Here is a 72,089-nt window from a genome sequence, read left to right as displayed (position 1 = left end):
AGAGTATTCCATCACACTCCTGACTTGTGCCTTGTCGATGTGGAAAGGCTTTGGGGAGTCACTAGCCACAGAATACCCAGCCTCTGACCTGCTCTTGGAGCCACAGTATTTATATGGCTGATCCAGTTAAGTTTCTGGTCAGTGAGGACCACCAGGATGTTGATGGTGGGGGATTCGGCGATGGTAATGCCGTTGAATGTCAAGGGGAGGTGGTTAGACTCTCTCTTGTTGGAGATGGTCATTGCCTGGCACTTGTCTGGCACGAATGTTACTTGCCACTTATCAGTCCAAGGCTGGATGTTGTCCAGGTCTTGCTGCATGCGGGCTCGGACTGCTTCATTATCTGAGGGGTTGCGAATGGAACTGAACACTGTGCAATCATCAGTGAACATCCCCATTTCTGACCTTATGATGGAGGGAAGGTCATTGATGAAGCTACTGAAGATGATATGGAGCAAAGGCGAGGAAATGGAGTTGTGGGACAGATTAGTCCTGATCCAATTGTATGACGGAGCAGGATTGAGGGGCTAAATGGCGAAATCCAAATCCTGAACCCAGTCACTGACACCAATCACCTTCACTTTGATAAAAAAAAACACCACAATCACTGACACCAATCTCATTCTGCCTTATAAAAACCAACCCCATACTCACTGACACCAATCACCTCCTGTCTGATATAAACCAACCCCACAGTCACTGACACCAATCTCCTCCTGTCTGATATAAACCAATCCCAGTCACTGACACCAATCTCCTCCTGTCTGATATAAACCAATCCCACAGTCACTGACACCAATCTCCTCCTGTCTGATATAAACCAATCCCACAATCACTGACACCAATCTCCTCCTGTCTGATATAAACCAATCCCACAGTCACTGACACCAATCTCCTCCTGTCTGATATAAACCAATCCCACAGTCACTGACACCAATCTCCTCCTGTCTGATATAAACCAATCCCACACTCACTGACACCAATCTCTTCCTGTCTGAGCTAAACCAACCCCACAGTCACTGACACCAATCTCCTCCACTCTGATATAAACCAACCCCATACTCACTGACACCAATCTCACTGAATGGTGGAACAGGATCGAGGGGCTGAATGGCCTACTCCTGTTCCTAATGATCCGCTGTCACACTGAAGTTGCTAACATTCCTCTTCACAGTTCTTAATGCTCCCGATCTTGGTGTTGTCAGGAAATGTTGATCTTATGCCCTTGTACCCAAGCCCAGGTCATTGCTCAATGTTGACAAGAGCAATGGTCCCAACACTGCCCCTGGGGGACACCACTGTTTACATCCCCACAGTCTGAAAAACATCCATTAACCAATACTCTGCCCTTTATCAATCTTCCCATCCACACTGACCCACTCCCTGCAATACCGTGAGCTTTAATCTGATCAACAAGCCTCCGGTCCGGCATCTTATCAAACACTTTTTAACAATCCATCTTCACAACATCCATTGCATTTTATCCCTACACTGTGTTATTTCCTCCAATATTCCCTGCTGTCTGTCCTGAATTAATCCATTTTATCCCTACACTGTGTTATTTCCTCCAATAATCCCTGCTGTCTGTCCTGAATTAATCCATTTTATCCCTACACTATGTTATTTCCTCCAATAATCCCTGCTGTCTGTCCTGAATTAATCCATTTTATCCCTACATTGTGTCATTTCCTCAAATTATCCCTGCTGTCTGTCCTGAATTAATCCATTTTATCCCCACACTGTGTTATTTCGTCCAATAATCCCTGCTGTCTTTCCTGAATTCATCCATTTTATCCCTACACTGTGTTATTTCCTCCAATATTCCCTGCTGTCTGTCCTAAATTAATCCATTTTATCCCGACACTGTGTTATTTCCTCCAATATTCCCTGCTGTCTGTCCTGAATTAATCCATTTTATCCCTACACTGTGTTATTTCGTCCAATAATCCCTGCTGTCTTTCCTGAATTCATCCATTTTATCCCTACACTGTGTTATTTCCTCCAATAATCCCCCCTGTCTGTCCTGAATTAATCCATTTTATCCCTACACTGTGTTATTCCCTCCAATAATCCCTGCTGTCTGTCCTGAATTAATCCATTTTATCCCTACACTGTGTTATTTCCTCCAATAATCCCTGCTGTCTGTCCTGAATTAATCCATTTTATCCCTACACTGTGTTATTCCCTCCAATATTCCCTGCTGTCTGTCCTGAATTAATCCATTTTATCCCTACACTGTGTTATTTCCTCCAATATTCCCTGCTGTCTGTCCTGAATTAATCCATTTTATCCCTACACTGTGTTATTTCCTCCAATAATCCCTGCTGTCTGTCCTGAATTAATCCATTTTATCCCTACACTGTGTTATTCCCTCCAATAATCCCCCCTGTCTGTCCTGAATTAATCCATTCTATACCCACACTGTGTTATTTCCTCCAATAATCCCTGCTGTCTGTCCTGAATTAATCCATTTTATCCCTACACTGTGTTATTTCCTCCAATAATCCCTGCTGTCTGTCCTGAATTAATCCATTTTATCCCTACACTGTGTTATTCCCTCCAATATTCCCTGCTGTCTGTCCTGAATTAATCCATTTTATCCCTACACTGTGTTATTCCCTCCAATATTCCCTGCTGTCTGTCCTGAATTAATCCATTTTATCCCTACACTGTGTTATTCCCTCCAATATTCCCTGCTGTCTGTCCTGAATTAATCCATTTTATCCCTACACTGTGTTATTCCCTCCAATAATCCCTGCTGTCTGTCCTGAATTAATCCATTTTATCCCTACACTGTGTTATTCCCTCCAATATTCCCTGCTGTCTGTCCTGAATTAATCCATTTTATCCCTACACTGTGTTATTCCCTCCAATATTCCCTGCTGTCTGTCCTGAATTAATCCATTTTATCCCTACACTGTGTTATTCCCTCCAATATTCCCTGCTGTCTGTCCTGAATTAATCCATTTTATCCCTACACTGAGTTATTCCCTCCAATATTCCCTGCTGTCTGTCCTGAATTAATCCATTTTATCCCTACACTGTTATTCCCTCCAATATTCCCTGCTGTCTGTCCTGAATTAATCCATTTTATCCCTACACTGAGTTATTCCCTCCAATATTCCCTGCTGTCTGTCCTGAATTAATCCATTCTATACCCACACTGTGTTATTTCCTCCAATAATCCCTGCTGTCTGTCCTGAATTAATCCATTTTATCCCCACACTGTGTTATTTCCTCCAATAATCCCTACTGTCTGTCCTGAATTAATCCATTTTATCCCTACACTGTGTTATTTCCTCCAATAATCCCTGCTGTCTGTCCTGAATTAATCCATTTTATCCCTACACTGTGTTATTCCCTCCAATATTCCCTGCTGTCTGTCCTGAATTAATCCATTTCATCCCTACACTGTGTTATTCCCTCTAATATTCCCTGCTGTCTGTCCTGAATTAATCCATTTTATCCCTACACTGTGTTATTTCCTCCAATAATCCCTGCTGTCTGTCCTGAATTAATCCATTTTATCCCTACAATGTGTTATTTCCTCCAATATTCCCTGCTGTCTGTCCTGAATTAATCCATTTTATCCCTACACTGTGTTATTCCCTCCAATAATCCCTGCTGTCTGTCCTGAATTAATCCATTTTATCCCTACACTGTTATTCCCTCCAATATTCCCTGCTGTCTGTCCTGAATTAATCCATTTTATCCCTACACTGAGTTATTCCCTCCAATATTCCCTGCTGTCTGTCCTGAATTAATCCATTCTATACCCACACTGTGTTATTTCCTCCAATAATCCCTGCTGTCTGTCCTGAATTAATCCATTTTATCCCCACACTGTGTTATTTCCTCCAATAATCCCTACTGTCTGTCCTGAATTAATCCATTTTATCCCTACACTGTGTTATTTCCTCCAATAATCCCTGCTGTCTGTCCTGAATTAATCCATTTTATCCCTACACTGTGTTATTCCCTCCAATATTCCCTGCTGTCTGTCCTGAATTAATCCATTTCATCCCTACACTGTGTTATTCCCTCTAATATTCCCTGCTGTCTGTCCTGAATTAATCCATTTTATCCCTACACTGTGTTATTTCCTCCAATAATCCCTGCTGTCTGTCCTGAATTAATCCATTTTATCCCTACAATGTGTTATTTCCTCCAATATTCCCTGCTGTCTGTCCTGAATTAATCCATTTTATCCCTACACTGTGTTATTCCCTCCAATAATCCCTGCTGTCTGTCCTGAATTAATCCATTTTATCCCTACACTGTGTTATTTCCTCCAATAAACCCTGCTGTCTGTCCTGAATTAATCCATTTTATCCCTACACTGTGTTATTTCCTCCAATAATCCCGGCTGTCTGTCCTGAATTAATCCATTTGATCCCTACACTGTGTTATTTCCTCCAATAATCCCTGCTGTCTGTCCTGAATTAATCCATTTTATCCCTACACTGTGTTATTTCCTCCAATAATCCCTGCTGTCTGTCCTGAATTATTCCATTTTATCCCTACACTGTGTTATTTCCTCCAATAATCCCTGCTGTCTGTCCTGAATTAATCCATTTTATCCCTACACTGTGTTATTTCCTCCAATAATCCCTGCTGTCTGTCCTGAATTAATCCATTTTATCCCTACACTGTGTTATTCCCTGTAATATTCCCTGCTGTCTGTCCTGAATTAATCCATTTTATCCCTACACTGTGTTATTTCCTCCAATAATCCCTGCTGTCTGTCCTGAATTAATCCATTTTATCCCTACACTGTGTTATGTCCTCCAATATTCCCTGCTGTCTGTCCTGAATTAATCCATTTGATCCCCACACTGTGTTATTTCCTCCAATATTCCCTGCTGTGTGTCCTGAATTAATCCATTTTATCCCTACACTGTGTTATTTCCTCCAATAATCCCTGCTGTCTGTCCTGAATTAATCCATTTTATCCCTACACTGTGTTATTTCCTCCAATAATCCCTGCTGTCTGTCCTGAATTAATCCATTTTATCCCTGCACCGTGTTATTTCCTCCAATAATCCCTGCTGTCTGTCCTGAATTAATCCATTTTATCCCTACACTGTGTTATTTCCTCCAATAATCCCTGCTGTCTGTCCTGAATTAATCCATTTTATCCCCACAATGTGTGATTTCCTCCAATAATCCCTGCTGTCTGTCCTGAATTAATCCATTTTATCCCCACACTGTGTTATTTCCTCCAATAATCCCTGCTGTCTGTCCTGAATTAATCCATTTTATCCCCACACTGTGTTATTTCCTCCAATAATCCCTGCTGTCTGTCCTGAATTAATCCATTTTATCCCTACACTGTGTTATTTCCTCCAATAATCCCTGCTGTCTGTCCTGAATTAATCCGTTTTATCCCTACACTGTGTTATTTCCTCCAATTACCCCTGCTGTCTGTCCTGAATTAATCCATTTTATCATGACACTGTGTTATTTCCTCCAATAATCCCTGCTGTCTGTCCTGAATTAATCCATTTTATCCCCACACTGTGTTATTTCCTCCAATAATCCCTGCTGTCTGTACTGAATTAATCCATTTTATCCCTACACTGTGTTATTTCCTCCAATATTCCCTGCTGTCTGTCCTGAATTAATCCATTTTAACCCTACACTGTGTTATTTCCTCCAATAATCTCTGCTGTCTGTCCTGAATTAATCCATTTTATCCCTACACTGTGTTATTTCCTCCAATAATCCCTGCTGTCTGTCCTGAATTAATCCATTTTATCCCTACACTGTATTATTTCCTCCAATAATCCATGCTGTCTGTCCTGAATTAATCCATTTTATCCCTACACTGTGTTATTTCCTCCAATAATCCCTGCTGTCTGTCCTGAATTAATCCATTTTATCCCTACACTGTGTTATTTCCTCCAATATTCCCTGCTGTCTGTCCTGAATTAATCCATTTTATCCCTACACTGTGTTATTTCCTCCAATAATCCCTGCTGTCTGTCCTGAATTAATCCATTTTATCCCTACACTGTGTTATTTCCTCCAATAATCCCTGCTGTCTGTCCTGAATTAATCCATTTTATCCCTACACTGTGTTATTCCCTCCAATAATCCCTGCTGTCTGTCCTGAATTAATCCATTTTATCCCTGCACTGTGTTATTTCCTCCAATAATCCCTGCTGTCTGTCCTGAATTAATCCATTTTATCCCTACACTGTGTTATTCCCTCCAATATTCCCTGCTGTCTGTCCTGAATTAATCCATTTTATCCCTACACTGTGTTATTCCCTCCAATAATCCCTGCTGTCTGTCCTGAATTAATCCATTTTATCCCTACACTGTGTTATTTCCTCCATTAATCCCTGCTGTCTGTCCTGAATTAATCCATTTGATCCCCACACTGTGTTATTTCCTCCAATAATCCCTGCTGTCTGTCCTGAATTAATCCATTTTATCCCTACACTGTGTTATTCCCTCCAATATTCCCTGCTGTCTGTCCTGAATTAATCCATTTTATCCCTGCACTGTGTTATTTCCTCCAATAATCCCTGCTGTCTGTCCTGAATTAATCCATTTTATCCCTCCACTGTGTTATTTCCTCCAATAATCCCTGCTGTCTGTCCTGAATTAATCCATTTTATCCCTACACTGTGTTATTTCCTCCAATATTCCCTGCTGTCTGTCCTGAATTAATCCATTTTATCCCTACACTGTGTTATTTCCTCCAATATTCCCTGCTGTCTGTCCTGAATTAATCCATTTTATCCCTACACTGTGTTATTTCCTCCAATATTCCCTGCTGTCTGTCCTGAATTCATCCATTTTATCCCTACACTGTGTTATTTGGTCCAATAATCCCTGCTGTCTGTCCTGAATTAATCCATTTTATCCCTACACTGTGTTATTTCCTCCAATATTCCCTGCTGTCTGTCCTGAATTAATCCATTTTATCCCTACACTGTGTTATTTCCTCCAATAATCCCTGCTGTCTGTCCTGAATTGATCCATTTTATCCCTACACTGTGTTATTTCCTCCAATATTCCCTGCTGTCTGTCCTGAATTAATCCATTTTATCCCTACACTGTGTTATTTCCTCCAATAATCCCTGCTGTCTGTCCTGAATTAATCCATTTTATCCCCACAATGTGTTATTTCCTCCAATAATCCCTGCTGTCTGTCCTGAATTAATCCATTTTATCACTACACTGTGTTATTTCCTCCAATATTCCCTGCTGTCTGTCCTGAATTAATCCATTTTATCCCTACACTGTGTTATTTCCTCCAATAATCCCTGCTGTCTGTCCTGAATTAATCCATTTTATCCCCACAATGTGTTATTTCCTCCAATAATCCCTGCTGTCTGTCCTGAATTAATCCATTTTATCCCTACACTGTGTTATTTCCTCCAATAATCCCCCCTGTCTGTCCTGAATTAATCCATTTTATCCCTACACTGTGTTATTTCCTCCAATAATCCCCCCTGTCTGTCCTGAATTAATCCATTTTATCCCAACACTGTGTTATTCCCTCCAATAATCCCCCCTGTCTGTCCTGAATTAATCCATTCTATACCCACACTGTGTTATTTCCTCCAATAATCCCTGCTGTCTGTCCTGAATTAATCCATTTTATCCCTACACTGTGTTATTTCCTCCAATAATCCCTGCTGTCTGTCCTGAATTAATCCATTTTATCCCTACACTGTGTTATTCCCTCCAATATTCCCTGCTGTCTGTCCTGAATTAATCCATTTTATCCCTACACTGTTATTCCCTCCAATATTCCCTGCTGTCTGTCCTGAATTAATCCATTTTATCCCTACACTGTGTTATTCCCTCCAATATTCCCTGCTGTCTGTCCTGAATTAATCCATTTTATCCCTACACTGTGTTATTCCCTCCAATATTCCCTGCTGTCTGTCCTGAATTAATCCATTTTATCCCTGCACTGTGTTATTCCCTCCAATATTCCCTGCTGTCTGTCCTGAATTAATCCATTTTATCCCGACACTGTGTTATTCCCTCCAATAATCCCTGCTGTCTGTCCTGAATTCATCCATTTTATCCCTACACTGTGTTATTTCCTCCAATATTCCCTGCTGTCTGTCCTGAATTAATCCATTTTATCCCTACACTGTGTTATTCCCTCCAATATTCCCTGCTGTCTGTCCTGAATTAATCCATTTTATCCCTACACTGTGTTATTCCCTCCAATAATCCCTGCTGTCTGTCCTGAATTCATCCATTTTATCCCTACACTGTGTTATTCCCTCCAATAATCCCTGCTGTCTGTCCTGAATTAATCCATTTTATCCCTACACTGTGTTATTTCCTCCAATATTCCCTGCTGTCTGTCCTGAATTAATCCATTTTATCCCCACACTGTGTTATTCCCTCCAATATTCCCTGCTGTCTGTCCTGAATTAATCCATTTTATCCCTACACTGTGTTATTTCCTCCAATATTCCCTGCTGTCTGTCCTGAATTAATCCATTTTATCCCTACACTGTGTTATTTCCTCCAATAATCCCTGCTGTCTGTCCTGAATTAATCCATTTTATCCCTACACTGTGTTATTCCCTCCAATATTCCCTGCTGTCTGTCCTGAATTAATCCATTTTATCCCTACACTGTGTTATTTCCTCCAATAATCCCTGCTGTCTGTCCTGAATTAATCCATTTTATCCCTACACTGTGTTATTTCCTCCAATATTCCCTGCTGTCTGTCCTGAATTAATCCATTTTATCCCTACACTGTGTTATTTCCTCCAATATTCCCTGCTGTCTGTCCTGAATTAATCCATTTAACCCTACACTGTGTTATTTCCTCCAATATTCCCTGCTGTCTGTCCTGAATTAATCCATTTTATCCCTACACTGTGTTATTTCCTCCAATAATCCCTGCTGTCTGTCCTGAATTAATCCATTTTATCCCCACACTGTGTTATTCCCTCCAATATTCCCTGCTGTCTGTCCTGAATTAATCCATTTTATCCCTACACTGTGTTATTTCCTCCAATATTCCCTGCTGTCTGTCCTGAATTAATCCATTTTATCCCTACACTGTGTTATTTCCTCCAATATTCCCTGCTGTCTGTCCTGAATTAATCCATTTTATCCCTACACTGTGTTATTCCCTCCAATAATCCCTGCTGTCTGTCCTGAATTAATCCATTTTATCCCTACACTGTGTTATTTCCTCCAATATTCCCTGCTGTCTGTCCTGAATTAATCCATTTTATCCCTACACTGTGTTATTCCCTCCAATAATCCCTGCTGTCTGTCCTGAATTAATCCATTTTATCCCTACACTGTGTTATTCCCTCCAATAATCCCTGCTGTCTGTCCTGAATTAATCCATTTTATCCCTACACTGTGTTATTTCCTCCAATATTCCCTGCTGTCTGTCCTGAATTAATCCATTTTATCCCTACACTGTGTTATTCCCTCCAATATTCCCTGCTGTCTGTCCTGAATTAATCCATTTTATCCCTACACTGTGTTATTTCCTCCAATAATCCCTGCTGTCTGTCCTGAATTAATCCATTTTATCCCTACACTGTGTTATTTCCTCCAATAATCCCTGCTGTCTGTCCTGAATTAATCCATTTTATCCCTACACTGTGTTATTTCCTCCAATAATCCCTGCTGTCTGTCCTGAATTAATCCATTTTATCCCCACAATGTGTGATTTCCTCCAATAATCCCTGCTGTCTGTCCTGAATTAATCCATTTTATCCCCACACTGTGTTATTTCCTCCAATAATCCCTGCTGTCTGTCCTGAATTAATCCATTTTATCCCCACACTGTGTTATTTCCTCCAATAATCCCTGCTGTCTGTCCTGAATTAATCCATTTTATCCCTACACTGTGTTATTTCCTCCAATAATCCCTGCTGTCTGTCCTGAATTAATCCGTTTTATCCCTACACTGTGTTATTTCCTCCAATTACCCCTGCTGTCTGTCCTGAATTAATCCATTTTATCATGACACTGTGTTATTTCCTCCAATAATCCCTGCTGTCTGTCCTGAATTAATCCATTTTATCCCCACACTGTGTTATTTCCTCCAATAATCCCTGCTGTCTGTACTGAATTAATCCATTTTATCCCTACACTGTGTTATTTCCTCCAATATTCCCTGCTGTCTGTCCTGAATTAATCCATTTTAACCCTACACTGTGTTATTTCCTCCAATAATCTCTGCTGTCTGTCCTGAATTAATCCATTTTATCCCTACACTGTGTTATTTCCTCCAATAATCCCTGCTGTCTGTCCTGAATTAATCCATTTTATCCCTACACTGTGTTATTTCCTCCAATAATCCATGCTGTCTGTCCTGAATTAATCCATTTTATCCCTACACTGTGTTATTTCCTCCAATAATCCCTGCTGTCTGTCCTGAATTAATCCATTTTATCCCTACACTGTGTTATTTCCTCCAATATTCCCTGCTGTCTGTCCTGAATTAATCCATTTTATCCCTACACTGTGTTATTTCCTCCAATAATCCCTGCTGTCTGTCCTGAATTAATCCATTTTATCCCTACACTGTGTTATTTCCTCCAATAATCCCTGCTGTCTGTCCTGAATTAATCCATTTTATCCCTACACTGTGTTATTCCCTCCAATAATCCCTGCTGTCTGTCCTGAATTAATCCATTTTATCCCTACACTGTGTTATTCCCTCCAATATTCCCTGCTGTCTGTCCTGAATTAATCCATTTTATCCCTACACTGTGTTATTCCCTCCAATAATCCCTGCTGTCTGTCCTGAATTAATCCATTTTATCCCTACACTGTGTTATTTCCTCCATTAATCCCTGCTGTCTGTCCTGAATTAATCCATTTGATCCCCACACTGTGTTATTTCCTCCAATAATCCCTGCTGTCTGTCCTGAATTAATCCATTTTATCCCTACACTGTGTTATTCCCTCCAATATTCCCTGCTGTCTGTCCTGAATTAATCCATTTTATCCCTGCACTGTGTTATTTCCTCCAATAATCCCTGCTGTCTGTCCTGAATTAATCCATTTTATCCCTCCACTGTGTTATTTCCTCCAATAATCCCTGCTGTCTGTCCTGAATTAATCCATTTTATCCCTACACTGTGTTATTTCCTCCAATATTCCCTGCTGTCTGTCCTGAATTAATCCATTTTATCCCTACACTGTGTTATTTCCTCCAATATTCCCTGCTGTCTGTCCTGAATTAATCCATTTTATCCCTACACTGTGTTATTTCCTCCAATATTCCCTGCTGTCTGTCCTGAATTCATCCATTTTATCCCTACACTGTGTTATTTGGTCCAATAATCCCTGCTGTCTGTACTGAATTAATCCATTTTATCCCTACACTGTGTTATTTCCTCCAATATTCCCTGCTGTCTGTCCTGAATTAATCCATTTTATCCCTACACTGTGTTATTTCCTCCAATATTCCCTGCTGTCTGTCCTGAATTGATCCATTTTATCCCTACACTGTGTTATTTCCTCCAATATTCCCTGCTGTCTGTCCTGAATTAATCCATTTTATCACTACACTGTGTTATTTCCTCCAATAATCCCTGCTGTCTGTCCTGAATTAATCCATTTTATCCCCACAATGTGTTATTTCCTCCAATAATCCCTGCTGTCTGTCCTGAATTAATCCATTTTATCACTACACTGTGTTATTTCCTCCAATATTCCCTGCTGTCTGTCCTGAATTAATCCATTTTATCCCTACACTGTGTTATTTCCTCCAATAATCCCTGCTGTCTGTCCTGAATTAATCCATTTTATCCCCACAATGTGTTATTTCCTCCAATAATCCCTGCTGTCTGTCCTGAATTAATCCATTTTATCCCTACACTGTGTTATTTCCTCCAATAATCCCCCCTGTCTGTCCTGAATTAATCCATTTTATCCCTACACTGTGTTATTTCCTCCAATAATCCCCCCTGTCTGTCCTGAATTAATCCATTTTATCCCAACACTGTGTTATTCCCTCCAATAATCCCCCCTGTCTGTCCTGAATTAATCCATTCTATACCCACACTGTGTTATTTCCTCCAATAAACCCTGCTGTCTGTCCTGAATTAATCCATTTTATCCCTACACTGTGTTATTTCCTCCAATAATCCCTGCTGTCTGTCCTGAATTAATCCATTTTATCCCTACACTGTGTTATTCCCTCCAATATTCCCTGCTGTCTGTCCTGAATTAATCCATTTTATCCCTACACTGTTATTCCCTCCAATATTCCCTGCTGTCTGTCCTGAATTAATCCATTTTATCCCTACACTGTGTTATTTCCTCCAATATTCCCTGCTGTCTGTCCTGAATTAATCCATTTTATCCCTACACTGTGTTATTCCCTCCAATAATCCCTGCTGTCTGTCCTGAATTAATCCATTTTATCCCTACACTGTTATTCCCTCCAATATTCCCTGCTGTCTGTCCTGAATTAATCCATTTTATCCCTACACTGTGTTATTCCCTCCAATATTCCCTGCTGTCTGTCCTGAATTAATCCATTTTATCCCTGCACTGTGTTATTCCCTCCAATATTCCCTGCTGTCTGTCCTGAATTAATCCATTTTATCCCTACACTGTGTTATTCCCTCCAATAATCCCTGCTGTCTGTCCTGAATTCATCCATTTTATCCCTACACTGTGTTATTTCCTCCAATATTCCCTGCTGTCTGTCCTGAATTAATCCATTTTATCCCTACACTGTGTTATTCCCTCCAATAATCCCTGCTGTCTGTCCTGAATTAATCCATTTTATCCCTACACTGTGTTATTCCCTCCAATAATCCCTGCTGTCTGTCCTGAATTAATCCATTTTATCCCTACACTGTGTTATTTCCTCCAATATTCCCTGCTGTCTGTCCTGAATTAATCCATTTTATCCCCACACTGTGTTATTCCCTCCAATATTCCCTGCTGTCTGTCCTGAATTAATCCATTTTATCCCTACACTGTGTTATTTCCTCCAATATTCCCTGCTGTCTGTCCTGAATTAATCCATTTTATCCCTACACTGTGTTATTTCCTCCAATAATCCCTGCTGTCTGTCCTGAATTAATCCATTTTATCCCTACACTGTGTTATTTCCTCCAATATTCCCTGCTGTCTGTCCTGAATTAATCCATTTTATCCCTACACTGTGTTATTTCCTCCAATATTCCCTGCTGTCTGTCCTGAATTAATCCATTTTATCCCTACACTGTGTTATTTCCTCCAATAATCCCTGCTGTCTGTCCTGAATTAATCCATTTTATCCCTACACTGTGTTATTTCCTCCAATATTCCCTGCTGTCTGTCCTGAATTAATCCATTTTATCCCTACACTGTGTTATTTCCTCCAATAATCCCTGCTGTCTGTCCTGAATTAATCCATTTTATCCCCACACTGTGTTATTCCCTCCAATATTCCCTGCTGTCTGTCCTGAATTAATCCATTTTATCCCTACACTGTGTTATTTCCTCCAATATTCCCTGCTGTCTGTCCTGAATTAATCCATTTTATCCCTACACTGTGTTATTTCCTCCAATATTCCCTGCTGTCTGTCCTGAATTAATCCATTTTATCCCTACACTGTGTTATTCCCTCCAATAATCCCTGCTGTCTGTCCTGAATTAATCCATTTTATCCCTACACTGTGTTATTTCCTCCAATATTCCCTGCTGTCTGTCCTGAATTAATCCATTTTATCCCTACACTGTGTTATTCCCTCCAATAATCCCTGCTGTCTGTCCTGAATTAATCCATTTTATCCCTACACTGTGTTATTCCCTCCAATAATCCCTGCTGTCTGTCCTGAATTAATCCATTTTATCCCTACACTGTGTTATTCCCTCCAATATTCCCTGCTGTCTGTCCTGAATTAATCCATTTTATCCCTACACTGTGTTATTCCCTCCAATATTCCCTGCTGTCTGTCCTGAATTAATCCATTTTATCCCTACACTGTGTTATTCCCTCCAATATTCCCTGCTGTCTGTCCTGAATTAATCCATTTTATCCCTACACTGTGTTATTCCCTCCAATAATCCCTGCTGTCTGTCCTGAATTAATCCATTTTATCCCTACACTGTGTTATTCCCTCCAATAATCCCTGCTGTCTGTCCTGAATTAATCCATTTTATCCCTACACTGTGTTATTCCCTCCAATATTCCCTGCTGTCTGTCCTGAATTAATCCATTTTATCCCTACACTGTGTTATTCCCTCCAATAATCCCTGCTGTCTGTCCTGAATTAATCCATTTTATCCCTACACTGTGTTATTCCCTCCAATAATCCCTGCTGTCTGTCCTGAATTAATCCATTTTATCCCTACACTGTGTTATTCCCTCCAATATTCCCTGCTGTCTGTCCTGAATTAATCCATTTTATCCCTACACTGTGTTATTCCCTCCAATATTCCCTCCTCTTTGTCCTTTATTAAAGTCCAGTTTTTCCCTCGAGTTTGACATCAATCAGGTTTAAAATTGATGCAGAGTTTCAGCCAATGAGGGAGATCCGGGCTCAGCCCCGCCCACTCGGTGCCGCAAGTCCCGCCCCTCACCCACTCCCATTGGTTGGAGGACCAACCGCCCGCTCGGTCCTCCAGCCCCTCTCCGCTCTTCCTATTGGTCCGGAGCTCCCGTCAATCACCCGGGCATTGTGAGCTGAGCATGCGCGGCGGGCGGGGAGTGAGGCCGAGATCGTGTCGGCAACAGGTGAGAGATGGGCGGGGGGAGCGGGTTAATAAACCCCGGGGGAGGGGGCGGGGGCTTCACAAACCCCGAGTGCGGCCCCGGGCCCGAATATCAAACAGTGAACATTCTCCTCTCTCTCTCTACACTCCGGGGGCTCCGGTTTAGATCAGACCCGAAACTCAACACACGGCCCGCGGCCTCCGAGCATGCGCAGTGTCAGCGTCAAACCTCGTGACTCATCGAATCAGGGAGCGTCTGTAAATGAAGGAGAAATGGTGATCGGTCAGGGAGCGTCTGTAAATGAAGGAGAAATCGTGATCGGTCAGGGAGCGTCTGTAAATGAAGGAGAAATGGTGATCGGTCAGGGAGCGTCTGTAAATGAAGGAGAAATGGTGATCGGTCAGGGAGCGTCTGTAAATGAAGGAGAAATGGTGATCGGTCAGGGAGCGTCTGTAAATGAAGGAGAAATGGTGATCTCGAGATCTTCAGTCATCCAGGGAGCTCTAGCTTTGGATGCTGTTCCTTTCCTCCCCGTGGGAATCTGTCTACTCTGTTCCCAAACCAACTCCTCCTTGAAGGCCTCCCACTGTTCAATTACTGTTCTGCCTGCCAATTCTTGATGCCAATCCACCTGGACAAGATCCATTTTTAACTCACTGGAATTTGCCCTCCTCCAGTTAAGAATTTTCACATTTTACTGTCTCTTGTCCTTTTCCAAAACTGTTCTAAACCTAATGAGATTATGATCACTGCTGCCCCACTGAAACATGCTCCACCTGCCCCACTTCATTCTCCACACCGAGCCCACTGCTGTACTCACACTCACTCTCTCACACTCACTCTCTCACATTCACTCTCTCACACTCACTCTCTCACACTCACTCTCTCACCCTTTCACTCATGGTTTAGGGCCACTGAAAGATGATGCGATGGGTTTGGATTTCAGCACAGGGAGGAGGGAGAGTGTGTGGGACGGGGATTTACAGCTTTGAGGAATGAGAGAGGAAATAATGTTCCATAGAAAGTAGAGCTATCTGATCTGAATTTCTATCCTGTACTTACAGTGATAACTTTTATAAACTCCTTTTACGGGGGAGGATTTACAGAGGGAAACTCAAACCAAAGATCACGTCAAGATCTGACAGAGTCACTTGATTCATCAGGACCTGAATATCATCGGCCTTTGAATGTGGAAGGAGAAATGTTTGTCTGTTCTATCTGTGGGAGAAGATTTCAAACATCAGTGTGAGTGGAGAAGCACCGAGACACACACACCCGAGTGAGAGTGTTCCAGTGCACTGACTGTGGAAAGAGCTTTAACCAGTTACACAGCCAGAAAAAACATCGCACCATTCACAGCGGGGAGAAACCGTACACGTGTTCTGTGTGTGAATGAGGCTTCAACTGATCGTCCAACCTGGAGAGACACAAGGACACCCGGACCATGGAGAAACCGTGGAAATGTGGGGACTGTGGGAAGGGATTCAATTACCCTTCAGAGCTGGAAACTCATCGACGCAGTCACACTGGGGAGAGGCCGTTCACCTGCTCCGTGTGTGGGAAGGGATTCACTCAGTCATCCACCCTGCTGACACACCAGCGATTTCACACTGGGGAGAGGCCGTTCACCTGCTCCGTGTGTGGGAAGGGATTCACTCAGTCATCCACCCTGCTGACACACCAGCGACTTCACACTGATGAGAGACCTTTTAAATGTTCTGACTGTGAGAAGAGGTTTAAAAGCAAAATTGAACTGCTGAGACACCATCGTGCTCACACTGGGGAGAGGCCATTCACCTGCTCCGTGTGTGGGAAGGGATTCGCTCTGTCATCACACTTTCTGTCACACCAGCGAGTTCACACTGGGGAGAGGCCGTTCACCTGCTCCGTGTGTGGGAAGGGATTCGCTCAGTCATCGACCCTGCTGACACACCAGCGAGTTCACACTGGGGAGAGGCCGTTCACCTGCTCAGTGTGTGGGAAGGGATTCACTTGGTCATCCACCCTGCTGACACACCAGCGAGTTCACACTGGGGAGAGGCCGTTCACCTGCTCAGTGTGTGGGAAGAGATTCACTCAGTCATCGACCCTGCTGACACACCAGCGAGTTCACACTGAGAGACCTTGAAATGTTCTGACTGTGGGAAGAGATTTAAAATCAGAAACGAACTACTTAGACATTGACGCACTCACACTGGGGAGAGACTGTTCACCTGCTCCGTGTGTGGGAAGAGATTCACTCAATTATCCCACCTTCTGAAACATTAACTTGTTGACACTATTGAATGACCTTTTAATGCAGTGACTGTGAGAAGAGCTTTAAAAGCAGAAATGAACTGCTGACACATCAACGCATGCCCATTGGTTGAGAGACTGTTCACCTGCTCCGTGTGTGGGAAGGGATTCATTCAGTCATCACACGTGCTGAGACACCAGCGAGTTCACGAAATGAGCAGGTCCAACGAGCCGGTCTGTAACACAGGCCAATGACTCAGTGCAGCTCGTTACCCAGTCACTGGGCTCCGTTATAGCCTCTCCTGTCAGTAACACACAAAGAGAAATTGTAAATCTGAAACAGAAAGAGATAATGTATAACACTTCATATCAACCACCAGTTTTTCCCTCTTTCCGGCTTTTAAAACAATCTGTTTCACAGTTTGTCAAACCCGAAACAGCCTCTGGGATTTGCTGATTGAGAATTTCAGTGGAAATTGGGACCGTCATTAAGTATCGGAACAAATATCCCCGCTGAGGTTTCGGGATTGTTACTGGTTTATTTATATCAGTGAGTGACCAATTTTAAACAAGGTGAGGGTCTAAACCTAAGGTAAGAGCCTGGGATAGACAAGAGATTCTTCAATGTATCAAGTTAAATTACACTGATTCCACCAACACTGGACATCACATCCCTCAAACATTGTTACCTGTTACTGTATAAAACTGGTGAGGGTGGAAATGGGAAATAACTGAAAAAAACTTCATTGTATCAAAGTTAATTCTGATCATTATTATTATACAAACATTCTACAGCCTATCCCTTAAAAAGGACCCAATATCAAACCAGTCCCCAGTCCTTGGGCCTGTGCCTATGTTGTGATTTGCACCCGCTTCTGACTGACTTGGTATCAGACGCACTCCCGTCAACAGTAAACGGATGGAGCCGGATCCATAAGAGAAAAATGAGGACCGACCTCCGCGGTTCTCCCAGAGTGCGGGAGGCGGAGTAACAGCAGCAGACAGAGAGATCTCTCTAAACCAGCCGCTGCCGCCGGAGAGAAGCGAGTCCCGTTCCGAGCCGTGTCTGTCAGGCGCCCGCTGACCCTCTCTTCACTGAAGGGGACCGATTCAGCACCAACTCACACACCCACCATTGGATCATTGAATCACCTTCATCACCTGAATTACATCACCACTTAATCCTCTATACACGAGGAAATACAAACCTTGTCCACGCAACTTGCCCTCATAATGTAACCATTTTAGCCCCGGTATCATTCTGGTGAAACTGCGCTGCATCCCCTCCACGGCCAATATGTCTTTCCTGAGGGGTGTGCCCAGAACTGAATGCAATACTTTAAATGGGGTCTCACCAGAGCTTTCTATCTGGAACATATTTCCACGTCTTTGAATTCCAGCTCCCTTGAGATAAAGGCCAACATCACATTAGACTTTCAAATTATTTTTTCGCAGTCCACTGGCTTTTAGTGATTTCTGTACTTCGATCCCTAAATCTCTCTGCTCCTCCATAGTTCAGAGCTTCTCACCATTTAGAAAATACTCTGATCTATATTGCTTCCGTCCAAAGTCGATGACCTTATACTTCCCCATATTGAAAGTTTGAACAGGCTGGGGCTCTTCTGTATAGAAAAGAGGAGGCTGAGGGTGACCTGATATCGGGCTTTAAGATTATGTGAGGGCTTTATAGGTGAGGCATGGACAAGGTGTTTGCACTTGTGGGAGTGGGGACTCCAAAATATTGGGGCCATGAATATAATCCAGTCACTAATGTATCCAATCTGGCATTCAAGAGAAACAGACTTCCCCAGAGAGGCGTTAGAATGTTCAACTCACCACCACAAGGAGTAGTTAAGGGGAATAGAATGGATGCATTTACGGGGAAGCTGGATAAGCACATAGAGGAGAAGGGAATATTAGAGTTTGCTCATAGGGTTAGATGAAGAGGGGTTGGAGGAGGCTCGTCTGCAGCATAAACACCGGTATAGTCTGGTTGGGCCGAATTGCCTGTTTCTGTGATGTACATTCGATGTAATTCTATGTAAGCTCCATCTGACACAGTTTTACCAACTCACTGAATCTATCAATTTCCCTTTGTAACTTTATGCTCCCATCTACACTACTCACTGCGCCTCCTAACTCGATGTCAGCGACAAACGTGAGTGTTCGGCTCTCTATTCCTTCATCTCCCTCATTTATACATATCGGAAAAAGCTGATGCCCCAGAACTAATCACATCCGGCCAATTTGAGTACATCCCTTATTATCCCGGGCCTCTGCCTCCCACCTTCTAACCAACTCCCGACCCATTTCAATAGGTTGCCTTAAATTCCAGGCACTCTAATTTTTGTTGACAGTCTCTTATGTGGTCCCTTATTGGATGCCTTTGGAAGTCAATGTCCATCTAACACCCAGAGACACTCCATTATCGAGCACGTTAGTTACATCTTCAAAAAGTTCAACGAGCTTTGTTAGACTTGACTTCCCCTTTACAAATCCATGCTGGCTCTCTCTGATTACTCCATATTTATCCAAGTGCTCAGTCATTCTTTCCCCAATAACGGATACTGGTAACTTCCCCACAACAGGCGTCAGACTGATAGGCCTAGAATTTCCAACTTTATCTCTCCGACCCATCCGAAATAATGGAGTGACATTGACAATGTTTCAATTAAAGCAACAATTCCTGAATCAAGAGAGTTTTGATCAATCATGAGTAAGCATGTACAAGTTCCTTACCTATTCCTCTTATTCCCCTGGGATGGTAAACATCAGGTCCTGGAGATTTGACAATCTTCAATCTCATTATTTTCTCCATTGCCATGATTTTATTTACACTGAATCCCCTTGATTTATTTACAGTTTTCCTCGTGTCTCTGCTATGTTCGCCTCATCCTTTTCTATGAAGACCGATGCAAAGTAAATATTTAGCAACTCTGCCATTTCCTGATTTTCAATTACAATATCACCTCCATCTGTCTTTAAGGGGCCCACATTACTCTTAGTCACCCTTCTTTCTCTTAATATACCTGTAAATACCTTGATTGTTGTCGTTATTTTCCCTCACAAGTTTTTACTCCTTTTCCCTTTTTGGACCTCTTCGGTTTTTTCGTTTCAGCACCACAATAAACAAGACTTCGCTGTAAAGTTCAGCTCAATAGTTCTCCAATGTCAGAGCGAGAATTGTCTGAACCCCGAATTTATTTAATGTAACAAACACAAGCACACTTAATCATCCGTGTATCAACACACTGATGGATACACAAAGATAAACACAGCGAGAAATGCAGGCAGTATCAGGATGCACAGGTAAACGGACAAGGGAAACAGACAAAGATAAAACGGTCTGTCCCTCGAACAGACAGTAACGTGTCGCTGATCGATATTAGTGAGACGAGGTGGGGAACAGGTGCTGTGAATTGGTGCTGTGGTTTAGTTGGTTAAAGCATCTGTCTTGTAAACAGGCGATCCTGGGTTCAACTCCCAGCAGTGCCTTGTGTCACTTATTATTTTTACCTAATTTGTGGAATTCAGCGACAAAGTCACACTTTGGAATTGGTGTTTGTTGAGGTTTGAGGAGGAAACTGATATCAGAATGACTGTTCAAAAACACAATTTCATCGCACAGACAGACCTCTCATAGAATGTGTCTGTAACACTTTAATTTAAGGACACGTTCTTGTTTCTGGGCTCGTCGGGGTCAGGGTATAATTCACGATTTATGTCATTGAGGAGCGAATGGTTGTCTCCTCGACCTCCGGATAGCAGTGATAAAGTTCGAGGATACACAGAAGCGGACAGGGTGGTCGGGGTCTGGAACTCACTGTCTGAAAGGGTGGTCGAGGCAGAAAACCTCAACTCATTTCAAAAGTGCATGGATGTGCATTTGAAGTGCCATAACCTACAGGGCGACGGACCAAGCCCTGGAAAGTGGGAGTAAGCTGGATAGCTCTTTGTCGGCCGTCACAGACACGATGGGCCGAATGGCTTCCTTCTGTGCTGTAGCTTTCTCTGATTCTATGATTCCGTGTGTGGGAAGGGATTCACTCAGTCATCACACGTGCTGAGACAACAGGGAGTTCAAAAGTGACTGCAGGGGTTGGATTCTGCTGTTAATCCCATCCAGGACTGAACCATGTTCATTCTGACAGTTGGGGTTTGTTTCTCCTGATGTTAATAACCCCGATAACTGGGCTGGAGTTTAATATTCAGGATATCTGTTAAATAAATCAGCTTTGTTTCAAACACCTTGTTGCAGATTTTGGTCTTTTCCTCCTGAGTGTTTAGCATCACCTGACTGGAGCTCAGAAAGGACAATCTGGGGGGAGGATCGTCCGGTGGGAACAGAACTTCAGCCTGGACACAGTCCTTCAGGGCCACACTGAGAGGGGCAAACGGCACTTTGGTCTTTCTCGTCTCTCTTCACTGACAGCAAAGTCACTGTGCGGCGTCCAGTCTAAAAATGACCGTAGTAATTATTCTATGAAGATTTAACCTGTTTGTGTGACTGTCCTGAGTCTACCATTTAAGGCAGGTGTTAACTCATTTAAAATAAACCCGCTTAAAATAAATGGGTTATGAATTGTGATTTCCGTGAAGCCAATGTTCCATTCCTTTATATGATTCATGTGCCTGCTCTCCGACAACAGGGTAAATGGTGGAATATCAGCCCTGCTCAGCCGGCAATGATCACGGTACATTTTCTTGCAGACAAAACACACATTGAAACCCTGGGACTTTGAGGTGATGAATCCTGAGGGAAAATAAAATTAGGGCTCGAACCATCAAACTTTCGCACCAACCGATAGCACCACCGAGACAGGTGAAGAATTCACCCACTGAACCAGTAACTCATTGAGCTGAACTTTTTGATTGCAGTGACCAATAGAACAGTTGTCTCCAGTCAGTCCAAAATGAATGGTTGAAACTTGCAGGAGTGAAAATCCAACGAGCCGGTCTTCACTCTTCAACCAGCAACTGTGAAGTTAAGAGAAACGTGCCGGAGAAATACTCGATTTCAGCGCGGTGACACTGGGCCAGAGTAAAGCTCAGTTAATATGATCGCCGAGTGGTGAGAGGGTGGATTTGGAATTCCTGAGCGACCGCACTGCGCATTTTCCAGATCTGCTTGGAGCACCAATCCCTTCAATTCATCACTTACAGGGACAATTCAACTCTCGGTTTCTTTTCCCTGAGTTTGGTGAAATTTTTAAAAATTGAAAGCGACCAATATCAGAGCGAACCTCGTCACCGACATGCTCACAGATACAGAGCGGCCTCACTCTGCTTCAGTGAGTTGAAAGCCCAGAGCGGTTTCAAGGTCGAATGCAATTGTAAGCAAAGCTCGTTCAATGAAACTGCAGGTCATTGAGGTGCCTTTAAAGTCCTGATTGTTTGAACTGAATTTCTTCCGAAAGCGCTTGAGATTCAGGTGGAGTGATTTGGGGACTTCCTTTCCCTCTTTGCAAAAGTTTGAACCGCAGATCAAGATAAAAAGTCCCGGGCTAAATTAGGGATTCGCCGGGATATGAACCTCGCATCGAGAATTATACCCCGACCTCAATGAGCCCAGAAACAAGAACGTGTCGTCACATTTACATGTCACGGTCACATTCTAAACTGGTTTGCCCTGTACTGTACATTACTGTCTAAATATTACAGATAAGCAGAGCACTTGAGCTGTCACAGCTGTGACTTTGACTTTTCTCCCTCTCCTCTCGATCTCCCCGGCAACTGCCACTAACCACAATCTTCTCTCACACTTCTCCATCAGAAAGTTCCGAGCCTCGGTTTTCAAATGAAATAACGCCCATCTCTCCAATCACCGACAGCCCAGAGAGAGTTTCATAATTTCAGCTCCCACTTTGCCCAAATCCTCCTTAAAGTACCATGAAAATAATTGTCCTTAAGTCACTAATAATATAATTAAGAACTTTTATTGTCTGGGGTTTTGTTTCAGATTCCACGGCTTTTAAAGGTCACTGCGGATGTTTAACGAATCGCCTCTTGGTTGGAGGCTTCTGTGTGGGAAAGATCAGGAAGTGATAATTGAGAGACCGAGGATGAAGCTGTTTGATGGGAGCACTGGGGACACAGACCGTGCGCGGCTCCAGTGGCGCAATCGGTCAGCGCGCGTTATTTCTACAATAATTATACACTCGAGAAATGCTGGGGTTGTGAGCTCCAGCACCATCTAAAGTAGTTGAACCTTCTAAACATTTTGACTGGAGTTCAAGGTACAACCGGTTCCATAACACATCGACTTATTCATGTCCCCATGTGGGCACTGAGGCTCCTCTGGCCTCCCGTCTTGCAATAGCAGGTGAGAGTTTATTTGTTTATAGGAGGGAGAGGGGGCGATTGGCGAGAGCTGAAATGGTAAAGCGGCTGGCACGACATCTTTAAATCTAAAGAACCAAAAACACAATTCTTCTTTCCGTGAAGCAGGGATTCATCGGTTTGAAGTGTCGTGTAGGGAAAATTCGGGAGGCAAATCTGCTGCCTGGTGTCACGGTGTAACGGGTGAAATTATTCAGCTTTCAATTGTTGATCGGCTGAAATGTCGAGAGGCCTTTCCCAGCTCCCATGTGGAACAAGTTCAGCTTTTGAGCCATTGGGTAAAGTGTATTTTTTATTGCTGCTAACGAATGACAAGACATTTTGTACAAACAAGAAGAATTGTAAACTCACGAGTTCACTGTCCCTGTTTCTTACATCATGTTCAACAGAAACAAGGATTCTCCTCAACACGTTGCTGAAAATTGTATCAAAGGGATATTCCCCCCAATTCGACATCGACGGGGATAATTCAGAGTCCCACCATGAATCTGTATGATGGAAACTACTTTAACCGCAAGCCTGGATAGCTCAGTCGGTAGAGCATCAGACTTTTAAAACAGGTCGTGATCTGAGGGTCCCGGGTTCAAATCCCTGTTCAGGCTAAAGGTTTTAAAACAGCTGGCAAGTTCTGCTTTTCCAGCGGACCAACATCAGCGAAAGGAGCAAGAGTTGGCCATTCAGTCCCTCGAGCCTGCTCCGCCATTTGATAAGGTCATCGCTGATCTTCGACCTCAAATCCACTTTCCCGACCTATCCCCATATCTCTTGAGTTCCTTCGTGTCCAAAATTCGATCTATCTCAGTTTTGAATCTGTTCAATGGCTCAGCATCCACAGCCCTCTGAGGGAGAGAATTCCAATGGTTCACAACCCGCTCAGTGAAGAAATCTCTGTACTAAATGGCCGCCCCCTTATCTTGAGATTATAACCAATACTTCCAGACTCTCCAGCCAGGGGAAACAACATCCCAGCATCTACCCTGTCACTTTCGCCCCAGACAAATTGCTCGCACAAAATGGAATTTACTGTCAGAACACGAAAGACTTGTTCAGACAATGACAGCACCAAGTGCGGGTCGGCAGGTACATGAAATGGACAGTGAGGGGAAATATTACCACAAGCTGCTGGTGGAACTGTTTCCATTTCCAAAACACACGCACCGAATCAGTGCAGCTCCTGGGAAAGGTGCAAGGCAACGCAGGACTGTCATGTCTCACTTGAAGCAATTGACACACACAAGATTCTGCCATCACGAGCCATCTCCTTCTGTTTCTGTCACTACTTTATCTCCAGCTTCCTCTGCTCCTCCAGATGCCGGTGAATTAGATGTTCAAAGCAAATACTGCGACTTAACGAGAAAAAATACCTTAACTGGAAAGCAGGAGAGGTGAAGAATGATGCTGGGTATTGAGAGACGATGGATTTTGCAGATACCAGGATAAATAGACACAACGACCTCATCTCCCTGCTTCTTCGGATACTGAATATCTTCATGCTCAAGAGATGTTCTCACTGCCCCAGGCCCATTTTCTCCAGTCGCATCTCCCACCAATCTTGCACACGCTGCTTCGCTCTGAAATTGTGCATTTTTTTCACACTGGGGTTTAATTTGAAGAAAACATTGCTGTGATCAGCTGGTGTTGTTAAGGAGACGGAGCACAAGAAGATACATAAAAGGCAAATGATAACAGTGACTGTTAAGACCCTGTGAGCTACAGTTAAAGGTCGGTAACATTTAAAGTGTCAGGCAGCAGATCTTTTCAAAATCTTGACACAAATGGCAAGAAAACACAACGCAGAATTTGATCAATGTCATGACTTTCAAATAGCAGACATTTTATACACAAGGCAAGAAAGATTTACAAGGGTGTTGCCTGGACTGTAGAATTTTAGCTAAGAGGAAAGATTGGATAGGTTGGGGATGTTTTCTTTAGAACAGAGGAGACTGAAGGCAGATTTAATTGAGGTGAACAAAATTATGAGGGGCCAAGATTGTGTGGATTGGAAGGACCCATTTCCCTTAGCAGAGAGGTTAATAACCAGGGGCATAGATTTAAAGTGATTGGTAGGAGGATTAGTGGGGAACTGAGGAGAAATTCTTTCACCCAAGGGTTGTGGGGGTCTGGAACTCACTGCCTGAAAGGGTGATAGAGGCAGATACCCTCATCACATTTAAAGAGTACGTGGGTATGTACTTGAAGTGCCGTGACCTACAAGGCTACAGACCAAGAGCTGGAAAGTGGGATTAAGCTGGATAGCTCTTTTTCGGCCGGCACGGACATGTTGGGCCGAATGGCCTCTTTCTGTGCTATAAATTTCATTGATTCTATGATTCTATTTAACAGTAAGCAGGGTAGTTTAGGGGTCATGAGAACGCTACTGAAGAAAAATAACTGCTGGGAACCAAGCAATGTGTTCTTGTAAACCACAGATTAGGGAAGTTCCAGCTCCAGTGACAGAGATGGATCACAACAGGGTATAAATGTGAAGGGATACTGATGTAAGGGGCAGTCAGGAGTGGAGACACCGGAGATCAAGCTCAGGGCGCCTGAGGTTCTATCCAGCGGGATCATCTCGTGTATACGGAGGACTTGCATGTTTACTCTGGTGGAGGAAAAAGAATTTGCTCATATATTTCTTAATAAGATATTAAAGTTGCTGACCCTCAGACTTGTTAATTAATAAGAAAATCTGTGCACGTCACAATGAAGTCACTGACACTCCTCTTCACAGTTCCCCACGCTTCCAATTTTGGCGTCACCTATAGATTTTCACCTTGTGTCCCACATACCCAAGCTGAGATCATTCTCGATATTGAGAAGAGCAATGGTCCCAACACTGACCCTGGGGGACACCACTGTTTACATCCCTCCAGTCTGAAGAACATCCATTAACCACTACTCTCTGTTTTCTGCCCTTTACACAGATTCCTACCCACACTGCCCCATTCATTTTAATAGCCTCCTGTCCGGCAGCTTGTCAAACACCTTTTCACAATCCATCTACACATCATCCACTATATTCCCTTCATCAGTAGACTTGAGATATCTCAAATAATCCATGTTGGCTGTTCTTCATTCATGTGTTTTTCTAACAAATGTTGAAATGTTTGCTCCACCTCATCTGGTTTCATCTGTTTCAAGCCACAACAGAAAGGTCGAGTTTTCTCCTGGAGCGAAAGATGCTTCAGACAATGAGGGACATCTGGGCTTAGACCCGCCCATTCAGTGCCGCAACTCCCGCCCCTCACACACTCTGATTGGTTGCAGGACCAGCTGTCCGCTCATCTCTCCAGTCAATTTACCAAAAGACCATAAGAGAAAGGAGCAGGAGTCGGCCATTCGGCCCCTCGAGCCTGATCCACCATTTAATGAGATCATGGCTGATCTAATTTTTAGATTAATTCGACTTTCGCGCCCTTTCCCCATATCCTTTGACTCCTTTGCTGATTAAAAATTTGTCTAACTCAGCCTTGAATGTATTCAATGAATCAGCCTCCACAGCTTTATGTGGTAAAGCATTCCAAAGATTTACGACCCTCTGGAAGAAGAAATTCCTCCTCATTTCCGTCTTAAACGGGCGACCCCTTATTCTGAGACTATACCCCGTAGTTTTAGATTCCCCCATGAGGGGTAACATCCTCTCAGCATCAACCCTGTCGAGTCCCCTCAGAATCTTGTATGTTTCAATAAGATCTCTTCTCATTCTTCTAAACTCCAATGAGTATAGACCCAACCTGTTCAATCTTTCCTCATAAGACAACACTTCCATGCCCGGAATCAACCCAGTGAACCTTCTCTGAACTGCCTCCAATGCAAGTATGCCCTTCCTTAAATAAGGTCACCAGAACTGTACGCAGTACTCCAGATGTGGTCTCACCAGCACCCTGTAGAGTTGTCGCATGACTTCCCTGCTTTTATACTCCATCCTCCTAGAAATAAAGGCCAATATTCCGTTTGCCTTCCGGATTACCTGCTGCACTTGTATGTTGACTTTTCATGTTTCATGTACGAGGACACCCAGATCCCTCTGTACCGCAGCGTTTTGTAGTATTTCTCCATTCAAATAATATTTTGCTGTTTTATTTTTCCTCCCAAAGTGGATGACTTCACATTTTCCCACATTATATTCCATTTACCAAATTTTTGCCCATCTGCTTAACCTGTCAATATCTCTTGACAGACACTTTGTATCCTTATCGCAATTTGCTTTTCCACCTTTCTGTGTATCATCAACAAATTTGGCCACAAGACACCCTGTTCCTTCATCCAAGCCATGAATATATATTGTAAATAGTTGAGACCCCGGCACTGATCGCTGCGGCACCCCACCGTTAAAAGGAAATTCCTATCAATTCCTGCTGCTCCTATTGGTCCGGATATCTCCTTAATCACCAGGGCGGGGTTAATAGTGAAACTGACGGTCCTGAGGTGCAGTTGGAAAATAAACATTAATTGAACCCGTCAGTTGCAACAATTAATAAAACGAAATTAATAAAAGTGACCGAAAAAAATATTTTCTGGAGTTCACCGATGTGGGGCGGGGGCTTCTATGCTGTGTGTTTGTGCCGGTTTAAATGGCACGAAGGGCTGGGCTTTCAGTTTATTTTATTATCCTTGGTCCAAACGCGTTCTTCATGCTTCAAATGTCTTTGTTTTTCGGTCTGATATTAAGACCATCAATGGCGGCTGCATCACCCAGCATGCAGCGCGGTTCAGATTGTGCCCTATCTCAATCAGTGGAGCCCAGCACGCAGGCGCAGTAGTGACTCATTACCGGTCAGTGTGTCCTGAGCATGCGCGGCCAGTCGAGGCTGCGGGAGGAGCGCGTTCGGTGCAGGTCAGAGGATCGGAGCAAGAGGCTCAATAAACCCCGGGGCCCGGGTCCGGGCTCAGGCCCAGGCTCAGGCTTTACAAACCCCGAGTGCGGCCCCAGACCCGAATATAAAACAGTGAACATTATCCCCCCCCTCACTACCCGCCGGGAAATGAAGGGGAAATGGGGATCGGTCAGGGAGCGTCTGTAAATGAAGGAGAAATGGCGATCGGTCAGGGAACGTCTGTAAATGAAGGAGAAATAGTGATCAGTCAGGGAGCGTCTGTAAATGAAGAGGAAATGGTGATCGGTCAGGGAGCGTCTGTAAATGAAGGGGAAATGTTGATCGGTCAGGGAGTGTCTGTAAATGAAGGAGAAATGGTGATCGGTCAGGGAGCGTCTGTAAATGAAGGAGAAATGGTGATCGGTCGGGGAGCGTCTGTAAATGAAGGAGAAATGTTGATCGGTCAGGGAGCGTCTGTAAATGAAGGAGAATTGGTGATCTCTGTATCTTCAGTCATCCAGGGAGCTCCAGCTTTGGATGCGGTTCCTTTCCTCCTCGTGGGAATCTGTCCACTCCGTCCCCGAACCCACTCCTCCTTGAAGGCCTCCCATTGTTCAATTACTGTTCTGCCTGCCAATTTTTGATTCCAATCCACACGGACAAGATCCCTTTTTAACTCACTGGAATTAGCCCTCCTCCAGTTCAGAATTTACACATTTGACTGTCCCCTGTCCTTTTCCATAACTGTTCTAAACCTAATGAGATTATGATCACTGCTGCCCCACTGAAACGTGCTCCACCTGCCCCACTTCATTCTGCACACTGAGCCCACTGCTGTATTCACACTTTCTCACACTCACTCTCTCACACTCACTTCCTCACACTCTCTCACACACACTCACTCTCACATTCACTCTCGCGCTCTCTCACACTCTCTCACACTCACTCACTCTCTCACCCTTTCACTCATGGTTTAGGGCCACTGAAAGATGATGCGATGGGTTTACATTTCAGCACAGGGAGGAGGGAGAGTGTGTGGGACGGGGATTTACAGCTTTGAGGAATGAGAGAGGAAATAATGTTCCATAGAAAGTAGAGTTATCTGATCTGAATTTCCATCCTGTACTTACAGTTATAACTTTTATAAACACCTTTTACAGGAGAGGATTTGCAGAGGGAAACTCAAACCAAAGATCACATCAAGATCTGACAGAGTCACTCGATTCATCAGGACCTGAATATCATCGGCCTTTGAATGTGGAAGGAGAAACGTTTGTCTGTTCTATCTGTGGGCGAAGATTTCAAACATCAGTGTGAGTGGGAAAGCACCGAGACACACACACCCGAGTGAGAGTGTTCCAGTGCACTGACTGTGGAAAGAGCTTTAACCAGTTACACAGCCTGAAAAAACACCGCACCGTTCACAGTGGGGAGAAACCGTACACGTGTTCTGTGTGTGGACGAGGCTTCAACTGATCGTCCAACCTGGAGAGACACAAGGACACCCGGACCACGGAGAAACCGTGGAAATGTGGGGACTGTGGGAAGGGATTCAATTACCCTTCAGAGCTGGAAACTCATCGACGCCGTCACACTGGGGAGAAGCCGTTCACCTGCTCCGTGTGTGGGAAGGGATTCGCTCAGTCATCCACCCTGCTGACACACCAGCGAGTTCACTCTGATGAGAGACCTTTTAAATGTTCTGACTGTGAGAAGAGCTTTAAAAGCAAAAGGAATCTGCTGACACACCAACGCTCCCACACTGGGGAGAGGCCATTCACCTGCACTGTGTGTGGGAAGAGATTCACTCGGTCATCCCACCTTCTGTCACACCAGCAAGTTCACACTGATAAGAGACCTTTAAATGTTCTGACTGTGGGAAGAGATTTAAAATCAGAAACGAACTGCTGAGACATTGACGCACTCACACTGGGGAGAGACTGTTCACCTGCTCTGTGTGTGGGAAGAGATTCACTCGATCATCCCACTTTCTGAAACATTAACTTGTTGACACTATTGAGTGACCTTTTAATGCAGTGACTGTGAGAAGAGCTTGAAAAGCAGAAATGAACTGCTGACACATCAACGCATGCCCATTGGTTGAGAGACTGTTCACCTGCTCCGTGTGTGGGAAGGGATTCACTCAGTCATCACACGTGCTGAGACACCAGCGAGTTCACATATGACTGCAGGGGTTGGATTCTGCTGTTAATCCCATCCAGGACTGAACCATGTTCATTCTGACAGTTGGGGTTTGTTTCTGCTGATGTTAATAACCCCTATAACTGGGCTGGAGTTTAATATTCTGGATATCTGTTAAATAAATCAGCTTTGTTTTAAACCCTTGTTGTAGATTTTGGTCTTTCCCACCTGAGTGTTTAGCATCACCTGACTGGAGCTCAGAAAGGACAATCTGGGGGGAGGATCGTCCGGTGGGAACAGAACTTCAGCCTGGACACAGTCCTTCAGGGTCACACTGAGAGGGGCAAACGGCACTTTGGTCTTTCTCGTCTCTCTTCACTGACAGCAAAGTCACCGTGCGGCGTCCAGTCTAAAAATGACTGTGGTAATTATTCTATGAAGATTTAACCTGTTTGTGTGACTGTCCTGAGTCTACCATTTAAGGCAGGCGTTAACTCATTTAAAATAAACCCATTTAAAATAAATGGGTTAAAGTCTGCATCAAAATAGCAGAGGGAGGAGTTCACAGGAGCCTGTTAACTGCTGGTACAATTATACAACAGTCATTTGATCTCCAGATAAAGAAGGACCTGCAGTGTGTTTCCAGAATTCCCGGTTTTATTGATGTGCGTGTTAGACACCAGGATCACTAAAAATACACGACCCGGACCATCCACAGGGTGGGGGCGATCCCGACAGTTACTCTGGGATCACTCCCACTGCGGAACTCCACCACTGACCCTGCTGAAGGTTGTCGGCTCAGGGAGTGGGGCCTCCAGGAGTGGACTGTAAGATAGCTGACAAAGATATGCTGAGGTACCAGAGGAATCCTTACTCAGGAACCGTCTGGGGTTTTACCTGTCAGTGTGGGTCCAGCGGTGAATGATTCCTGACTCCCCGAACTGTCTTACATTTAACCCAGATCGGATCAGGATGAATTCAGTTTACAGGAGAATTGGGTCAAATATCACCCACAATCGAGGGAGACAAAAGCAGCCATTAGAGAAGCTCAGAGATCTTTGGAAAAGAAGATGGTGCCCAATTCTGAGAATAATAGCAAATGTCTTTCCAGCTCCGTCAGGAGTCAGAAGACCATTAAAGATGGTTTAGGGCCACTGAAAGACAGTTCAGGACAGATTCCAGGGCTCTGGCAGAGCTGTTGAATGACTATTTCTCATCAGTCTACACTCCTGTGGATGATTCTCAGATTGCAGCTGTGGGATGTGCTGTCAACAATAACATCATAAATATTAACATGGAAAGGGATGTCATCTTGGATAAAATATGAACTCTCAAAATGCATTGTGCTCCAGGTCCAGATGATATCCACCCCCGGGTGTTTAAAGAGATGGGACGGGTGCTCTGTGAGCCCCTTGCCTGTATCTTCAACAGCTCAATCGAGTCAGGGATTGTCCCCTGAGATTGGAAGGGAGCTCACGTAGTTCCCATTTTCATTAAAGGGGACAAATCAGAGCCGGGGAATGACAGGCCCATCAGTGTGACCTCGATCAGAGGGAAGATGCTTGAAGGGATCCTAAGAGATGCTGTTTATGATCACGGGGAAAGAGAAGGAGCCATTAGAGATACTCAACACGGCTTCTGGGAAAGAAAATGGTGTCTTACAAACTTGCTTGAGTTTTTTGAAGAAGTTGCTGGGTTAGTGGATGAGGGTAATCCGGTTCACATTGTCTATCTCAGGGATGTCAAAGTCATTTCCTGTGGTGAACCTGACCCGATATCCTGGCACTTGGCCTGGGCCACATCCAGCAAAAGTTATTAAACTAGAAATAGATGAAGATGAACTATATTGGTATTTACTCACATTTAAATTTTATTTACAGCTACTGCTGCTCCCGATACCTGGCACCTCTGAGCTTGAACTATTGCACCAACATTTAGAGTAAATGACTGGGCTGAGGCCTGTCTTGGATAAAAACATGAGGACCACTTGTCATTACAGAACTGTGTGCCCCAAACACTAACCGTGGAAGTGAATTCCACAGACTGCCTACTCCCTATGTAAAGAAGTTTTCCACACCGCCTGAGGAAGGGGAAAGCCCCCGAAAGCTTGTGGGATTAAAAATAAAATCGTTGGACTATAACTTGGTGTTGTAAAATTTTTGACAATTGTTAACCCCAGTCCATCACCGGCATCTCCACATTATATCAAGGAAAGCAGTGGTCCCAGCACCGACCCCTGGGGAACACCACTGTACACCTCCCTCCATTCCGAAAAACAACCGTTCACCACTACACTCTGTTTCCTGTAATTTAGCCAATTCTGTCTCCATGCTGCTACTGCCCCTTTTATTCCATGGGCTTCAATCTTGATGACAAACCCATTATGCGGCACTTTATCTGATGCCTTTTCGAAGTCCATACACACCACATTAACTGCATTGCCCTCATCTGCTCTCTGTTACCTCATCAAAAAACTGTATCAAGTTAATTAAACACGGTTTGCCTTTAACAAATCCGTGCTGGCTTTCCCTAATCCTTGTCCAATTGACTGCTAATTCTGTCCCGGATTATCGTTGCTAGAACTTTCTCCACTACCGAGGTTAAACTGACTGGTCAGTAGTTGCTGGATTTTTTCTTTCACCCTTTCTTGAACAGGGGTGTAACATTTGCAATTCTCCAGTCCTCTGGCATCACCCCCATATCTAAGGATGTTTGGAGGTTTTTTGCCAGTACCTCTGCAATTTCCACCGTTACTTCCCTCAGCAACCGAGGATGCATCCCATCCGGACCAGATGACGAATCTACTTTAAGTACAGCCAGCCTTTCCAGTACCTCCTCTTTATAAATTTTTAACCAATCCAGTGTCTCTACAACATCTTCCTTTACTGACACTCTGGCAGCGTCTTCTTCCTTGGGAAAGACAGATGCAATGTATTTATTTAGTACCTCCGCCATGCCCACTGCCTCCCACTGCTACTAATGCGTTATAATCTGGGCCAGTGGTGCAATGGATAACGCATTAGGTTCGATTCCTACCTGGCTTGGATTTTTTAATGCAAAATTTTATGGCATTCAATACCTTGCAAGCTGTCCTACTTGGTGGTGCTGCCTGGCTCCATACCTGGTAAGTGCCTTCTCAGTGCAGCAAGCAGTGCATCAGTGTCATAATCTGAAGGGCTTGAATTCAATCTTCAGAGAAGGCATCAAGGATTACGAAGCTTTTTTTCCATCTCTCACCTCATCTTTCCATCTTTGCTGCATTGCAAAATCAAGAACTTTTGCTTACTGCAGCACATCAAAAGATTTGCTGCCCCTTGATCTCTCTGTACCCAAACACACTGTGAAGTTTAGGAAGTCCATGGGCGATGGACTCACTGACAACACTTTTGTTTCTGTATAATTGCACCAAGACAAACGGTGAGTGGAGAATATAATCAACGATCTCGCTACTTCTTACAGGCCAAGTGAGCGCTCCACCAGTTGAGCTAATTCCTCGTTTGCTGTTTGTAAATCGTCCCTCACAGTTCCTGCCTCACACTCACCTTCAAGCTGCTCCAAGACCAGCAGAGAAATCTTGCCTTGGGTTGCCGCTCCCTGAATATATTAAATACTTTGCTCCAATCGGCGGTATCGAGCATCAGCAAGTGAGGAACAGCAGAACGGGAAGCCACAGTGATCATGAATGATGCTGAGAAGAGCCCGAGCCTTCGGAAGGAAGACGAGGTCACCGGAAAGCAACAGCCGCCCGAGCTCGAGGAGCAGCGAGAGCCCTGACTGACTGACTGATCGAAGACCATTTTGCCTGAAATTGAGGGCGATTTGAAGTGTTGCTGCTCAAAGGCACTCCCTGCTGGTGAGCAGAGGGAAATGCTCGAGTGAAACAGCCGTGCTCGGGCAGACACAGAAAGCTTTCACGTTTGAGAAAGGAAAAGAGGTGTCTTGTGCCTGAGTGGCAACATGTTAATCTGTGAGCTGCCTGTGAAGTTCAGAGAGTGACCTTGAGGTAATTGCTGCTTATTCCAAAATCACACTCACTCCTTCGAGCCGGAATTGAACCAGCGACCTAAGGATGACTTTATTTTGTTTTATTCACTACAGTCCTCCGCTCTACCAGCTGAGCTATCGAAGGGAGGTGATAAACAGTGCTGTCTTTGGTGATTGTTCACCGTGCGCCTGTTGACACGTTCAGACTCGTGGAGTCCGGTGCTGATCGAAGACTTCTTTTGCCTGAAAGCGAGAGCTGAGTGTTTTGAAGTATTGCTGCTCAAAAGCGCTCCCTGCTGGTGAGCAGAGGCAGAGCAGCCTTGTTTGGGCAGACACAGAAAGTTTTCAGGTTTGAGAAAGGAAAAGAGACGTCCTGTGCCTTCATGGCAACATGTTAATCTGTGAGGTGCCTGTAAAGTTCAGAGAGCGACCTTGAACTAATTGCTGCTTATTGCAAAATCACGCGTTCTCCTTCGAGCAGGAATTGAACAAATGACGGAAGGATGACTTTGTCTTATTTTCCACGACAGTCTTGTCGCTCGACCAGCTGAGGTATCGAAGGGAAGCGGCAAAAATGTTTCACTTTGGTGATTGTTCACCGTGCACCTTTGACACACCCGGACTCGTGGATTCCAGTGCTCATGACTGAGGCTGACTCGGTACCTGCTCAGACCGCAGTGCTGTGGGAGTGGGAGCTGCTCCGTGTTCTCCACAGCCTGGGCCAGTGACACAATGAATAATGGGACTGATTATTGATCTGGAGATTGTGGGTTCAAGTTTACGGAGGGTGTAATGTGGAAGGCTGGGCCTGGAGAGCATTGGAATAGTCGAGTCTGGAGGTAAACAAAGGCACGGATGAGGGTTTCAGCAGCAGAACCTCATTCTGGAAGTTGGGATTTGTTTCTGCTGATGTTAATAACCGCGATAACTGGGCTGAAATTCAATATTCTGGATCGATGTCAAATAAATCAACTTTGTTTCAAACAGAATGGGTCAATTACTTGATGAATTCAAGATAAGAGACTAATTGATGTCCTCATTACCGATTATTCTGCCTGTTCTCCTTTCTCACTGTAGATTATTTCAGTTCTCATACCTTCAATTACTCTCATGGCCAAGTCCCAGCTCCCCGGTCCTTCCCGAGTGCCTCTCCCAGCCTTGGGATCCAGGGAAGGTATCAGTAATGTACCCGGGATCACTAAACACAAAACCCAGTCTGTGAATCACTTTCAGCTACTAGACTTATCGTGTGTCCCACAGCATCTCTCTCACCTTCGATGTGTGAATAGAGCATCAGGCCTGGGAATCTCGTCTTCAATTTAAATACACTCAGCAAATGTATTTAACAAAATACAAACAAGTAAACACATCACGGCCCAATAATCCAGCACTAAATTCAAAGGAGTAAGTCTGTTATCAAACTCCTTGAGTGGACAGAATAAAGAAAAATCCCAACTCTAAGATCCCCTAGAATCCTTTGCAAATACCTTATAAATCTTGACAATAATCAACAAGTCTAATTGAATGTTGACCTTTATCTCGAGTGGGGTTGGAATACAGAAGTGATGCTTCAGTTGTAATGAACCTTGGTCAGACCCCACCTGGAGAACTGGGCACCGAACCGAGGGAGAGATAAATCGGCCTTAGAAAAGGTACAGTGCAGATTCACCAGAATGATGCCGGGGTTAAAAGGGTTAAATTATGAGGATAGGTGGCATAAACTTGGTTTTTATTCCCATGAGTTTAGAACATTGAGATGTGACCTCATCGAGGTGTTTAAAATAATAAAATGATTCAATAAGGTAGATACAGAGAAATGATTTCTTCTGGAGGGGAATCCAGAACAAGAGGGCATAAGAAATAGGAGCAGGAGTGGGCCATACGGCCCCTCGAGGCTGCTCTGCCATTCAGTCAGAATCTGGCTGATCTTCTACCTCAACTCCACTTTCCTGCCCGATTCCTTGATTCCCTCGGTGTCCCAAAATCTCTCGATCTCATTCTTGAATATATTCAATGACTGAGCATCCACAGCCCTCTGGGGTAGAGAATTCCAAATATTCACAATCCTCTGAATGAATAATTTTTTCTTCATCTCAGTCCGAAATGGCTGATCCCTTATCCTGAGACTATGCCCCTTAGTTCTAGACTCTCCAGCAAGGGGAAACAGCCTCTCAGCATCTAGCCTGTCAAGCCCTCCAAGAATTTTAGACGTTTCAATGAGATCACCTCTCATTCTTCTAAACTCCAGAGAATATCGGGCCATTCTGCTCATTCTCTCTTCATACAAGAACCCTCTCATCCCAGGAATCAATCTAGTGAACCTTCGTTGCACCCCCTCTAAGGCAAGTATATCCTTCCTCAGGTAAGGAGACCAAAACTGTTCACAGTACTCCAGGTGTGGTCTCACCAAAGCCCGATATAATTGCAGCAAGGCTCCCTTACTCTTATACTCCAACCCCCTTGCAATAAAGGACAACATACCATTTGCTTCCCTCATTGTTTGCTGCACCTGCACATTAACTTTCTGTGATCTGTGTACAAGGACACCCAAATCTCTCTGAACAACCAACATTTCTTAGTCTCTCACCTATTCAAAAAATATTCTGCTTTTCTATTCTTCCGACCAAAGTGAATAATTTCACATTTCCCCACATTTTACTCCATCTGCAACCTTCTTGATAATGTTAAAATTAGAGCTGGGTCATTTACGAGCAAAATAAGGTGGCAATTTTTCACACAAAGGGTGGTGGAAATCTCAAGCTCAACTCCCCGAAAGGCTGTGGATGCAGGGGGTAATTAAAATTTTCAATATTGAGATCGATAGATTTGTGTTGTGTGAGGGTTGAAAGGGATATGAAGCAAAGAAGAGTAAATGGAGTTGTGGTACAGATTAGTCCTGATCCAATTGAACAGCGGAGTGGGCTTCAGGGGCTGAATGGTTAATTCCAGTTCCTGAAACAAGTCACTGACACCAATCTCATCCACTCTGATATAAACCAATCCCACAGTCACTGACACCAATCTCCTCCACTCTGATATAAACCAACCCCACAGTCACTGACACCAATCTCCTCCACTCTGATATAAACCAATCCCACAGTCACTGACACCAATCTCCTCCTGTCTGATATATACCAATCCCACAGTCACTGACACCAATCTCCTCCTGTCTGATATAAACCAATCCCATACTCACTGATACCAATCTCACTGAATGGTGGAACAGGATCGAGGGGCTGAATGGCCTACTTCTGTTCCTAATGTTTCGATGTCACACTGAAGTTGCGAAAATTCCTCTTCACATTTCTTAATGCTCCCTATATTGAGGCTGTCAGGAAATGTTGATTTTATGCTCTTGTACCCAAGCCCAGGTCATTGCTCTGTATTGAGAAGAGCAATGGCCCCAACACTGCCCCTGGGGGACACCACTGTTTACATCCCCACAGTCTGAAAAACATCCATTAACCAATACTCTGCCCTTTATCCAACTTCCCATCCACACTGACCCACTCCCTGTAATACCGTGAGCTTTAATCTGATCAACAAGCCTGCTGTCCGGCAACTAATCAAACACTTTTTAACAATCCATCTTCACAATCCATTGCATTTTAACCTCAAACTGTGTTATTTCCTCCAATAATCCCTGCGGTCTGTCCTGAATTAATCCATTTTATCCCTACACTGTGTTATTTCCTCCAATAATCCCTGCTGTCTGTCCTGAATTAATCCATTTTATCCCGACACTGTGTTATTTCCTCCAATAATCCCTGCTGTCTGTCCTGAATTAATCCATTTTATCCCAACACTGTGTTATTTCCTCCAATATTCCCTGCTGTCTGTCCTGAATTAATCCATTTTATCCCTACACTGTGTTATTTCCTCCAATAATCCCTGCTGTCTGTCCTGAATTAATCCATTTTATCCCTACACTGTGTTATTTCCTCCAATAATCCCTGCTGTCTGTCCTGAATTAATCCATTTTATCCCTACACTGTGTTATTTCCTCCAATATTCCCTGCTGTCTGTCCTGAATTAATCCATTTTATCCCTACACTGTGTTATTTCCTCCAATAATCCCTGCTGTCTGTCCTGAATTAATCCATTTTATCCCTACACTGTGTTATTTCCTCCAATAATCCGTGCTGTCTGTCCTGAATTAATCCATTTTATCCCTACACTGTGTTATTCCCTCCAATAATCCCTGCTGTCTGTCCTGAATTAATCCATTTTATCCCTACACTGTGTTATTTCCTCCAATATTCCCTGCTGTCTGTCCTGAATTAATCCATTTTATCCCTACACTGTGTTATTTCCTCCAATAATCCCTGCTGTCTGTCCTGAATTAATCCATTTTATCCCTACACTGTGTTATTTCCTCCAATATTCCCTGCTGTCTGTCCTGAATTAATCCATTTTATCCCTACACTGTGTTATTTCCTCCAATAATCCCTGCTGTCTGTCCTGAATTAATCCATTTTATCCCTACACTGTGTTATTTCCTCCAATAATCCGTGCTGTCTGTCCTGAATTAATCCATTTTATCCCTACACTGTGTTATTCCCTCCAATATTCCCTGCTGTCTGTCCTGAATTAATCCATTTTATCCCTACACTGTGTTATTTCCTCCAATAATCCGTGCTGTCTGTCCTGAATTAATCCATTTTATCCCTACACTGTGTTATTCCCTCCAATAATCCCTGCTGTCTGTCCTGAATTAATCCATTTTATCCCTACACTGTGTTATTTCCTCCAATAATCCCTGCTGTCTGTCCTGAATTAATCCATTTTATCCCCACACTGTGTTATTTCCTCCAATAATCCCTGCTGTCTGTCCTGAATTGATCCATTTTATCCCTACACTGTGTTATTTCCTCCAATATTCCCTGCTGTCTGTCCTGAATTAATCCATTTTATCCCCACACTGTGTTATTTCCTCCAATAATCCCTGCTGTCTGTCCTGAATTAATCCATTTTATCCCTACACTGTGTTATTTCCTCCAATAATCCCTGCTGTCTGTCCTGAATTAATCCATTTTATCCCTACACTGTGTTATTTCCTCCAATAATCCCTGCTGTCTGTCCTGAATTAATCCATTTTATCCCTACACTGTGTTATTTCCTCCAATAATCCCTGCTGTCTGTCCTGAATTAATCCATTTTATCCCTACACTGTGTTATTTCCTCCAATAATCCCTGCTGTCTGTCCTGAATTAATCCATTTTATCCCTACACTGTGTTATTTCCTCCAATATTCCCTGCTGTCTGTCCTGAATTAATCCATTTTATCCATACACTGTGTTATTTCCTCCAATAATCCCTGCTGTCTGTCCTGAATTAATCCATTTTATCCCTACACTGTGTTATTTCCTCCAATAATCCCTGCTGTCTGTCCTGAATTAATCCATTTTATCCCTACACTGTGTTATTTCCTCCAATATTCCCTGCTGTCTGTCCTGAATTAATCCATTTTATCCCTACACTGTGTTATTCCCTCCAATATTCCCTGCTGTCTGTCCTGAATTAATCCATTTTATCCCTACACTGTGTTATTCCCTCCAATATTCCCTGCTGTCTGTCCTGAATTAATCCATTTTATCCCTACACTGTGTTATTTCCTCCAATATTCCCTGCTGTCTGTCCTGAATTAATCCATTTTATCCCGACACTGTGTTATTTCCTCCAATATTCCCTGCTGTCTGTCCTGAATTAATCCATTTTATCCCTACACTGTGTTATTTCCTCCAATATTCCCTGCTGTCTGTCCTGAATTAATCCATTTTATCCCTACACTGTGTTATTCCCTCCAATAATCCCTGCTGTCTGTCCTGAATTAATCCATTTTATCCCTACACTGTGTTATTCCCTCCAATATTCCCTGCTGTCTGTCCTGAATTAATCCATTTTATCCCTACACTGTGTTATTCCCTCCAATATTCCCTGCTGTCTGTCCTGAATTAATCCATTTTATCCCTACACTGTGTTATTTCCTCCAATATTCCCTGCTGTCTGTCCTGAATTAATCCATTTTATCCCTACACTGTGTTATTTCCTCCAATAATCCCTGCTGTCTGTCCTGAATTAATCCATTTTATCACTACACTGTGTTATTCCCTCCAATATTCCCTGCTGTCTGTCCTGAATTAATCCATTTTATCCCCACACTGTGTTATTCCCTCCAATAATCCCTGCTGTCTGTCCTGAATTAATCCATTTTATCCCCACACTGTGTTATTCCCTCCAATATTCCCTGCTGTCTGTCCTGAATTAATCCATTTTATCCCTACACTGTGTTATTTCCTCCAATATTCCCTGCTGTCTGTCCTGAATTAATCCATTTTATCCCTACACTGTGTTATTTCCTCCAATAATCCCTGCTGTCTGTCCTGAATTAATCCATTTTATCACTACACTGTGTTATTCCCTCCAATATTCCCTGCTGTCTGTCCTGAATTAATCCATTTTATCCCCACACTGTGTTATTCCCTCCAATATTCCCTGCTGTCTGTCCTGAATTAATCCATTTTATCCCTACACTGTGTTATTCCCTCCAATATTCCCTGCTGTCTGTCCTGAATTAATCCATTTTATCCCTACACTGTGTTATTTCCTCCAATATTCCCTGCTGTCTGTCCTGAATTAATCCATTTTATCCCTACACTGTGTTATTCCCTCCAATATTCCCTGCTGTCTGTCCTGAATTAATCCATTTTATCCCTACACTGTGTTATTCCCTCCAATAATCCCTGCTGTCTGTCCTGAATTAATCCATTTTATCCCTACACTGTGTTATTTCCTCCAATATTCCCTGCTGTCTGTCCTGAATTAATCCATTTTATCCCTACACTGTGTTATTTCCTCCAATAATCCCTGCTGTCTGTCCTGAATTAATCCATTTTATCCCTACACTGTGTTATTCCCTCCAATATTCCCTGCTGTCTGTCCTGAATTAATCCATTTTATCCCTACACTGTGTTATTCCCTCCAATAATCCCTGCTGTCTGTCCTGAATTAATCCATTTTATCCCCACACTGTGTTATTTCCTCCAATAATCCCTGCTGTCTGTCCTGAATTAATCCATTTTATCCCTACACTGTGTTATTTCCTCCAATATTCCCTGCTGTCTGTCCTGAATTAATCCATTTTATCCCTACACTGTGTTATTCCCTCCAATAATCCCTGCTGTCTGTCCTGAATTAATCCATTTTATCCCCACACTGTGTTATTTCCTCCAATAATCCCTGCTGTCTGCCCTGAATTAATCCATTTTATCCCTACACTGTGTTATTCCCTCCAATATTCCCTGCTGTCTGTCCTGAATTAATCCATTTTATCCCTACACTGTGTTATTCCCTCCAATAATCCCTGCTGTCTGTCCTGAATTAATCCATTTTATCCCTACACTGTGTTATTCCCTCCAATATTCCCTGCTGTCTGTCCTGAATTAATCCATTTTATCCCTGCACTGTGTTATTTCCTCCAATATTCCCTGCTGTCTGTCCTGAATTAATCCATTTTATCCCTACACTGTGTTATTTCCTCCAATAATCCCCCCTGTCTGTCCTGAATTAATCCATTTTATCCCTACACTGTGTTATTCCCTCCAATAATCCCAGCTGTCTGTCCTGAATTAATCCATTTTATCCCTACACTGTGTTATTCCCTCCAATATTCCCTGCTGTCTGTCCTGAATTAATCCATTTTATCCCTACACTGTGTTATTCCCTCCAATAATCCCTGCTGTCTGTCCTGAATTAATCCATTTTATCCCTACACTGTGTTATTCCCTCCAATATTCCCTGCTGTCTGTCCTGAATTAATCCATTTTATCCCTACACTGTGTTATTTCCTCCAATAATCCCTGCTGTCTGTCCTGAATTAATCCATTTTATCCCTACACTGTGTTATTTCCTCCAATAATCCCTGCTGTCTGTCCTGAATTAATCCATTTTATCCCTACACTGTGTTATTCCCTCCAATAATCCCTGCTGTCTGTCCTGAATTAATCCATTTTATCCCTACACTGTGTTATTCCCTCCAATATTCCCTGCTGTCTGTCCTGAATTAATCCATTTTATCCCTACACTGTGTTATTCCCTCCAATAATCCCTGCTGTCTGTCCTGAATTAATCCATTTTATCCCTACACTGTGTTATTCCCTCCAATATTCCCTGCTGTCTGTCCTGAATTAATCCATTTTATCCCTACACTGTGTTATTTCCTCCAATAATCCCTGCTGTCTGTCCTGAATTAATCCATTTTATCCCTACACTGTGTTATTTCCTCCAATAATCCCTGCTGTCTGTCCTGAATTAATCCATTTTATCCCTACACTGTGTTATTCCCTCCAATAATCCCTGCTGTCTGTCCTGAATTAATCCATTTTATCCCTACACTGTGTTATTCCCTCCAATAATCCCTGCTGTCTGTCCTGAATTAATCCATTTTATCCCTACACTGTGTTATTCCCTCCAATATTCCCTGCTGTCTGTCCTGAATTAATCCATTTTATCCCTACACTGTGTTATTCCCTCCAATAATCCCTGCTGTCTGTCCTGAATTAATCCATTTTATCCCTACACTGTGTTATTCCCTCCAATAATCCCTGCTGTCTGTCCTGAATTAATCCATTTTATCCCTACACTGTGTTATTTCCTCCAATATTCCCTGCTGTCTGTCCTGAATTAATCCATTTTATCCCTACACTGTGTTATTCCCTCCAATATTCCCTGCTGTCTGTCCTGAATTAATCCATTTTATCCCTACACTGTGTTATTCCCTCCAATATTCCCTCCTCTTTGTCCTTTATTAAAGTCCAGTTTTTTCCCTCGAGTTTGACATCAATCAGGTTTAAAATTGATGCAGAGTTTCAGCCAATGAGGGAGATCCGGGCTCAGCCCCGCCCACTCGGTGCCGCAAGTCCCGCCCCTCACCCACTCCCATTGGTTGGAGGACCAACCGCCCGCTCGGTCCTCCAGCCCCTCTCCGCTCTTCCTATTGATCCGGAGCTCCCGTCAATCAACCGGGCAGTGTGAGCTGAGCATGCGCGGCGGGCGGGGAGTGAGGCCGAGATCGTGTCGGCAACAGGTGAGAGATGGGCGGGGGGAGCGGGTTAATAAACCCCGGGGGAGGGGGCGGGGGCTTCACAAACCCCGAGTGCGGCCCCGGGCCCGAATATCAAACAGTGAACATTCTCCTCTCTCTCTCTACACTCCGGGGGCTCCGGTTTAGATCAGACCCGAAACTCAACACACGGCCCGCGGCCTCCGAGCCTGCGCAGTGTCAGCGTCAAACCTCGTGACTCATCGAATCAGGGAGCGTCTGTAAATGAAGGAGAAAAGTGATCGGTCAGGGAGCGTCTGTAAATGAAGGAGAAATGGTGATCGGTCAGGGAGCGTCTGTAAATGAAGGAGAAATGGTGATCGGTCAGTGAGCGTCTGCAAATGAAGGAGAAATGGTGATCGGTCAGGGAGCGTCTGTAAATGAAGGAAAATGGTGATCGGTCAGGGAGTGTCTGTAAATGAAGGAGAAATGGTGATCGGTCAGGGAGCGTCTGTAAATGAATTAGAAATGTTGTTCGGTCAGGGAGCGTCTGTAAATGAAGGAGAAATGGTGATCTCTGTATCTTCAGTCATCCAGGGAGCTCGAGCTTTGGATGCTGTTCCTTTCCTCCTCGTGGGAATCTGTCTACTCTGTACCCAAACCAACTCCTCCTTGAAGGCCTCCCATTGTTCAATTACTGTTCTGCCTGCCAATTTTTGATTCCAATCCACCTGGACAAGATCCCTTTTTAACTCATGAAATTCGCCCTCATCCAGTTCAGAATTTTCACATTTGACTGTCCCCTGTCCTTTTCCATAACTGTTCTGAACCGAATGAGATTATGATCACTGCTGCCCCAATGAAACATGCTCCACCTGCCCCACTTCATTCTCCACACCGAGCCCACTGCTGTACTCACATTCACTCTCTCACACTGTCTCTCTCACTGTCTCTCTCTCTCACTGTCTCTCTCTCTCACTGTCTCTCTCTCACACTCTCTCTCTCTCACACTCTCTCTCTCTCACACTCTCTCTCTCACACTCACTCTCTCACACTCACTCTCTCACCCTTTCAATCACGGTTTAGGGCCACTGAAAGATGATGCGATGGGTTTGGATTTCAGCACAGGGAGGAGGGAGAGTGTGTGGGACAGGGGAGTTTCAGCTTTGAGTAATGAGAGAGGAAATAATGTTCCATAGAAAGTAGAGTTATCTGATCTGAATTTCTATCCTGTACTTACAGTGATAACTTTTTTCAACTCCTTTTACAGGGGAGGATTTACAGAGGGAAACTCAAACCAAAGATCACGTCAAGATCTGACAGAGTCACTCGATTCATCAGGACCTGAATATCATCGGCCTTTGAATGTGGAAGGAGAAATGTTTGTCTGTTCTATCCGTGGGAGAAGATTTCAAACATCAGTGTGAGTGGAAAAGCACCGAGACACACACACCCGAGTGAGAGTGTTCCAGTGCACTGACTGTGGAAAGAGCTTTAACCAGTTACACAGCCTGAAAAAACATCACACCATTCACAGCGGGGAGAAACCGTACACGTGTTCTGTGTGTGGACGAGGCTTCAACTGATCGTCCAACCTGGAGAGACACAAGGACACCCAGACCATGGAGAAACAGTGGAAATGTGGGGACTGTGGGAAGGGATTCAATTACCCTTCAGAGCTGGATACTCATCGACGCCGTCACACTGGGGAGAGGCCGTTCACCTGCTCCATGTGTGGGAAGGGATTCACTCAGTCATCCGGCCTCCTGACACACCAGCGAGTTCACACTGATGAGAGACCTTTTAAATGTTCTGACTGTGAGAAGAGGTTTAAATGCAAAAGGAATCTGCTGGAACACCAACGCACTCACACTGGGGAGAGGCCGTTCACCTGCTCCGTGTGTGGGAAGGGATTCACTCAGTCATCCAACCTGCTGACACACCAGCGAGTTCACACTGATGAGAGACCTTTTAAATGTTCTGACTGTGAGAAGAGCTTTAAAAGCAAAATTGAACTGCTGAAACACCAACGCACTCACACTGGGGAGAGGCCGTTCACCTGCTCCGTGTGTGGGAAGGGATTCACTCGGTCATCACACTTTCTGTCACACCAGCGAGTTCACACTGGGAAGAGGCCGTTCACTTGCTCAGTGTGTGGGAAGGGATTCGGTCATTCATCCACCTTGCTGACACACCAGCGAGTTCACAATGGGGAGAGGCCGTTCTCCTGCTCCATGTGTGTGGGAAGGGATTCACTCAGTCATCACACTTTCGGTCACACCAGCGAGTTCACACTGGGGAGAGGCCGTTCACCTGCTCCGTGTGTGGGAAGGGATTCGCTCATTCATCGAACCTGCTGAAACACCAGCGAGTTCACACTGGGGAGAGGCCGTTCACCTGCTCCGTGTGTGGGAAAGGATTCGCTCATTCATCGGCCCTGCTGACACACCAGCGACTTCACACTGATGAGAGACCTTTTAAATGTTCTGACTGTGAGAAGAGGTATAAAAGCAAATTTAATCTGCTGACACACCAACGCACCCACACTGGGGAGGGGCCGTTCACCTGCTCAGTGTGGGAAGAGATTCACTTGGTCATCCACCCTGCTGAAACACCAGCGAGTTCACACTGAGAGACCTTCAAATATTCTGACTGTGGGAAGAGATTTAAAATCAGAAACGAACTGCTGAGACATTGACGCACTCACACTGGGGAGAGACTTTTCACCTGCTCCGTGTGTGGGAAGAGATTCACTCGATCATCCCACCTTCTGAAACATTAACTTGTTCACACTATTGAGTGACCTTTTCATGCAGTGACTGTGAGAAGAGCTTAAAAGCAGAAATGAACTGCTGACACATCAACGCATGCCCATTGGTTGAGAGACTGTTCACCTGCTCCGTGTGTGGGAAGGGATTCACTCAGTCATCACACGTGCTGAGACACCAGCGAGTTCACGAAATGAGCAGGTCCAACGAGCCGGTCTGTAACACAGGCCAATGACTCAGTGCAGCTCGTTACCCAGTCACTGGGCTCCGTTATAGCCTCTCCTGTCAGTAACACACAAAGAGAAATTGTAAATCTGAAACAGAAAGAGATAATGTATAACACTTCATATCAACCACCAGTTTTTCCCTCTTTCCGGCTTTTAAAACAATCTGTTTCACAGTTTGTCAAACCCGAAACAGCCTCTGGGATTTGCTGATTGAGAATTTCAGTGGAAATTGGGACCGTCACTAAGTATCGGAACAAATATCCCCGCTGAGGTTTCGGGATTGTTACTGGTTTATTTATATCAGTGAGTGACCGATTTTAAACGAGGTGAGGGTCTAAACCTAAGGTAAGAGCCTGGGATGGACAAGAGATTCTTCAATGTATCAAGTTAAATTACACTGATTCCACCAACACTGGACATCACATCCCTCAAACATTGTTACCTGTTACTGTATAAAACTGTTGAGGGTGGAAATGGGAAATAACTGAGAAAAACTTCATTGTATCAAAGTTAATTCTGATCATTATTATTATACAAACATTCTACAGCCTATCCCTTAAAAAGGACCCAATATCAAACCAGTCCCCAGTCCTTGGGCCTGTGCCTATGTTGTGATTTGCACCCGCTTCTGACTGACTTGGTTTCAGACGCACTCCCGTCAACAGTAAACGGATGGAGCCGGATCCATAAGAGAAAAATGAGGACCGAGCTCCGCGGTTCTCCCAGAGTGCGGGAGGCGGAGTAACAGCAGCAGACAGAGAGATCTCTCTAAACCAGCCGCTGCCGCCGGAGAGAAGCGAGTCCCGTTCCGAGCCGTGTCTGTCAGGCGCCCGCTGACCCTCTCTTCACTGAAGGGGACCGATTCAGCACCAACTCACACACCCACCATTGGATCATTGAATCACCTTCAACACCTGAATTACATCACCACTTAATCCTCGATACACGAGGAAATACAAACCTTGTCCACGCAACTTGCCCTCATAATTTAAACATTTTAGCCCCGGTATCATTCTGGTCTTTCTGCGCTGCACCTCCTGCAAGGCCAATATATCCTTCCTGAGGTCTGGTGCCCAGGACTGAATGCCGTACTCTGAATGTGGCCTTAGCAGAGTTTATAGAATTCTAACATAACTTCCACCCTTTTGAATTCCAGTTCCCTTGAGATAAAGGCCGACATTCCATTAGCCATTTTAATTATTTTTTGCACCTGTCTGCCAACTCTTCGTGATTTCCCGAAGTATCTCTGCTCACCCACAGTTCCTGGCTTCTCACCATTTTGAAAATACTCTGATTTATCTTGCTTCGGGCCAAAGTGGATGGCCTCACATTTCCCCAGATTGAAACTTTGAACAGTCTGGGGCTCTTTTGTATCGAAAAGAGAAGGCTGAGGGTGACCTGATACAGGACTTTAAGATTATGCAAGGGTTTGATCGGTCAGATGTAGATAAGGTGTTTGTACTTTTGGGAGTGGGGACGTCAGAACTTAGGGCCATGAATATAATAGTCATCAATAAATCCAATCTGGCATTCAAGAGAAACATATTTATCCAGAGAGGCGTTAGAATGTGCAGCTCTCTCCCACACGGAGTAGTTAAGGCGAATATCATGGATGCATTTACGGTGAAGTGAGATAAACACATGGAGGAGAAAGGAATATTCGGGTTTGCTCATAGGGTTAGATGAAGAGGGGTTGGAGGACGTTCGACTGCAGCATAAACACCGGCATAGTCTGGTTGGGCCGAATTGCCTGTTTCTGTGATGTACATTCGATGTAATTCTATGTAAGTTCCATCTGACACAGTTTTACCAACTCACTGAATCTATCAATTTCCCTTTCTAACTTTATGCTCCCATCTACACTACTCACTGTGCACCCTAACTTGGTGTCGTCGACAAACCTGGATATCCGGCTCTCTATTCCTTTATCTGCCTCATTTATACAGATCCCTGGGGGACACCACTAATCAAATCCTGTCAATTTGAGTACATACCCATTAACCCTACTCTCTGTCTCCTACCTCCAAACCAACTCCCTCCCCATGTCAATGGGTTGCTTTGAATTCCACATGTTCTCATTTCTGTTAACAGTCTCTGATGTTAAACCTTAACGAATCCCTCTGGAAGTCAATGTACACATAACACCCATAGACACTCCATTATTCACCACGTTAGTTACATCTTCAAAAAGTTCAACTAGTTTCGTTAGACTTGACTTACACTTTACAAATCCATGCTGACTCTCATCAATTCATGTTTATCCAAGTGCTCAGTCATTCTTTCCCTAATAACAGATTCTGGTAACTTCCCCACAACAGACGTCAGACGAATCGGTCTATAATTTCCTGCTTTATCTCTCCTACCCTTCATATATAATGGAATGACATTTGAAATTTTTCAATCCATGGAACAATTCCTGAATCAAGAGAGTTTTGAACGATCATGACTAAAGCATGTACAATTTCCTCACCTATTCCCCTTAGTCCCCTGGGATGGTAAACATCAGGTCCTGGAGATTTGTCTATCTTTAGTCTAATTGTTTTCTCCAATACCATTATTTTACTGACACTGAATCCCCTTGATTTATTTTCAGTTTTCCTCGTGTCTCTGGTTTATTATCCTCATGCTTTTCTGTGAGGATTTAGCAAGTCTGCCATTTCCTGATTTTTCAATTACAATATCACCTCCATCTGTCTTTAAGGGGCCCACATTACTCTTAGTCACCCTTCTTTCTCTTAATGTACGTGTGAAAACCTTGAAAGTTGTCCTTAATTTCATTCACAAGTTTTTCTCGTTTTCTCTCTTTGCACCTTTTACGATTTTTTTTTAGTTTCAGCACCACAATCAACAACACTTCACTGTGAAATTTGCTCAATTAGTTCTTCAGTGTCAGAGCGAGAATTGTCCATCCCTAATTTATTTAAAGTAACAAACAAACACAAGCACAAATATTCATTCGTGTATCAAAGCACTGATGGACACAGAAAGATAAACACAGCTTGAAACGCAGTCAGTATCGGGATTCACAGGGAAACGGGCAAGTGAAATCGACAAAGATCAAACAGTCTGAGCCCACAACAGAATGTGACGTGTAGCTGATAGATATTAATGAGAGGAGGTGAGAGACAGTACCATGAATTGGCACCGTGGCTTAGTTGGTTAAAGCATCTGTCTAGTAAACAGGAGATCCTGGGTTCAACTCCCAGCGGTGCCTTTGTGTAATTCATGGTGTTTAGTGAATTTGAGAAGCTCACAGTGCTGTGTTTTGTTCAGGATCCAACACGGAACTGATCAGGAGGTCTTTTCAAAAATGCCTTTTCATCATACAGACAGCCCTCTCACAGAATGTGTCCGTGACACGTTCTTGTTTCTGGGCTCGTTAAGGTCGGGGTACAATTCTCGATTCGATGTTTCATACCCTGGAGAAACCCTAATTTAGCCCTGGACTTTGGATCTTGATCTGCGGTTCAAAGTTTTGCGAAGAGGGAAAAGGAGTCCCCAAATCACTCCACCTGAATCTCAAGCGCTTTTGAAAGAAATTCAGTTCAAACAATCAGGACTTTAAAGGCACCTCAATGACCTGCACTTTCATTGAAAGAGCTTTGCTTCCAATTACATTCAACCTTGAAACCGCTCTGGGTTTTCCCCTCACTGAAGCAGAGTGTGGCCGCTCTGTATCTGTGATCATGTCGGTGACGAGGTTCGCTTTGATGTTGGTCGCTTTCAATTTTTAAGATCTCGCCAAGCTCAGGGAAAAGAAACCGCGAATCGAATTGTCCCTGTAAGTGATGAATTGAAGGGATTGGTGCTCCAAGCAGATCTGAAAAATGCGCAGTGCGGTCGCTCAGGAATTCCAAATCCACCCTCTCGCCACTCCCCCCGTCTCAGTCTTTCCATCTTTACCCTTCACTGCCGGTGTTCCAGGTTCGATCATCCGTGGCCGTTCAACGAAGCCTGAGAAGTCCATGAGGGAAAAACACGGAGAGTCAAGAGACAGAGACAAGGTGGGATCAAAGTAGAGGAAGAAATAGGATCAATGTCAAGTTCTGCGAACGGGCAGAACTTAAGATGGAGCTTGGGAGAGATTCCTTCACGTGTCTTGCAATTTTGCAAGAGACCATTGTGCTCCGAATTAAAAGCATGAGCCGCGTTGGAGAGTCTCTCTGAGAGAGGGAATGCGGTTCGTCAACTCCAGTTCATCGTTATTTGAGCAGTAAACATAACTTTAAGAAGTAGCGCTGCGAACAGGATTCGAACGTACGCAGGAAAACCCCAGGGGATTCCGAGTCCAACGCCTTAACCACTCGGCCATCGCAGCTACAAACAGCTGTTATGCACGGCTGTAAATCAGAATGTGTAGGTTTATCACAAGCGATCTGTGATACAATGTTCTCTCCGACAGGTGAAAGGCCCTGATCCCTGGTCTGTGCTGATTCTCTGATAGTTTACTGGGTAAAGGCCCTGATCCCTGGTCTGTGCTGACTCTCTGATGGTTTACTGGGTCAAGGCCCTGATCCCTGGTCTGTGCTGATTCTCTGATAGTTTACTGGGTAATGGCCCTGATCCCTGGTCTGAGCTGACTCTCTGATAGTTTACTGGGTAAAGGCCCTGATCCCTGGTCTGTGCTGATTCCCTGATAGTTTAGTGGGATTCATTCTGTGTCTCTCAGTCTCTGGTACTGTGTGTGAGTGTGGGATTCATTCTGTATCTGTCACTCACTGATACTGTGTGTGAGTTTGGGATTCATTCTCTGTCTTGTCAGCAGTGTGTGTGAGAGTTTGTGATTCATTCTTTATAGGCAGTCTCTCATACTGTGTGTTAGTGTGGGATTCTTTCGGTATCTGTCAGTCTCTGTTTCTCCATGTGAGTGTGGGACTCATTCTTTATATACAGTCCCCAGTACTGTATGTGGGAGTTGAATTCATCCAAAATATGCAGTTACTCATACTGCATGTTAGTGTGGGATTCATACTGTACCTATCAGTCCCTGGTACTTGATGAGAGTGTGGGATTAACTCTGTGTCTGTCAGTCTCTAGTACTGTATGTGAGTTTGGGATTCCTTCTGTATCTGTGAGTGTTGGATTCATTCTGTGTCTGTGTGTCTCTGGTACTGTATCTGAATATGAGTTTCATTCTGAATCTGTACGTAATTATTCTCTCAGATTACATTATTGCGTTCAATACTTCAGCTTTAATATCTTAATGTTTGAAGAGTTTTACTCCTTATTTAATTTGTAAATATGGACGAACTTTAGGATTTAATGTTGGAGGTTTTAATCAGATAATTTGTGTGCTTTTTGGACCACTATTAAATCTGCATCTCTGTGAGTACTATTGTGGATGATAATGAATCTTTCAAACTGATAAGGTGACATTTTTGAATTGGTTTGTAATGTGTAGATCAGTCTGTAGAAATGGAATTGATACTGTATCTTTCAGTCTAATACTGTATGAGATTATTGGACTGGTATATAATGTGTATCTCAGTCTGCACTAATAGAATTGATACTCTATCTTTAAATTTCATTCAACGAGTGCATTCTGAACAGGTATCTAATTTGTTTCTCAGGTTTACTATCTTTCAGTATTTCTCAATCGATACTGTACGTGAGGTTTGGATTTGTTTGCAATTTGTAGCAAATGGTTCACTTTTCGAATGGATATTTCATGTATTAAAGTCATGTGTGAGAGAGTTCTGGGCTAGTATTCAATTGGAATCTCGGGTACATTATTAGGATTCATTCTGTCCCTTTCAATCGGATACCATGTGTGATTTCTCTCTGGTATTTAATTCGTAGCTATGTTGCCCTATTGTGAGATTGACACAGTGCCTTTCGATCTGAGAGTGTGATTTTGGACTGGGATTTTTGTATCTACCTGTCAGCGGGACAGAGTTCGGGGCAAATGGAAGAGTGTCTGCCTCACCCGCTCTGTTTGAATGTTGGATTGAAATTGTGTCTCTGGAACTTGGGATCAGTGTGGGACTGACTACTTCTACTGTCTGAGACTGTGGAACTGATGACCTGTCTGTGTCTCTGTGCTCTGTGGGTGATAATGTACCTCCTGTGTGTGAGAAGGAGCTGGCTGCACTCCTCCTTGTGCCTTGGGTGGAGGAAACATCACATTCATTCTGGATCATTCAAGGATTCGCCTGTGGAAAGAAAATTATCTCTTGTAACTCAAGAAACGGTGAGGTTGAAAATGGAAAAGTGATCAGTTTAATATCTCTAATGATCATTTTGAATATCCACAAATGAAAACCAGTGATACAAACAGTGTCAGTGTCTGACTCCACTGCAGCACTCAGCTTCTGCACACCGGATGTGTTGGGCTATTTTACAACAATTTAGTGACATCCAGACACAACCCAACCCCTGCACTGATCCATGAATGGGACTACCCGATGGGGCAGGGACCTTTGTCCAGGTGAGGTTTCTAATTCCCTCTCCCATGGGACTAACCGTTCAACCGAAACCAAACAGCCACTGTTTAAATTGTGTCCTTCACACTTCTCACCTGATGCCTGCAATAGATGCTCTTTGTATAACTCCCCACATCCTTACTGTCCGGCTCTGTTTCCACTCTTCACTGTCCAATAACAATAAACAGGGTGAGACTGGAACTAAACCAGGACCATTCACTCCTGGTTTGGGGAGTGAAAGCAGCAATGGTTTTAATAGCAGGTTCTTCCCATTCTCTCTCCCTTCCCCTGGACACACCCTGTCCACACACAGCCCGAGAATGACCTCTCCCTTCCCCCCCTCTCACTCCATGTTCCGGGACCAGTTCCTGATCCACTCCGCCTCTTACAAACAGCCCCCGGACTCCCCCTGCCCTTCCCCCGGACTCAATGCCGATCTCTGAGCCCATCTGCGGACACGGTCCCGGAGCGATGAGCTGCTGTAACGAGGCTGCTCTTTGCTCCCTTCCCCCGGGGGCCGTGATCTCTCCATTCCCGCCTGTCTGAGCAAAGGAAGTGGGTCTGGGGGAAAGGTCAGAGGGAATGGGCTCCACAGGCAGTGCAGGAACAGGCACCAGAATGGGAAACAGATGGGATTCCACCAGTGCCTAACGCTGGAATCCAGACTGACTTTACAATCTCCAACTATTAAACTCGAGGTTTCCATCCCTGCTGTTTCTCTCGGGCTCTTTTGATGGGAAAGAGTCTTTCAGAGATAAAGTGGGCGGCTGTGGAATGAGCCAATGGGTTCTGTTCATTCTTGGCTCCCTAACTGATAAAGTAACGTTTGACTCCGAAACTGGAGGGAGGATTCCTCAAACCAATCCTGGAGAAACGGGGGAGGAAAGTGGGAGTTGGTGTATTTGCTGGGACCGTGTAGGATTAATATCAGGCAGCAACAGTCCCAGTTTATTTCAATCGGAGTGAAACTCTCGGTCACTGAGAGTAATACAGAACGGCCCTGAGCTGCAAGATTGCAGAGGGGACAACATGCAAGAGAGGGTTAAATGTGTGACACTGTCCCTGAGAGTGGGATTAATAATGTGTCTGTCTCTGAAATAATATCAGTGAGAGATGAGACTGCATCTTCTGTCACTCCACCTTGGAATAGCATTTGGAATGGAATATTTTCCAATTTGTTACTGGGTGAAAACGGGACATTACAGGTCAGTTTCTCTCTCTCTCTTTTGTACAGATTATGAAGGTGGGAGACTGTTCCTGAGAGTGATACAGAGACACTGACAGGAAGTGTAATTCTGATACTGTGCCTGTCTGTTTTTATCTCTCTCTACCGCTGTACATGAAGGTGGAATATTGTTACTGAGTGTGAAACGGACACACTGATGGGAAGTGTGAGACTGATACTGTGTCTGTTTGTCTCTCTGTCTGTCTGTCTTTCTCTCTCCCTAGTGCTGTACAAGGAGGCGGGATACTGTGACTGAGCGTAATATAGACACACTGATAGAAAGGGAAAGACTGATTCTGTGTCTGTGAACAGACCTCCGGTGCTATTGGTGAGACGGTCACTGTCCCTTTTACTGTATATCAGCCGGTCTGACGGGGCATTCATCATTGGCCAGTCCTGTCAGGAAAGGTAGAGAGAAACCGTCTGTAACTGTCTGACACTGGACTGTCTGTGAGTGTTGAATTTATTCAGTAACTAGTCGTGTCTGGGTGTTGAGAACGGGATGGAGAGGACACCAGTTACTATTATCCGACAGTCAGTCAGTTTAGGAAGAGAGAGAAACACAGAGAGACTGGAGGAGCCCAGAGCGGATAATTTGTATTTTCAACTTAACCAAACATATCACTGTGTGCGGACAATACAATAATGTAAAAGGAGGAGGACAAGGTGAGGCACAGACAGCATTGAGTCTCATTTCACTATAGACGGACGCAGGACTTGTCCCAGGTGAGGGTTTTGTGTTTAAAGATCACTTCACGAAAAACACCTTGACGATCTGGGGTTGCAGACGGACATGACGGGCAGGAAAAGACCAGCTCGTTCATCAATCCTGCCCCACATGCCTGGAGCATCGTGACTGGACACTTCCTACACACACCACCAGCCCCACCCACCGGGAACATGGAATCTCCTGGGAGCGGTTACAAACCAGAAAAAAATCCAGGGCCAATCAGGAGGGGAAATTCTGGGAAATTCCTCCCCGACTCCCTCAGGCTATCGAATCGAGTCCAGTGGATCACACTGACCATGCGTAGGTTAACTGTAAAACCACTCACCTTCCATATGATGCGATCTCTGCCCCAGTCAAGAACCGGTCCAGATCCCTCGAGAAGGCAGGGAGAGAGTCAGCACTTACCGCACCAAAGAGAGTCAGAGTCAGCGCCCACCGCACCAGAGAGAGTCAGAGTCAGCACCCACCGCACCAGAGAGAGTCAGAGTCAGCACCCACCGCACCAGAGAGAGTCAGCACCCACCGCACCAGAGAGGGTCAGCACCCACCACACCAGAGAGGGTCAGCACCCACCGCACCAGAGAGAGTCAGCACCCACCGCACCAGAGAGAGTCAGCACCCACCGCACCAGCCGGGAATACATTCCAGATGCTCAGTCCTCTCTGGGAAAAGAAGAAGCTCCCAACATCCAGACTATTCTTCCCTCTTTGTGGTCGGAACGCCGATCCGCTGCTTCCCCCCAATCTGTGAAACTGGAAATAATCGATCACTGGGCAAGCTGATCAACCATGAGATGGGAGCCATTGAAACACCGTGGGCGCTCTCCCATTGAATTATATTCTGTGCGGAGCGTTCGGTTTTTCGCGAGGTGAAGAAACTCTTGTCTCTCCTTGTGTGTCAATGTGAGGCGAGTCTCAGATGATATTCTCACAGTTGAATCCAAAATTTGAAATGTAACTTGTTTGGAGATGCCGGGGATTGAACCCGGGACCTCATACATGCAAAGCATGCGCTCTTCCACTGAGCGACATCCCCACGGGTCAAAAGGTACCTGAGAAATAAACAAGCAGACACTTTAGAAGTGAAGCCGTGAGCTTTCTGCTCCGTCTCTCCAGGATATCGAGATGCCCAGCGGTCCCGCGTGTTCACAATGTTCAACCTCTGCTTCAGTTCACGGGGTTTCTGCTCCTCTTTACTTTGAACTTTCCAAAAAAAAAGTCTGCGGAAATAAAAAACCCAATCGCTAATGGTCAGTGACAAGGCTGAAATCCAACCTCTGAATCATAAAGTGAGATGGAAGAATGACAGAGCGTCAAACAGGAACAAGAGCTGGGACTGCTCGCTCGATATTGCACCGTCACACATTCCCCTCAGTCGGCGGCTGCTTTGAGTTGAGCTGTTGAGGGGACCGTGAGATGAAGTCCCGCTCCGGGACAATTTAATGCTTGTGGAGCCTCAGAAGTTGGAACTCGCTGAGCTCAAAAAGCGTCATTCAACTTTCCGTGGGGAATTCTGGTGGAAAATTAATTAGGAAGATGGTGGGAGTTGAACCCAGGACCTCAACACATGCAAAACATGCGCTCGATCACTGAACTAAATCCCCAGATTGCATAAAACTCTAACCAAGGAAAGAACTGATTGTCCTCATTTTATGAGGCCACCCGTGGTGGGTGTGCACTCCGCTCACTGCATTTTACTGGAAAAATAATCAATTTATATTATGGAACTATCCCCCACTCACTGCATTTTACTGGAGAAATAATCAATTTATATTATGTAACTATCCCCCACTCACTGCATTTTACTGGAGAAATAATCAATTCATATTATGTAACTATCCCCCACTCACTGCATTTTACTGGAGAAATAATCAATTTATATTATGTAACTATCCCCCACCAGGTTTTAGCTGTTGTCAGAAATAGTCCCTTCGTGGTCGCCAATTGTAGGATTTGAACCACTATTTTCAGGATTATAATCTGATCTAATCTCAGGACTGGTTCCTGACAACAACAAGATCACCACTGGTACTGGTATTACGGTTAAAGGCAAAACCGATTTATTAATCACGTCACAATTAGTGCAAAAAGGTGAGACTTAACAAAGAGAAATAGTGAGTGTTCCTTGAAACCTGAGGAGTGTCCCTCCAAGTGACTACGGTGCGGTCTCTCTCTCTCTCTCTCTATCCCTCCAAGTGACTACGGTGCGGTCTCTCTCTCTCTCTCTCTATCCCTCCAAGTGACTACGATGCGGTCTCTCTCTCTCTCTCTCTGTCCCTCCAAGTGACAACGGTGCGGTCTCTCTCTCTCTCTCTCTCTATCCCTCCAAGTGACTACGGTGCGGTCTTTCTCTCTCTCTCTCTATCCCTCCAAGTGACTACGGTGCGGTCTCTCTCTCTCTCTCTCTCTGTCCCTCCCAGTGACTACGGTGCGGTCTCTCTCTCTCTCTCTATCCCTATCCCTCCAAGTGACAACGGTGCGGTCTCTCTCTTTCTCTCTCTCTATCCCTCCAAGTGACAACGGTGCGGTCTCTCTCTCTCTCTCTCTCTGTCCCTCCAAGTGACTGCGGTGCGGTCTCTCTCTCTCTCTCTCTCTCTGTCCCTCCAAGTGACTACGGTGCGGTCTCTCTCTCTCTCTCCATCCCTCCAAGTGACTACGGTGCGGTCTCTCTCTCTCTCTCTCTATCCCTCCAAGTGACTACGGTGCAGTCTCTCTCTCTCTCTCTCCCTCTATCCCTCCAAGTGACTACGGTGCGGTCTCTCTCTCTCTCTCCCTATCCCTCCAAGTGACTACGGTGCGGTCTCTCTCTCTCTCTCTCCATCCCTCCAAGTGACTACGGTGCGGTCTCTCTCTCTCTATTCCTCCAAGTGACTACGCTGCGGTCTCTCTCTCTCTCTCTATTCCTCCAAGTGACTACGCTGCGGTCTCTCTCTCTCTCTCTGTCCCTCCAAGTGACTACGCTGCGGTCTCTCTCTCTCTCTCTATTCCTCCAAATGACTACGGTGCGGTCTCTCTCTGTCCCTCCAAGTGACTACGGTGCGGTCTCTCTCTCTCTCTATCCCTCCAAGTGACTACGGTGCGGTCTCTCTCTCTCTCTCTGTCCCTCCAAGTGACTACGCTGCGGTCTCTCTCTCTCTCTCTCTCTCTATTCCTCCAAGTGACTACGGTGCGGTCTCTCTCTCTCTCTCTCTGTCCCTCCAAGTGACTACGGTGCGGTCTCTCTCTCTCTCTCTCTCTCTCTATCCCTCCAAGTGACTACGGTGCGGTCTCTCTCTCTCTCTCTCTGTCCCTCCAAGTGACTACGGTGCGGTCTCTCTCTCTCTCTATCCCTCCAAGTGACTACGGTGCGGTCTCTCTCTCTCTCTCTCTATCCCTCCAAGTGACTACGGTGCGGTCTCTCTCTCTCTCTCTCTGTCCCTCCAAGTGACTACGGTGCGGTCTCTCTCTCTCTCTCTCTCTATTCCTCCAAGTGACTACGGTGCGGTCTCTCTCTCTCTCTCTCTCTATCCCTCCAAGTGACTACGGTGCGGTCTCTCTCTCCCTCTCTCTATCCCTCCAAGTGACTACGGTGCGGTCTCTCTCTCTCTATCCCTCCAAGTGACCAAGGTGCGGTCTCTCTCTCTCTATCCCTCCAAGTGACTACGGTGCGGTCTCTCTCTCTCTCTCTCTCTCTATCCCTCCAAGTGACTACCGTGCGGTCTCTCTCTCTCTCTCTCTATCCCTCCAAGTGACTATGGTGTGGTCTCTCTCTCTCTCTCTCTCTATCCCTCCAAGTGACTACGGTGCGGTCTCTCTCTCTCTCTCTATCCCTCCAAGTGACTACGGTGCGGTCTCTCTCTCTATCCCTCCAAGTGACTACGGTGCGGTCTCTCTCTCTCTCTCTCTCTATCCCTCCAAGTGACTACGTTGCGGTCTCTCTCTCTCTCTCTCTCCATCCCTCCAAGTGACTACGGTGCGGTCTCTCTCTCTCTCTCTATCCCTCCAAGTGACTACGGTGCGGTCTCTCTCTCTCTCTCTCTCTGTCCCTCCAAGTGACTACGGTGCGGTCTCTCTCTCTATCTCTATCCCTCCAAGTGACTACAGTGCGGTCTCTCTCTCTCTCTCTCTATCCCTCCAAGTGACTACGGTGCGGTCTCTCTCTCTCTCTCTCTATTCCTCCAAGTGACTATGATGCGGTCTCTCTCTCTCTATCCCTCCAAGTGACTACGGTGCGGTCTCTCTCTCTCTCTCTCTCTATCCCTCCAAATGACTACGGTGCGGTCTCTCTCTCTCTCTCTCTCTATCCCTCCAAGTGACTACGGTGCGGTCTCTCTCTCTCTCTCTCTATCCCTCCAAGTGACTACGGTGCGGTCTCTCTCTCTCTCTCTTTATCCCTCCAAGTGACTACGGTGCGGTCTCTCTCTCTCTCTATCCCTCCAAGTGACTATGGTGCGGTCTCTCTCTCTCTCTCTCTGTCCCTCCAAGTGACTACGGTGTGGTCTCTCTCTCTCTCTCTATCCCTCCAAGTGACTACGGTGCGGTCTCTCTCTCTCTCTCTCTCTATCCCTCCAAGTGACTATGGTGCGGTCTCTCTCTCTCTCTCTCTATCCCTCCAAGTGACTACGGTGCGGTCTCTCTCTCTCTCTCTGTCCCTCCAAGTGACTACGGTGCGGTCTCTCTCTCTCTCTCTCTATCCCTCCAAGTGACTACGGTGCGGTCTCTCTCTCTCTCTCTCTCCATCCCTCCAAGTGACTACGGTGCGGTCTCTCTCTCTCTCTCTATCCCTCCAAGTGACTACGGTGCGGTCTCTCTCTCTCTCTATCCCTCCAAGTGACTACGGTGCGGTCTCTCTCTCTCTCTCTCTCTATCCCTCCAAGTGACTACGGTGCCGTCTCTCTCTCTCTCTCTCTCTCTATCCCTCCAAGTGACTACGGTGCGGTCTCTCTCTCTCTCTTGCTGTGATCTGTTGACTGAAAAGTTCTCTTCTTCCTTGCCAGAATCTTGTGCGCCTTCCTCAGCTTTTGAGGTCTCTTCTTATTCCCTTTTTCAGTTTATGAGCAGTTCACTCTCACATCCACATCTCTCAGCCTGACCAATATTCATGTATCTCAACCTTCAGAAGTTACATTCCAAGCATAACTCCTGGTCCCATCTGTGCCTTGTTGTTACAGACTTAACAGAACCTTATTTAGAGTTCACATTGCGAGCCTTCACAGAACCGTTTGTATAAACAGACTTCTGCTCACTGGCTTGTGGAGGCTCGAGATAGAGAGGCCTGAGCCTGAGTGACTCCTTGATTTAATGAACCTTCAGTCCCTTTATCTACATGTCTTTTAGACATTATGCTATTACAGCACATTCCTCCCTTAGGTCTGTTCATTCCCACTTTACTGTTGTCAGCATCCTTTTAGTTTTAACTGCAAACTTGACTATAATAACCATCATGCATCCTTCTCGGCCCACTTTCTTATTGAATACACGTTACATGGTTCATTCTATATTAATACACAGTACAGTTTACATTTATCGATACATAGATTCACAGTACATTTTGTTCTACTTCTACTATTGATTATAATTATACTAAATTCTATCTGTTAATGGGTTAATCCTTACACGTTGTTCTTCCTGACTCTAAACACCGTAGTTCAGTCCTGGATGTGATTAACTGCAGAATCCAACCCCTGCAGTCACTTGTGAATTCGCTGGTGTCTCAGCACATGTGATGACTGAGTGAGTCCCTTCCCACACACGGAGCAGGTGAACAGTCTCTCCACAATGTGCGTGAGTTGATGTGTCAGCAGTTCATTTCTGCTTTTAAAGCTCTTCTCAAAGTTACTGCATTAAAAGGTCACTCAATAGTGTGAACAAGTTGATGTCTCAGAAGGTGGGATGAATTCGTGAATCCCTTCCCACACACGGAGCAGGTGAACAGTCCCCAGTGTCAGTGTGTTGGTGTTTCAGATCATTTGTTTTAAATCCCTTCTCACAGTCAGAATATTTCAGAGGTCTCTTATCAGTGTGAACTCGCTGGTGTCTCAGCAGGTGTGATGACCGAGTAAATCTCTTCTTACACAGGGAGCAGGTGAACGGCCTCTCCCTGGCGTGAGTGTGTCGATGTCTTCACAATTTGTATCTGTATTTAGAGCTCTTCGTGCAGTCAGAACATTAAAAAGGTCTCTCCCCAGTGTGAACAAGTTGGTGTGTCAGCAGTTTGGATGAAATAGTGAATCCCTTCCCTCACACGGAGCAGGTGAGCGGCCTCTCCCCAGTGTGAGTGCGTTGGTGTGTCAGCAGATTCCTTTTGCTTTTAAACCTCTTCTCACAGTCGGAACATTTAAAAGGTCTCTCATCGGAGTGAACTCGCTGGTGTGTCAGCAGGGTGGAAGAATGAGTGAATTTCTTCCCACACACGGAGCAGGAGAACGGCCTCTCCCCAGTGTGAACTCGCTGGTGTGTCAGCAGGGTGGATGATCGAGTGAATCCCTTCCCACACACGGAGCAGGTGAACGGCCTCTCCCCAGTGTGATTGCGTCGATGAGTTTCCAGCCTGGACGGGTAATTGAATCCCTTCCCACAGTCCCCACATTTCCACGGTTTCTCCGTGGTCCGGGTGTCCTTGTGTCTCTTCAGGTTGGACAATCAGTTGAAGCCTCGTCCACACACAGAACACGTGTACGGTTTCTCCCCGCTGTGAATGGTGCGATGTTTTTTCTGGCTGTGTAACTGGTTAAAGCTCTTTCCACAGTCAGTGCACTGGAACACTCTCACTCGGGTGTGTGTGTCTTGGTGCTTTTCCACTCACACTGATGTTTGAAATCTTCTCCCACAGTTAGAACAGACAAACATTTCTCCTTCCACATTCAGGTCCTGATGAATCGAGTGACTGTCAGATCTTGGCGTGCTGTTTGGTTTGAGTTTCCCTCTGCAAATCCTCCCCATCTAATACCCTATAAAGGAGTTTATAAAAGTCATCACTGTAAGTACAGGGTAGAAATTCAGAACAGACAATTCTAGTTTCTACAAAACCTTCTTTCCTCTCTTGTGCCTCAACGCTGTAAATCCCCGTCCCACACAATCTCCCTCTTCCCTGTGCTGAAATCCAAACTCATCGCATCATCTTTCAGTGGCCCGAAACCATGAGTGAAAGGGTGAGAGAGTGAGTGTGAGAGAGTGAATGTGAGAGAGTGAATGTGAGAGAGTGAGTGTGAGAGAGTGAATGTGAGACAGTGAATGTGAGAGAGTGAGTGTGAGAGAGTGAATGTGAGAGAGTGAATGTGAGAGAGTGAATGTGAGAGAGTGAATGTGAGAGTGAATGTGAGTGTGAGAGAGAGAGTGAGAGTGTGAATGTGAGAGAGTGAGTGTGAGTGAGTGTGTGAGTGAATGTGAGAGTGAATGTGAGTGAGTGAGAGAGTGAATGTGAGTGAATGTGAGAGAGTGTGAGAGAGTGAATGTGTGTGAATGTGAGTGAGTATGAAAGAGTGAATGTGAGGGAGTGAGTGTGAGAGAGTGAGTGTGAGAGAGTGTGAGTACAGCAGTGGGCTCGGTGTGGAGAATGAAGTGGGGCAGGTGGAGCATGTTTCAGTGGGGCAGCAGTGATCATAATCTCATTAGGTTTAGAATATTTATGGAAAAGGACAGGGGACAGTCAAATGTGAAAATTCTGAACTGGAGGAGGGCTAATTCCAGTGAGTTAAAAAGGGATCTTGTCCAGGTGAATTGGAATCAAAAATTGTCAGGCAGAACAGTAATTGAACAGTGGGAGGCCTTCAAGGAGGAGTTGGTTTGGGTCCAGAGTGGACAGATTCCCACGAGGAGGAAAGGAACAGCATCCAAAGCTCGAGCTCGGATGAATAAAGATATAGAGATCACCATTTCTCCTTCATTTACAGACGATCACTGACCGATCATCATTTCTCCTTCATTTACAGAAGTTTCCTGACTGATCACCATTTCTCCTTAATTTACAGACATTCCCTGACCGATTACCGTTTCTCCTTCATTTAAAGACGTTCCCTGACTGATCATCATTTCTGCTTCATTTGTAGACGCTCCCTGACCAATCACATATCTCCTTCATTTACAGATGCTCCCTGACCAATCACATTTCTCCGTCATTTACAGACGCTCCCTGACCGATCACCAGTTCTTCAATTACAGACACTCCCTGACCGATCTCCATTTCTCCTTCAATTACAGACGCTCCCTGACCGATCGCCATTTCTCCTTCATTTACAGACGCTCCCTGACCGATCATCATTTCTCCTTCATTTACAGACGCTCCCTGACCGATCACCATTTCTCCTTCAATTACAGATGCTCCCTGACCGATCTCCATTTCTCCTTTAATTACAGACGCTCCCTGACTGATCACCATTTCTCCTTCATTTACAGACGCTCCCTGACCGATCACCATTTATCCTTCATTTACAGACGCTCCCTGACCAATCACCATTTCTCCTTCATTTACAGACGCTCCCTGACCGATCACCATTTCCCCTTCATTTACAGACGCTCCCTGACCGATCCCCATTTCCCCTTCATTTCCCGGCGGGTAGTGAGGGGGGGATAATGTTCACTGTTTTATATTCGGGTCTGGGGCCGCACTCGGGGTTTGTAAAGCCTGAGCCTGGGCCTGAGCCCGGACCCGGGCCCCGGGGTTTATTGAGCCTCTTGCTCCGATCCTCTGACCTGCACCGAACGCGCTCCTCCCGCAGCCTCGACTGGCCGCGCATGCTCAGGACACACTGCCCGGTAATGAGTCACTACTGCGCCTGCGCGATGTGCTCCACTGATTCAGATAGGGCACAATCTGAACCGCGCTGCATGCTGGGTGATGCAGCCTCCATTGATGATCTTAATATCAGGCCGAAAAACAAAGACATTGGAAGCAGGGAGAGCGCGTTTGGACCAAGGATAATAAAATAAACTGAAACCCCAGCGCTTCGAGCCATTAAAACCGGCACAAACACACAGCATAGAAGCCCTCCCCCCTCCACCCCGAATTTGGTGAACTCCAGAAAAAAAAATTTCAGTGACTTTTATTAATTTCGTTTTATTAAATGTTGCAACTGAAGGGTTCAATTAATGTTTATTTTCCAAATGCACCTCGGGACCGCCAGTCTCACAATTAATCCCGCCTGGCGATTAAGGAGAGTTCCGGACCAATAGGAGGAGCGGAAATTTATAGGCATTTCATATAACTCGTGGGGTGTTGCAGGGATCAGTACTGTGGCCTCAATTATTTACAATGTATGTCAATGACTTGGATGAAGGAACAGAGTGTCTTGTGGCCAGATTTGCTGATGGTACAAAGATAGGTGGAAAAGCAAGTTGCAATGAGGACACAACGTGTCTGCGAAGGGATATTGACAGGTTAAGCGAATGGGCAAAAAATTGGCAGATGGAATATAATGTGGGAAAATGTGAAGTCATTCACTTTGGGAGGAAAAAAATATTTTGCTTTTTTATTTGAATGGAGAAATACTACAAAATGCTGCAGTACGGAGGGATCTGGGTTTCCTCGTGCAAGAAAGACAAAATTCAACATACAGGTGCAGCAGGTAATCCGGAAGGCAAACGGAATATTGGCTTTTATGTCTAGGGGGATGGAGCATAAAAGCAGTGAAGTCATGCTACAAATGTGCAGGGTGCTGGAAATGTACAGGAACCTAAAGCAATTAAGATTAGTAAAGAAAAAGTACTGGAGGAATTAATGGGACTAAAAGCTGACAAATTCTTTGGACCTGATGGCTGACATCCTTGGGTTTAAAAAGAGGTGGCTGCAGAGAAAGTGGATGCACTGGTTTTATCTTCCAGAGTTCCCATGATACTAGAAAGATCCCCATGGATTGGAAGGTACCAAATGTAACCCCGTTATTCAAGAAAGAGGGAGAGAGAAAACAGGGAACTACAGAACCTTTAGCCTGACAATAGTAGTAGGGAAATTGCGAGAATCTATTACTAGGGACGTGGTAACAGGGCACTTAGAAAATCATAATATGATTAGGCACATGCAACACGGTTTTATGAAAGGGAAATCGTGTTTGACAAATCTATTAGAGGTTTTGAGGGTTTAGATAGCAGGGTAGATAAGGGAGAACCAGTGCATGTCGTACATTTGGATTTTCCAAAGGCATTCGATAAGGTGCCACACAAAAGTTTGTTGAACAAGATTAGGGCTCATGGGATTCTGGGTAATATATTAGCCTGGATTGGGGATTGGTTGACGGACAGAAAACAGAAAGTCGGAATAAACAGGTCATTTTGGGGTTGGCAGGTTGTAACTAGTGGGGTGCCGTGAAGATCAGTGCTTGGGCCTCAGATATTTACAATCTATATTAATGACTTAGATGAGGGGACCGAGTGTAACGTATCCAAGTTTGCTGACGATACAAAACGAGGTGGGAAAGTAAGCTGTGAGGAGGACACAAAGAGGATGAAAAGTGATACAGACAGGTTAAGTGAGTGGGCTAGAAGTTGGCAAATGAAGTATAAAGTGGGGAAATGTGAGGTTATTAACTTTGGTCGGAAGAATAGAAAAGCAGAATATCTTTTAAAAGGTGAGAGAGTATGAAATGTTGGTGTTCAGAGGGATTTGTGTGTCCTTGTACACGGATCACAGAAAGTTAACATGCAGATGCAGCAAGCAATTAGGAAAGCAAATGGTATGTTGGCCTTTATTGCGAGGTGGTTGGAGAACAAGGATAAGGAAGTCTTGCTGTAATTATATAGGGCTTTGGTGAGACCACATCTGGAGTACTGTGTACAGTTTTGATCTCCTTACCTGCGGAACGATACACTTGCCTTAGAGTGGGTGCAACAAAGGTTCACGAGATTGATTCCTGGGATAAGAGGGTTGTCCTGTGAGGAGAGATTGAGCAGAATGGGCCTATATTCTCTGGAGTTTACAATAATGAGGTGTTCTCATTGAAACATGTAAAATTGTTAGAGGGCCTGGCAGGGTAGATGCTGGGATGCTGTTTCCCCTGGCTGGAGAGTCCAGAACTAATGGTTATAATCTCAAGATAAGGGGCTGGCCATTTGGTACAGAGATGAGGAATAATTTCTTCACTGAGAGGGTTGTGAACCATTGGAATTCTCCACCCCAGAGGGCTGTGGATGCTGAGCCATTGAATAGATTCAAAACTGAGGGAGATCGAATTTTGGACACAAAGGAACTCAAGGGATATGGGGATAGGTCGGGAAAGTGGAGTTGAGGCCGAAGATCAGCGATGACGCTGTCAAATGGCGGAGCAGGCTTGAGGGACTGAATGGCCAACTCTTGCTCCTTTCGCTGATGTTGGTCCACTGGAAAAGCAGAACTTGCCAGCTGTTTTAAAACTTTTAGCCTGAACAGGGACTTGAACCCTGGACCCTCAGATCACTACTTGTTTTAAAAGTCTGATGCTCTACCGACTGAGCTATCCAGGCTCGCTGTTGGATTGGTTTCCATCATACAGATTCATGGTGGGACTCTGAATTATCCCTGTCGATGGAGAAGAAGGGGAGAATTCCTGTTTACAATTTTCAGCAACGTGTTGAGGAGAATCCTTGTTTCTGTTGAACATGATGTAAGAAACATGGACAGCGAACTTGTGATTTTACAATTCTTCTTGTTTGTACAAAATGTTTTGTCATTCGTTAGCAGCAATTAAAAAAAACACTTTACCCAATGGCTCAAAAGCTGAACTTGTTCCACACGGGAGCTGGAAAAGGCCTCTCGACATTTCAGCCGATCAACAATTGAAAGCTGAATAATTTCACCCGTTACACCGTGACACCAGGCAGCAGATTTGCCTCCCGAATTTTCCCTACACGACACTTCAAACCGATGAATCCCTGCTTCACGGAAAGAAGAATTGTGTGTTTGGTTCTTCAGATTTAAAGATGTCGTGCCGGCCGCTTTACCATTTCAGCTCTCGCCAATCGCCCCCTCTCCCTCCTATAAACAAATAAACTCTCGCCTGCTATTGCAAGACGGGAGGCCCGAGGAGCCTCAGTGCCCACATGGGGACATGAAGAAGTCGATGTGTTGTGGAACCGGTTGTACCTTGAACTCCAGTCAAAATGTTTAGAAGGTTCAATTACTTTAGATGGCGCTGAAACTCACAACCCCAGCATTTCTCGAGTGTATAATTATTGTAGAAATAACGCGCGCTGACCGATTGCTCCACTGGAGCCGCGCACGGTCTGTGTCCCCAGTGCTCCCATCAAACAGCTTCATCCTCGGTCTCTCAATTATCACTTCCTGATCTTTCCCACACAGAAGCCTCCAACCAAGAGGCGATTCGTTAAACATCCGCAGTGACCTTTAAAAGCCGTGAAATCTTAAACAATGCCCCTGAAGATAAGAACATTTAATTATATTATTATTGACTAAAGGCCAATTTTTTCACGGTACTTTAAGGAGGATTTGGGCAAAGTGGGAGCTGAAATTATGAAACTCTCTCTGGGCTGTCGTTGATTGGAGAGATGGGCGTTATTTCATTTGAAAACCGAGGCTCGGAACTTCCTGATGGAGAAGTGTGAGAGAAGATTGTGGTTAGTGGCAGTTGCCGGGGAGATCGAGAGGAGAGGGAGAAAAGTCAAAGTCACAGCTGTGACAGCTCAAGTGCTCTGCTTATCTGTAATATTTAGACAGTAATGTACAGCACAGGACAAACCAGTTTAGAATGTGACCGTGACATGTAAATGTGACGACACGTTCTTGTTTCTGGGCTCATTGAGGTGGGAGTAAAATTCTCGATGCGAGGTTCATATCCCGGCGAATCCCTAATTTAGCCCGGGACTTTTGATGTTGAGCTGCGGTTCAAACTTTTGCGAAGAGGGAAAGGAAGTCCCCAAATCACTCCACCTGAATCTCAAGCGCTTTCGGAAGAAATTCAGTTCAAACAATCAGGACTTTAAAGGCACCTCAATGACCTGCACTTTCATTGATCGAGCTTTCTTTGCAATTGCATTCGACCTTGAAACTGCTCTGGGCTTTCATCTCACTGAAATAGAGTGAGGCCGCTCTGTATCTGTGAGCATGTCGGTGACGAGGTTCGCTTTGATGTTGGTCGCTTTCAATTTTTAAAATTTCACCAAGCATCAGGGAAAAGAAACCGGGAATCGAATTGTCCCTGTAAGTGATGAATTGAAGGGATTGGTGCTCCAAGCAGATCTGGAAAATGCGCAGTGCGGTCGCTCAGGAATTCCAAATCCACCCTCTCGCCACTCGGCGATCATATTAACTGAGCTTTACTCTGGCCCAGTGTCACCGCGCTGAAATCGAGTATTTCTCCGGCACGTTTCTCTTAACTTCACAGTTGCTGGTTTAAGAGTGAAGACCGGCTCGTTGGATTTTCACTCCTGCAAGTTTCAGCCACTCATTTTGGAAAAGTAAACTGACTGTAGACAGCTGTTCTATTGGTCACTGCAATCAAAAAGTTCAGCTCAGTGAGTTACTGGTTTAGTGGGTGAATTCTTCACCTGTCTCGGTGGTGCTATCGGTTGGTGCGAAAGTTTGATGTTTCGAGCCCTAATTTTATTTTCCCTAAGGATTCATCACCTCAAAGTTCCAGGGTTTCAATGTGTGTTTTGTCTTCAAGAAAATGTACCGTGATCATTGCCGGCTGAGCAGGGCTGATATTCCACCATTTACCCTGTTGTCGGAGAGCAGGCACATGAATCATATAAAGGAATGGAACATTGGCTTCACGGAAATCACAATTCATAACCCATTTATTTTAAACGGGTTTATTATAAATGAGTTAACACCTGCCTTAAATGGTAGACTCAGGACAGTCACACAAACAGGTTAAATCTTCATAGAATAATTACCATGGTCACTTTTGGACTGGATGCCTCACGGCGACTTTGCTGTCAGTGACGAGAGACGAGAAAGACCAAAGTGCCGTTTGCCCCTCTCAGTGTGGCCCTGAAGGACTGTGTCCAGGCTGAAGTTCTGTTCCCACCGGACGATCCTCCCCCCAGATTGTCCTTTCTGAGCTCCAGTCAGGTGATGCTAAACACTCAGGAGGAAAAGACCAAAATCTGCAACAAGGGTTCAAAACAAAGCTGATTTATTTAACAGATATCCAGAATATTAAACTCCAGCCCAGTTATAGGGGTTATTAACATCAGGAGAAACAAACCCCAACTGTCAGAATGAACATGGTTCAGTCCTGGATGGGATTAACAGCAGAATCCAACCCCTGCAGTCACTTTTGAACTTCCTGTTGTCTCAGCACGTGTGATGACTGAGTGAATCCCTTCCCACACACGGAATCATAGAATCAGAGAAAGCTACAGCACAGAAGGAAGCCATTCGGCCCATCGTGTCTGTGACGGCCGAAAAAGAGCGATCCAGCTTAATCCCACTTTCCAGGGCTTGGTCCGTAGCCCTGTCGGTTCCAGCACTTCAAATGCACATCCATGCACTTTTGAAATGAGTTGAGGTTTTCTGCCTCGACCACCCTTTCAGACAGTGAGTTCCAGACCCCGACCACCCTGTCCGCTTCTGTGTATCCTCGAACTTTATCACTGCTATCCGGAGGTCGAGGAGACAACCATTCGCTCCTCAATGACATAAATCGTGAATTATACCCTGACCCCGACGAGCCCAGAAACAAGAACGTGTCCTTAAATTAAAGTGTTACAGACACATTCTGTGAGAGGTCTGTCTGTGCGATGAAATGGTGTTTTTGAACAGTCATTCTGATATCGGTTTCCTCCTCAAACCTCAACAAATACCAATTCCAAAGTGTGACTTTGTCGCTGAATTCCACAAATGAGGTAAAAATAATAAATTACACAAAACACTGCTGGGAGTTAAACCCAGGATTGCCTGTTTGCAAGACAGATGTTTTAACCAACTGAACCACAGCACCAATTCATAGCACCTGTTCCCCACCTCGTCTCACTAATATCGATCAGCGACACGTTACTGTCTGTTTGAGGCACAGACCGTTTTATCTTTGTCTGTTTCCCTTGTCCGTTCACCTGTGCATCCTGATACTGCCTGCATTTCTCGCTGTGTTTATCTTTGTGTATCCATCAGTGTGTTGATACACGGATGATTAAGTGTGCTTGTGTTTGTTACATTAAATAAATTAGGGGTTCAGACAATTCGGGGTTCAGACAATTCTCGCTCTGACATTGGAGAACTATTGAGTCATAGAGTTACACAGCACGGATAGAGGCCCTTCGGCCCATCATTGAGCCGAACTTTACAGCAAAGTGTTGTTTATTGTGGTGCTGAAACGAAAAACCCGAAGAGGTCCAAAAAGGGAAAAGGAGCAAAAACTTGTGAGGGAAAATAACGACAACAATCAAGGTATTTACAGGTATATTAAGAGAAAGAAGGGTGACTAAGAGTAATGTGGGACCCTTAAAGACAGATGGAGGTGATATTGTAATTGAAAATCAGGAAATGGCAGAGTTGCTAAATATTTAATTTAGATCGGTCTTCATAGAAAAGGATGAGGCGAACATAGCAGAGACACGAGGAAAACTGTAAATAAATCAAGGGGATTCAGTGTAAATAAAATAATGGCAATGGAGAAAATAATGAGATTGAAGATTGTCAAATCTCCAGGACCTGATTTTACCATCCCAGGGGAATAAGAGGAATAGGTAAGGAACTTGTACTCATGATCGATCAAAACTCTCTTGATTCAGGAATTGTTGCTTTAATTGAAACATTGTCAATGTCACTCCATTATTTCGGATGGGTCGGAGAGATAAAGTTGGAAATTCTAGGCCTATCAGTCTGACGCCTGTTGTGGGGAAGTTACCAGTATCCGTTATTGGGGAAAGAATGAATGAGCACTTGGATAAATATGGAGTAATCAGAGAGAGCCAGCATGGATTTGTAAAGGGGAAGTCAAGTCTAACAAAGCTCGTTGAACTTTTTGAAGATGTAACTAACGAGCTCGATAATGGAGTGTCTCTGGGTGTGAGATGGACATTGACTTCCAAAGGCATCCAATAAGGGACCACATAAGAGACTGTCAACAGAAATGAGAGTGCGTGGAATTTAAGGCAACCTATTGAAATGGGTCGGGAGTTGGTTAGAAGGTGGGAGGCAGAGGCCCGGGATAATAAGGGATGTACTCAAATTGGCCGGATGTGATTAGTTCTGGAGCATCAGCTTTTTCCGATATGTATAAATGACGGAGATGAAGGAATAGAGAGCCGAACACTCACGTTTGTCGCTGACATCGAGTTAGGAGGCGCAGTGAGTAGTGTAGATGGGAGCATAAAGTTACAAAGGGAAATTGATAGATTCAGTGAGTTGGTAAAACTGTGTCAGATGGAGCTTACATAGAATTACATCGAATGTACATCACAGAAACAGGCAATTCGGCCCAACCAGACTATACCGGTGTTTATGCTGCAGACGAGCCTCCTCCAACCCCTCTTCATCTAACCCTATGAGCAAACTCTAATATTCCCTTCTCCTCTATGTGCTTATCCAGCTTCCCTGTAAATGCATCCATTCTATTCGCCTTAACTACTCCTTGTGGTGGCAAGTTGAACATTCTAACGCCTCTCTGGGTAAGTCTGTTTCTCTTGAATGCCAGATTGGATACATTAGTGACTGTATTAATGTTTCAGAAGATGGGATGATCGAGTGAATCTCTTCCCACACACGGAGCAGGTGAAAAGTCTCTCCCCAGTGTGAGTGCATCGATGTCTCAGCAGTTCGTTTCTGATTTTAAATATCTTCCCACAGTCAGAACATTTAAAGGTCTCTCAGTGTGAACTTGCTGGTGTCTCAGCAGGTTGGATGACTGAATGAATCTCTTCCCACACACAGAGCAGGAGAACGGCCTCTCCCCAGTGTGGGTGCGTTGGTGCATCAGCAGGGTGGATGACCGAGTGAATCCCTTCGCACACGCAGAGCAGGTGAACGGTCTCTCCCCAGTGTGGGTGCGTTGGTGTGTCAGCAGAATACTTTTGCTTTTAAACCTCTTCTCACAGTCAGAACATTTAAAAGGTCTCTCATCAGAGTGAACTCGCTGGTGTGACAGAAGGTGTGATGACCGAGTGAATCCCTTCCCACACACGGAGCAGGTGAACGGCCTCTCCCCAGTGTGAGTGCGTTGGTGTCTCAGCAGGTTGGATGCCCAAGTGAATCCCTTCCCACAAGCAGAGCAGGTGAACGGCCTCTCCCCAATGTGAGTGCGTTGGTGTGTCAGCAGAATACTTTTGCTTTTAAACCTCTTCTCACAGTCAGAACATTTAAAAGGTCTCTCATCAGAGTGAACTCGCTGGTGTGACAGAAGGTGTGATGACCGAGTGAATCCCTTCCCACACACGGAGCAGGTGAACGGCCTCTCCCCAGTGTGAGTGCATTGGTGTTTCAGCAGAATACTTTTGCATTTAAACCTCTTCTCACAGTCAGAACATTTAATAGGTCTCTCATCAGTGTGAACTCGCTGGTGTGTCAGGAGGCCGGATGACTGAGTGAATCCCTTCCCACACATGGAGCAGGTGAACGGCCTCTCCCCAGTGTGACGG

General features: G+C 44.7%; 7 non-coding genes across 7 annotated transcripts; 3 read left to right on the top strand and 4 right to left on the bottom strand.

The window, feature by feature from the left end:
- The first annotated feature begins 20,330 nt into the window (after window positions 1-20,330).
- On the top strand, window positions 20,331-20,404 carry trnat-ugu (transfer RNA threonine (anticodon UGU)). The gene has a single exon. It is a non-coding gene; the product is annotated as a tRNA-Thr (tRNA).
- A 3,361-nt stretch (window positions 20,405-23,765) lies between these two features.
- trnak-uuu (transfer RNA lysine (anticodon UUU)) lies at window positions 23,766-23,850 on the top strand. The gene is given in 2 exon segments: window positions 23,766-23,802; window positions 23,815-23,850. It is a non-coding gene; the product is annotated as a tRNA-Lys (tRNA).
- A 10,392-nt stretch (window positions 23,851-34,242) lies between these two features.
- trnay-gua (transfer RNA tyrosine (anticodon GUA)) lies at window positions 34,243-34,336 on the bottom strand. The gene is made up of 2 exons: window positions 34,300-34,336; window positions 34,243-34,278 (listed from the first exon to the last, which is right to left on the bottom strand). It is a non-coding gene; the product is annotated as a tRNA-Tyr (tRNA).
- Window positions 34,337-49,366: 15,030 nt separating this feature from the next.
- trnat-agu (transfer RNA threonine (anticodon AGU)) lies at window positions 49,367-49,440 on the top strand. Its single transcript has one exon. It is a non-coding gene; the product is annotated as a tRNA-Thr (tRNA).
- Window positions 49,441-50,462: 1,022 nt separating this feature from the next.
- Window positions 50,463-50,544, bottom strand: trnap-cgg (transfer RNA proline (anticodon CGG)). Its single transcript has one exon. It is a non-coding gene; the product is annotated as a tRNA-Pro (tRNA).
- A 5,022-nt stretch (window positions 50,545-55,566) lies between these two features.
- trnaa-ugc (transfer RNA alanine (anticodon UGC)) lies at window positions 55,567-55,638 on the bottom strand. Its single transcript has one exon. It is a non-coding gene; the product is annotated as a tRNA-Ala (tRNA).
- A 10,291-nt stretch (window positions 55,639-65,929) lies between these two features.
- On the bottom strand, window positions 65,930-66,014 carry trnak-uuu (transfer RNA lysine (anticodon UUU)). Its single transcript is given in 2 exon segments — window positions 65,930-65,965; window positions 65,978-66,014. It is a non-coding gene; the product is annotated as a tRNA-Lys (tRNA).
- Window positions 66,015-72,089: the final 6,075 nt, after the last annotated feature.

This window comes from Heptranchias perlo, unplaced genomic scaffold (assembly GCF_035084215.1).
Source record: "Heptranchias perlo isolate sHepPer1 unplaced genomic scaffold, sHepPer1.hap1 HAP1_SCAFFOLD_702, whole genome shotgun sequence".
In the NCBI taxonomy this organism is placed as follows: Eukaryota; Metazoa; Chordata; class Chondrichthyes; order Hexanchiformes; family Hexanchidae; genus Heptranchias; species Heptranchias perlo.
Note: the sequence above shows the minus strand (reverse complement) of the source record. Positions and strands in the feature narration are given on the sequence as shown.